Below are 61366 nucleotides of genomic sequence, written 5' to 3'. Positions count from 1 at the left end.
TTGTCCAAGCACGAAAGCTCATTTGAAATTTAAGAAGGTTTAAACAAAAATATTTTACAAAAAAGATGATTTTTCATAAAAAAAATAGACTTATATTTCAAGTCAAGCCGAGTTTAGACAAGCGTAAAATGTGTAAATATTATGTTTAAACTTAACCTGAATCTAACCTGATATATGAATATCTCTTTTATCATAGTTAACCAAGTTGGTAAAATTGAGGGTTCTAGATGACCCAAATTAGAGTCTTGGAATGTGCAGATGTAATGTTTGAATTCTTCTCTTAGATTATCTTATCAAGAATAAAAACATTATTATAAATAAATAAATAAAACAAAGCAGCCAATGCTTTTGTTACCTGACTAGTTAAGTCACCATTTTCAATTCGATCTATTAGCCCGATTTAATTAAATATATTATTAAAATTATAAAATAATAATAATAATAATGTTCAAGTATCATAAACCCTTGACTCTGTTAAGTTTCATAAAGCGTCTCAAAATATTGATCTACGCGTCTATGGACTAGATGACCCAACTGATTTCAAGTCGACCAAAGATTTATATTTTTTCAATCCGAGTCGATCCAACTTGATTTATCGTTCAGAAATAATAAAAATAAATTACACTAATATTTATATATTCTAGAACCTTCTAAACTCTTTTTTTTTTGTTTGTCAATTGTCTTGTTCCCTAATTTACGTGATTCACAAGTCAATTAAAAATCAAGTAAAATTTTGTACATTAATCTTAAGGAAAGTTCATAGCTTATGCAAAACAGGTTCTACGCGTATATTAAGCATTTAGTGTGTTTTTAGATTATCAGTGCGTTTACTTTCGATAATGTTAAAAATAATGGCGGTGAGATTAATCACACTAGCTGTGAGTTAAAAAGTTTCACCGTACCACAACCATCACCCATCCAAAAACACACTTGATTTGTTTTCTTACAATATAATAATATTTTTAAAAAATTAAAAAATTGTAATGATTTTTATTTGTTTATTATTTAGGTTTTATATATCCCAATCTATATGTAATTATTTTAATTTCTCAAAGCATAGTTGAAAATTTACCAAAAATAATAATTTAATTTTAAATTATTTTTTACATATATATACTTAAACAAGATAATACTTTTCTTTTAAATGATATATCTTAAAATATTTATAAAAAAATTCATCAAAATGCATTGATGAATTATAAATTTATCCTTAACGTACTTTTTGTCTTTTGTTTTTTAAACTTTTTTTTGCAATTTAGTCATTATATATATTTAAGAATTTGCTGATTTTATTTTTAGATTTCAAAATTAAGGTTATGTTATTAACGCGTTAAATTTTTTATTACGAAAATTGTTGATTTGATCATTTAAAATAATAATATTTGATATTATTGTTATGAACTTAAATTTAACAAAATAAATTACAGACAATTATTTTGAAATTTACAAAATAATTTACGACGTGTGAGCCATGGAAGGGAGGACACAACATTAACGAAGTGGATTAAAAAAGCTTCATGCACTATGTGCATGCATGCAGGGTAAAGTCAGAATTATTTTTGGGTAGGGGGAGAATTAAGTTACGTATTTATTTTAGAGTTATGCAAATTCATAATTGTATTAAGTTAAAATTCTATCTTTTTGGGAGGATAAATTGCAATTTGACTCTCATTTATAATTTTATAAAATATAAACAGGCTAATGTAATATTTTTTCATTTTAAGGAGGCCTTAATCCTTGATAGCCCCTCTTGATGCCGCCCTTATATATATGTCCATGAAATTTGATCTTGTTTTTCTCTTGATGAGTTCATGATCAATAGAATAAATCTAAATTCTAAATTATAGAGTTAGAATAAATAGAAATTTTTTATTTTATATCTCTCCCTATACATTATATATATTTAATATATATGAGATTTTGTATGAAATTATGTTTATGAAAAGATTTTTGTTTTTCAAACTCTAACGTGTCAACAAATACGTACAATTAATATAGTAAGGCATTATTAGATCCGTGCGACTCTATATTAGATTGATTCAATTTGAGTTGAATTAGGTTAATTTTTTTTCTTTTATTTTTTTTACCGGGTTTGTGTCATAATGCTGACTCCAACGATTCACCAAAATTTGATGCTATATAGAAGAAGTTTTACAAACTCTTTGATTACGAACAAGAAAAGAGGAGAATTCAAATTATATAGAATCAATCAAAAATCAATCTACCCATGACATTCCTAGGATACTGTACCGTTTAGCATAGTTTTCTCGTATTTATATTTCAAACATTACATAGACTTAATAATCTCACATCTCCAACCGTGTCAATATTTCGAAATCTAAGGCTAATTTCCAATATCTCATAACGTGACATGTTCAACATTTTAATGATTTTAATTCATTTTGTTAAGTCAAAAGAAATAATAATAAAATTAATAAATCAAATTCTCCAATTCTTTTGATATATGCTTTAAACAACATTTCAACTATTCTTATATTTATTTATTATTATAAATTGAGGAAATTTTAAACATTTAAATTGATATATTACATTCTATCTTTTACATTTTACTCGAAATATTACTTTTATAACAAATTTATCATCGTTTTTATCATTTTGGTCAATTTTATCATTTGTCCATAATAAATAACATGTTTTAATAAATAAAAACTTTTTCCTCATTTTTTGTCTCTCCTCATCATTTTTGTTTTATTTATTTGAGAAAATATATATGAAATATTTTACTAGAGAAATTAGTAAGATAAAATACTATAATAAAATACTATAAACTTCAATTTTTATGTAGTAATCAATAAAAAATCAAATTCAACTAAATTAGATAACTTAAGATACCTGATAACGTGGGAGAATGTATTATGCAGCTTATTATACTAAGAGTCAAATTACATTTTATTCCCTCTACTCAAAAGATGAGCAAATTAGTCATTATATGTTAGATCAAAGAAATTCCTTTCATTTCTACTATTAAGGATGGTTTCTATATTTCAACATGTGGTATATGTGGCATACTACGTGTTATTATTTAGTTATTCCGTCAGTTACGTCAATTTTTAATTGTATAAATTGATGAAAATTTAAATATAAACGACCAATACTCATTGATCTAACATACAGTGACTAATTTATCATTTTTTTTAAATAAAAGGGACCAAATAAAATTTTACTTCTAATACAAAAACCTCCTAAATAATATAACATTTTATGAATAAAATGTACCTTGTAAAAATTCTATAAGCATAAAAATAAAATAAAATAAAATAAAATAATAATCATATAAATAACTTATCATATCTCTCTTTTTTATGCAATGTCTAAAACTACATGTAATTTCTCCCAATCTCATAAATAGGAGGATTATGCGTTTTAACACACTTGAATTCATGCCCTCTTACTTTAACAACAATGACTATACTAATTCAGTTAAGACTTAATCGGCTATACATATAAATTATTAAAAAAAAATAGCTTTTTAAAAAGTATCTTCTTAATTCTACTTATTTAAATAATATATATCCAATTTAATTTTTGAATTACAAAGTTGGCCTTAACGTTCTTTTTGTCTTTTGCTTTTTTGGTCCTTTTCTTTTCTCTTTCTTTTTTTCAATCCTCAAATTATCAAATTGACCCCTAAAAGGGTTAAAGATTCTAGGGTGTGTTTTTTTAAATATTTTTATTTCACAAATTTGTTAATTTTCTTCTTTTAATTTCAGATATCCTAAATTAAAAGATATAATTTAGAATTTTATTTGTCGATTTTGAATCTTTCCAAATTTAGGTTCAAGGTTGTATTTGAATAATTTAATTAATATTTTGAGTTATTTTAAACTTGGTTCAAGTTTTATGTGGCATTTTATTTGAATTTCTAGAAGTAGGGTTGTTGTCTTTTAGCTTGTTTTTGACCTTTATGCATCCCCTCTCTCCAACTTTGAATATACCAAAAACATCCTTAAAAATATAAAAGAAAAAGGAAAAAAAATAATCAAATATTAAATTGATATTTAAATCACACATGGAAATATAAAACTTTTTCCAAAACTTCAACTTTAACTATATTTGGTTAATTTGAGATTAAATATATCAAATAAAATCGGGATGGTGAAATCTAAGTCATTAAATGAATTTCGAATTAATTCATTCAATAATTTTTTTTAAAAAGACGTGATAATTTTAAAAGATTAAATTAATATTTCATCATTTTTTGAGAGGGTCAAAATACATGTTAATCATTTATTAATTTACAATTTTATAATATATAAAGAGGCTAATATGATTTTTTTTTTCATTTTCGAGAGGGCCGTGCCCTTGCTAGCTCCCTTGGTGCGGCCCTTGTTCGTTGTATAAAATTGTTACTTTATCCTTATTCAGAGTAAACATGTAAAAAAAAAAGTATTATAGAAAAACCCTTATGTTTTATTTTTCTTGAACAATACTCTTTTTTTTTACACAGTGCTTAGAGTTATTTATAGCCCCTCACCAATCCATAAATAGGAGAATGATGCGTTTCAGCGCCCCCAAGTATTTTTGCATTGACAGCAATACCCATGCCAATCGAACTAATACTCAATTGGCTATGTTTAATATCTACAAAAGTGACTGCCTCTCCAAACAATTTTATTTCCAAAGTTCGAATCTAAGCTCTCTCGTTGAGAGTATAATATATCTTACCATTATACCTAACCACTTATTGGTCGAAATGATAATAAATTTTAAAATTACACATCTATAACCAAATATAATATATTGTAGAATAAAACACGCCAACAATAAGACAATTATGTATTTAGTAAAATAAAATTATCAAAAATTAAACTCGAAATTAATATTAATTAAAAATTTAAATACATATTTTTCCATATTTATTATAGTTTTTCTAATCACAATGGATAATTTTATATGAATTAGTGGATGGAAGTCAATTTCAACTTAGTCATGTCCTATGGCAGTCGCAATCTCTATTTAATAGTATTGTTTAATCACTTTTTTCTACATCAAAATCAACAAAAATCTTTAAAATTTACATCCAACATCCTTAAATTACTGTTTAATTTCTATTTCAGTCTCTAAATTTAAAAATAATTTCAATTTGAGTTCTTAAATCATCAATTTTTACATCAATTACGTTCTTTCTTGAACCTAGTCATCAATTTAGATACCAAATGCTAAGTCAAATTTAATGTAGAACATATTTAAAATACGTTAATCAAATTATCCGTATAGAAGTAGATGTGTTCATGGCTAGGACGAGGCCTGATCGAGTTCAACTTGCCCAAGTTGACCTAAATAGTTTGTTTCACTTTTTTAAAAACAATAAATTTTTTTAAACAAATTATTTTGAAAATTTTCAAATAGTAAAATAGGCTTGACCAAGCAAGATTGAGGAAAAAAAATGAGCCCAAGTTCAACATATGAGCACCTCTGTATAGAAGGTATACAAATACTTGTAATTTGATCTACGTATTTTAAATAATTTGAGCTAGTATTTAACGTCCACACTTACAATTAAGTTAATGAAATAACTTGATCGATACGATATTGAGACTTTAAGAATTTAATCAAAACATTTTAAATTTTAAGGACCAATGATGAAATTAGCTCACTTTCAAGTTTTGACCGTTCCTATGTTTTTATTTTAAATGGTTTGCATTTAAATTCAACAAAATAGTTTTAAAATTAAAATCGAGTCACTGAATTTTTACATAAACAATTAGATGAAACCAAACACGCACACAATTAAATTAAGTCGCCGGCTTTGTTTGATTTTAATTTTGTAAGTAAAAAAAAAAAGAGTTAAATATAAAATTTACCCTCAAATTATACCGGTTTTTAAATTTAGGACCTAAAGTTATTTTTGGTAAAAGGTACTTAAACTATAAATTTCAAACGGTACATTTTTTTATACTTATGGGGTAAAATGGAATAAATTTAACGAGAGCAATCGATTTAATTGGTCAATTTTTTTAATAGACAGTAACATGAAAAAACTGACTCCATCGATTTTAATTAAGAAAACCCAAATTGAACCAATTTTGATTCGGTCTGTTTTTTCAATTAATTGACCTTAGGCTATTGGGTTGGATTTATATGATTAAATTATAAATATATTTTAAATAATTTAAAAATAAGTAAATTTTTTTGGTCAATTTAGTTTAAGGATTCAAAAATCGATAACCGAAAGGATTAACCAATTTAAAGGAGGTTAAAACCGATAGCCCCACTCCACCCCATCCGACTAAATGGAAGTCGAAAAAATCTCTCCCTTACACAAAATTGATATGTACTTAAATGAAAAAAATGATATAGTTTAAGGCTCAAATTTGTAGTAAAGCCTTTAATAAAAAAGAAAAATGAAAATTCTAACCCGCCTACTGCTTCTTTGACCCCGTTCTTCCCCTCCCTTAGAAACAACATCTATAAGAATAAAATAAAATAAAATAAAACCTAAAAAGGAAAAAAAATCAAAATCAAAGAATCCACAAACAAAATACATAAACGAAATCCATTTTCAAGAATCAAAAAACCTCAATTTACAGAGATTAATCTCTCTCTCTATTTTTTTATATATATTTTTATATATAAATATAATCCAATACAAATCTGTTTCTTTGTTTCTTAGTTCATGCTCGGCCTGCCCTAGATCTTAGTCTTTATTTTTGGGTTTTCTTTTTGCATCTTCGAAATATCCTGAAAGATTTTAAAGATTTCCCTTCACTTTTTCTTTTGATCAACTCCATTCTTCAGGTAAACTCGCTTCTTGATTTGTTTAACTTTGCTGCTTCGTGTTGCTGTTTTTTGTTTAAAGAAAGGCGTGATTTAGTTCTTTATGATGGGGAGGATGGTATTGACTTGAGGAAGGAAATTGAGTGTGAAAATGTTTAGTTTTTATTTTTATTTTTTGGGTTAGATTTGAATTAGTCTTGGGCTTTTGGTAGACTGGAGACAAGCGAGGTCGTCGATTTGGGTTGACTTTTTTTTTTTGGCAAATTGCAACACGTTTCTGCTGCTTCTTTTTTTTTTTTACATAGAAATTGTTGAAAGGAAGCTGACCGTGTATTTGGTTTTAGTAGTTACGCGAATCCAGAACTTTGCATTTATTTCTTGAATTTATGATATTTGTGCTTAACTGGTTGAATAATTGTTGCTCTCAAGCGATTTGATTTAAAAGAAAGGGTAAATTTGTATTATTATTATTTTTAAAAAATTATTTCGAAATGCGTAAAGAAGTAGAGCACAAGCTTGATTTGCGGGTTTTCTTTCTTTCTTAAAAGATTATTTTAACTATAATTCCATTACCTGAAGTTTTAGGGTTTAGTATTTGATTGAATTTTGTTGTACTTGGTAATCTAAACTGATGTCTTTGACTATGTTTTGTTTTTTGGTCTCGACGATCTTAGTATTCTAATGGTTTGCCTTTTGGTTTTCCTTTTGCAGATCACCTTACATTGACTGATCGGAGAATCTGTGTTCGTTTCCGAATTTGCGGCTTTTATAATTTGGGGAAGAAGAGAATTGCATGAATATAAAATTGTGGTGTTTGTACTAGATGAAGGGAGCGCAGGCGTGGCGACTAGGCAGCATGGGTGATATGCAAATCTTGCCTGGGTCTCGCCACCGCCCTCCTTTGAAGAGGCCGATATGGATTATTTCTCTGGTTTCATTAGTTTGCCTTTTCCTAGTTTGTGCTTATATCTATCCACCACAAGGCAGTGCTGCTTGTTATGTATTTTCTTCAAGAGGTTGCAAGGTCCTTACTAATTGGCTTCCACCTTCGCCGACAAGGGAATTAAGCGATGAGGAGATTGCATCACAGGTTGTGATTAGAGATATTTTGAGTAATCCTCCTGTCCAATCTAAAAATCCGAAAATCGCGTTCATGTTCTTAACTCCAAGTTCACTTCCTTTCGAGAAGCTTTGGGATATGTTCTTCCGTGTAAGTTATTTTATTAACCCATTTAGTATCATGATTATTACTCTTGAACCTGGCTTTCATGAACTGATATATTGAAGAAATTCTTTCAAGGTTATACACAAAATCTGCCATGTAGGAGATGTTTACTAAGAAAGAATCACATTTTGGCTGTTGGCCTTAAGTACCCTGCCTGTTTTGTGTTAGATTTTCTTTTCTGAACTAATTTGTAGGAGTATTTGTTTATTTTTTAATGAACATTTGTTGGTATAGATTCAAAAGCATCTGGTTATATGAAGCCTATCTGTGAACCAAATAGCACATTTTCTCTTTTGTTTGATTCTAATAAAGTAATTCAGGCTGGTCATCATAGTGGTTTTTATGTCAGTGAATTGTCTTCTATAAATGAGTCATGTATTTCATTCTAGTGAACATCATTTTCTTTGTTGATTGTGGTTGCAAAGATGGGTTGTATGTGGTGAAGGTATAGTGATATCAATCTGGCTTATTTTGACTTGATACATTTGCTGTGGTGGAGATGGAACTTGGCAATTCCATTTCCATTGCGTTGTATGCATCAGGATGTCTCTGTCTATAAAATTTTAGTTATGTTTGACTGTCTGTTTACTACACACTTTTTTGTTGAGTTCTTGGAAAGGCATTGCAATAATTTTTATTTTTTCTGCATTTGTGGCTTTTAGTTTCTTTCAAGATGTTATTAACTCTGTATATTTGTTAAATGTTCGCTCATTTTTCTGGCAGGGGCATGAGGGAAAATTTTCTGTTTATGTCCATGCATCAAAAGGAAAACCAGTTCATGTGAGCCGCTACTTTCTTAATCGGGACATTCGCAGTGATGAGGTAAATGTCTTAGATTAATTTGCTGTTAGGTTGCTGTTTATCTCTTTCTTTCATTTTTCCTTCGATATGATGTTATATTGGAATTATCATTCCATGCTTCTGCATTTTGGTTGTACATGCAAAGTGTCCTTATTTTACTATTGTCATTAGAAAAAACAGTGATTCATCCGCTGTGGACCTGAAAATGGCTCCAGCAGGAAACCTGATAGGCAACAACTTAATTTCAGTATATCGGAGGGAAAAGGGTAGACTGCCCTGTATCTTTCCTTGTCTGCAATATCAAGAGTTTGTCGAGTCCTGTCATAATTTACTGTCCAGCTTTGTTTTTAGTTTGGGAAAATCTCTTGGAATGCATACAGCATTTTAGATACAGCATCATTTTACACCCAACTACTAGACACGATTCTTGTGCAGTTAGCTGTTAGGTATGTGCATGTTTGTTGTTTTTTATTTCAAAATTCTGGTCAAACTTTGTAATCTTAAGAGGCTATTCACCAATTACAACTATTATTTTATGGTAATTCATCTACTTTTATTGACATGATTATTGCTTTAAGTTTTCTTATCCATTGTGTTGTAGTCGAACTGATTGTGACATTTTGATATGCTGCTATCATATTTAATAGTGGCACTGTAGTGCACAACTTGATGACTAGTAATCCTTGGATTTACTGAATTTGCAGGTTGTATGGGGAAAGATCTCTATGGTTGATGCAGAGAAACGACTATTGGCTCATGCTCTACAAGATACTGATAACCAACATTTTGTGTTACTTTCTGAGAGGTAACTATAGTTTCATCATGTCCCCCTGAGACCCTTTTTTCTCCCACCTCAAAGGATTTCTTTTAGACTTACACAAAATTGTAATTTTGCAGCTGTGTTCCATTGCATAATTTTGACTATATCTACAACTATCTGATGCATGCTAACATGAGTTTTGTTGACTGGTAAGTGAAATCTTAAGAGTGAATAGGAGGCATTTAGGGAACTGTTTTTCCTTGTCTGATATGTCTCCCCTACCTCTCTTTTTCACCAGCTTTTTGGATCCTGGACCGCATGGAAATGGAAGATATTCAGAACACATGTTACCTGAAGTAGAAAAGAAAGACTTCAGAAAGGGTGCACAGGTATGTCTGAATTGATATAATATAGAGGACATTATTATTTAGGTAAATATACATTACAATAGGTCAATCTAAATGGTAAATCTGTAGCTGGGACATCTTAATGAACCTTGTCTCACTAAACTTTATTGACAGTATGAAGGCCATGTGTCTCTGCTGGTGTCCTATATTTTGTCAAATTTGATCCCCCTTCCCCATAGTTGATGCATATTGCATTTTCATTTTGAATGTTCACTCCTGCCCAGCTACAAAGTCTCTCAGCATCACCTCTTTAAACCAACTTATTTAGTGTCTTGTTGTGGCAATAAATGAGTGAATTTCGTGCAGTGGTTCTCAATGAGGCGACAGCATGCTCTGATAGTTATGGCTGACAGTCTTTACTACTCAAGGTTCCGGGATTACTGCAAGGTGAATTTGATTTTAAATTGTAGTTCGATTTACCCTAATATGCTTTGTTTTGAATTTACAACTTCCTTTGATTTATGGATGAGGTAGTTGGCGAATTTTCCACTCTCATCATTCCCGAAAGTAATATTGAAAAGTAGCCTACCAACTCTGGTTTGTCACAAGCCTTATGTACCTTTTGAAGTATATCAGTGAAAGTGGAAAGTATACTTGATTTCTATTTTCCTGATCTCTCCCTTCATTCCTCTGACCCCGTTGCCCCTTTCCAATTCAGTCAAGATATGTTTCAATATAGTTAAATAGAGTGATGAATATCGTTCAATAAAATATGTAGAGCCTTTTTAGGGATATAATAGGTGTTTCTGTATTCTCACTACTTCTGTTCAGTGAGGCTGGTTTCAAGTTGTGCAATCGATGTTTATCTGCCTCTTTCTATTTAACTGTTGTGTTAGCACAAAGAGACAACATTTCTAGATGTAAATGGCTTGCCTGTGAACTAAGATAAAATAAGCACTTCTTTGGAAAGTAAAGCTTTTTACGAACCCTGGATTTGCATAAATTTAAGATCAGGTTAGATGTTAGTTTCTGCATAAACTTCACCTGTTTAGGCTTAGACTGATAGTTTTCTGGGTTTTCTTTAGTTTCTTGTACTGTATGACAAGGGCTGAATTATAATCAACCTAGCTCTAGTAGCTTGACTTCTTTATCCATGCTTGATCTGAAAAAAAAAAAAGAATCTCAATCCAGCTTTAGCCACGCTTTGAGCCTTGAGTTTGGAGTTGAGCTTCAGCTTTGTAGCGTTTCGGCGCACTTCAGCTTGATTATGGTTATATCTTTTTTAATAGTGAAATGAATGAATTCATCATTGGGATGCGTATTATGATTTAAGTATCCGGTAACTATAATCTGTAGAAAATCGAAGTAACATATAGAATTAGCGCACAAATTTTATGGTGCTGACTTGTTTTCATCCATAATATTGATTATTACAGCCAGGTTTCGACGGCAAAAATTGCATTGCAGATGAGCATTACCTGCCAACCTTTTTCAATGTGAGAATCACAATCTGGATCATGTTTTCTACTCTTCACTTTAGCTTCTTCTAATTCCCTTTTTTTTTTCCCAATTTTTGTGCCATCAGATGATTGATCCTGGTGGTATTGCCAACTGGTCGGTAACACATGTTGATTGGTCTGAGAGAAAGTGGCACCCTAAATCATATAAGGCTCAAGATGTTACTGAGGATCTTCTGAACAACATTACGGTAACTCGTTTGTCGCTTTATTTTTAAGTAACCACTTGCTGTTTAACAACTCACCGCCTCATGTTTTAACCGATACACTTGAGAAGGTTTTAGTTCCTTTGTATGAATTTGGGTTCTGATGAGTTTTGCATTATATTTTTTTGCAGTCAATAGACTTGAGTATCCATGTAACAAGTGAGGCTAAGGTATACATTTCAAGCACATTCTCATACTACAACAACTAGTAAAATTGCGAGATTCTTAACTCAGTTATATTTGTCTGGTTTTCTTTTTCCTCCCGCAGAGTGAACGATTGGTACAACCTTGTCTCTGGAATGGTATCAAGCGACCGTGTTACCTATTCGCAAGAAAATTCTACCCCGAAACCGTAGATAAATTGATGACGCTCCTCAATTTTTGACTGTGAATTCTTTGGTCTGCTTTTTCTTGATCCTTCGGTTCCCAATCTTGGTTTCACACACAGATTATATACATTTTGTACATGGCCATGTTTCCCAACCGCAATTATCAAATGCTAGGGCTACAGAAAGAGCAGTTAGGACTGACTCGAATTAGGCTGGAGCGGAGGCTAACGAGTTGTTAGTGCCGCGTCCTTCCAGCCGGGTAATTTCTTGTCCATTCCCCCCCTCCCCCAAAAAAAAAATTTCAGCCAGTCATTACATTATTATTGTTGTTATCATGATCATTATATATGTGAAAAGAATAGTGGGGGAGATTCATTTTTTTTTTTTTTTGTGTAAAAGTTGGAAAACAAGACTGATGCACCTCTCTTTGCTTTTTCTGGAAAATATGAAGCTTACTTTTTAAATCCGTGTTATTTTTCTTTGGGCCAGTTCGTAGGGTTCACATTAGTCCCGGAACTTGATAAATTTCCTCAATTTTAATCTCAAAATTTGAATTCCGTAAAGGTAGGTTGATGTGGCACTTTGAAGTTATGTCATATCTCGAAAGGTTTACGGTGATCTTGGAAAGTGACAATTCTTTTCAATTTGATCTTTGAATTTGGAGTTTGTTAATGTGGGTTAATAGAGCACTTTGAGGTTGTGCAATGTAGGGGTAAGCAATTTTCAATTTTAACCAATAAAACCGATTTATTTAGTTTTTTTGGTTTCGATTTAACTAGGGGGAGTATTGGTTTTGACGTTAGTTTAATTGATTAATTCGGTTGGTTAACAATTTTTGAATCTTGAAATTGATTGGCAGAAAAAATTGACATTTTATATTATTTTAAATTATTTAAAATATATTTATATTTTATAATATATAATAGATATTAAAACCATTTAAATCCAATCTAATAGTCTTAAATTCAACTCAATAACTTAAGGTTGGTTAATAATTGAATTGACTAACTTGAACGAATCAAGGTCGGTTAAGCTTGGTCGGTTTTTTCATGTTAAAAGTTGGTTTGGAAATTTTTGATTCGCCAATTACATCATTATAAAATCTAAAAAATTCTATAAAATCTAAAAGAATATAAAACATATAAAGAAAATTCCAAAGTTAATTTTAAGAGATAAGTGAGATTGTGGTACAATGTTAGAGTATTACATCATATCTTTTATTGGAATTCAAATTTAAGGATTAAATCGACACTCTAGATTTGAAACTAATATAGATAAAAAAATTATAAAAGAGATAATGTGGAAAAAAATTATGAAGTTAAAGGACTAAATGTTATAGCTTAAAGAAATTTATGGTGTGTAATAGTCAAATGTGACGGGTGCTCTTAGTTAATTTCGTGCTCTTTATGGGTCACATCCATCTCAATCCTTAACCCAATTTGAGCAAATTTAAATTACTATTTTTATTTTAATTAAATTTAATTATACGGTATTTAAATATTTATATAAAAGACCAATTAAGTCTTTTTTTTTGTTTTTAATTTGTAAAGGAAATTATTGTGATAATTTGTGGTGATCTCTAATTGTTTTTATTTATTTAGTTATTTTTTATTTGTCGAAAAATAAATTATATTTTTGAAGTTTATCAATGAGTATTTTATGTTTAAAAATTATTTAATTTAATTTATAATTCAAACTAATTCGACCATAATAATAAATTGGTATTTTATTAAAGAATTATTTGTTACAATTTTTTAATCCAAAACCTAAAATTATATGTAATTTTAATTGAAGATGAGTTAATATCACATTGTTATTATTTGGTCAATATCAGCCAACAAAATTAAAATCACGGAATTTAATATTTTAATTATATATATATAAATATATATATATATAATTATATAATCAAACAAGAAAGTCAATCATATTTTATTGAAAGATTGCGTAAGCAATTCTACTTTTGCTTTGAAACGTCAAAATTCATTTTAAAGAAATAATATTGTTGAGAATTTCATTGAATAATATTATTAATTAGATATATTTTTTATATTTTTATTATAAATAAAAATTTACAATTTAATGAGCATGTTAATTTTACATTCAAATATGTTAAAATTTTTTGTATTTGTCGTCGAATTTAGTTTATCTCTTTTTCAGATTTCAAAATTTAAGTTTAATTAAGAGGATAATATCTAAGATTATCTATATCCCTCCTCAACCCATAGATAAGTGGATAATCCATTTCAGTGCACTTAAACCCATGTCTTCTTACATCGACAAAAATACTTGTATTAATAAACCTATGACTCAATCGGTACTTCGAAATGCATTTTTATAAACACTAAAATACATGCAAATATACATTAACTATAAAGAAAATAATTTTTTAGAATAAAAAAAATATTGTAGGTTGAGAGTGACAATTCAGAGTATTATTATTTTATTATTTTTCTTATTTTTTCATTGGATCATTTTAAAAGATGAGAAACGTGAGAGTGAGAGTGATATTTGCGTATTAAAATATTTCAAATTTTAACAATTATTTGCCTATGAGTTTAAAATTAGTTGAAATAACAAAATAAAATAATGTTGAAATAATTATTTTAAGATTTTTTTAAATTTTATTTGTATAAATTATATATTGATATATTAATTTATTAAATTAATTATTCAGTTCAATTCTTATAACAGTTGATTTTGATAATAATTGTTAATACGAAATAAGTTAAAAAATTCTCATTCAATATTTTGTGGGTTAATAATAAAAATAACCCTTGAACTATACATGAGTTTTTTTATTTTTATATTTCAAAGGAAAAATAATTCTTAATTAGGTACACATTTTTTCGTCCATATTAATCTATGGTTTAAAGGTTTGATGGTAGGTCGTATCGAGACTTCAAATTTTGGAGTTTAGTTTCATGAAAAGAAAACTGTGGAAGCAAGCATGTGATATATCTTTAGTCAATATAAAATCAACTATAATAACCATAGGCAAGGAATTAAATGAGGGCACATAATTTTATTTATGGAAAATTCTTTTAAAGTAAAACTTAAAATTTATGGGATTTGAGAGTCTACCCAAAAGTTCCACAATATTCAAAATTATTGATATAAAATCACAACGTTAAGCGGTTTAATCTTAAGAAAATAAAAGAGAAATGTTGAGAACATTGTCCGAAACCAAAGGATGATTTTGAAACTGAAATATCTTTAAGGCCCCCTAAAATGAGAAAATAATTTTTTCTTTCTAAAATTATAAGTTAATAAATAGTAAAATTATATTTTAGTCTCTTATAAAATTTAATTTAATCTTTGAAAAACTATAAATAATTAAATTAATACAATGATGAAATTTTATTTTACTTCTTATAAAAATACATAACTTAATTCCGCGCTCATTGATTTCGCTCTTATGATCCAACACCATGGTACATAATTATGTATGTAGACTTCTTCTCTATATATTTAGATCAAATTCAAATATTAAAATTAATATTATTTAGAAGATTTTACCTAATTATCATCCTAGAACTATACTCATACAGTAAAACGGATGAATACAAATTATTACACCCAAAAGTTACTTGTAGAATTAAGTATACCATTCAATGCTTAATGATTTGAGTAGCCAACCTTCCTCTCTCTAACATTGACCAAAACTATACAAGAAAGACAAATATATTACACTAAAATCAAACCTGCAAAACAGTCCAAATCACAAGTGCGTCGGAAAGGATTATCTTTTACATATATATATAATAATTTAATAGAGAAACATCAAATCCAAGTAAAAAAATGGGGTGTTGTGTATCTTCTTCTTGCTCTTGCAAACATGCATCTCCGAATACAGTTCGACTAGTTCATCTCAATGGCTACGTAGAGGACTTGGACTATCCCATCTCAGTGAGTCAAGCCATAGGGAACCCTCCTAAGCAGTTTCTATGCACCGCGGCTCAGCTTTTATCGGCAGGGTCCCAGCCACTGAGCCCCGATGCTCCGCTCCAACCAGGCCAGCTTTACTTTGTGCTGCCGTTTTCGACTTTAAAGGGTGACGCGTCTCCGCTGGATATGGCGGCGCTTGTGAAGAGGTTGACGGAAAGAGCTAAATCCCACCGTGCGTTGCCGGCAACTAGGTGTTTGTCGAGGACGACGATGACCATGAACGGCCGGACGAGGAGAAGGGAGACGACGGTACATGTTGGGGTTCGAAGGTCGTATAGGGTGAGGTCGTGGAAGCCCATTTTGGATACAATTAGAGAAATGTCGTTTAGTCGTCGGAGTGAATCTGATATACAAGAGATTGATTTTATTACAAGCAATGTCTAGCCTGCAAATTTGAGAGGTAGGGGATGTTGTTTTTATAATTGTTTATATATATATATATATATAGATTTTGTATGGAAAAACAATGTCTAATAACATATGGTATTCTGTATAGATTGTTTGAAATTATTGATGGTAAGAGTCATTATGTTGTAAATTCCACTCTTTTTTGCGATAAATATTTGAAGGGTTGTTTATTGAGCTAACATATTTTTTAATAGTTCAGTAGGATTTTGTCTATCGACTTTACAGAAAATTTGAGTGTCTAAGATTGTTTTAAGAAGAGGGGAGTTCAACAAAACCCCAACCAGAAACAATATCGATCCTTTGAAAGATCCTTCAGCTTCTAATAGATAACATATTTAAAATTTTTCTCAAAAGAGTCGACTTGCCCTCAAATAGTATTTGAGTTATCATGGGGATTCAGTCACTACTCCAAACCAATCTTAATCTTTATGTATATATAAACAAAGTATTTTAAAATATAATATCAAAACTTGAAACCTAAAGAAATTAATAAAGAAGTTTTAACCAATACTTAACTTCATAATGTATTTTCGAGTATAGCATAATTTCATGTGTGTATATATATATATTAGTAGTTCACAAGTTGGTTTGATTCCCACAAATTGTCTTGACCTTATATATGTATATAATTGGAGCAGTTGGAACTTATTGTTTGAGTTGGTGAAAAGTTCCAACCACCATGTAATTAGTCATACTGTGATGTTACCTAGATTTATCCATTGGGGTTTAGGGTTGAAAGGAACCAATGAGCTAAACAATAAGCCAATAACATTACAAATACAGAATGCATGCAACAACTGAAAAAAGAAAAATATATACATCCAATGGCCATAAAAGAAAATGTCATATTTGCAGTATGATCCATTGAAATACATGAAAAACCAGGGAGAAAATGCTTCATTACCTTGTTAGATGCACCTTCCATCGGTTTTGAAAGGACCCTTTCTCTTAATCCTTTTCTTCATCATCTCGGCCCATCTTGTGAATATATCCGAGGCTTGGACATTACCGGAGGACTTCATCTTTTGAGCCAGCTCCTCGAGTATGTCGGATTTGCCGGCTCTAGAAAAATCGGCTGCAAACTTATTGTAATCAAGTTGAGGAGGTTTCATTCCTTTCTCAAACATTTCTTCTAACAGTCTACATGTGTCTCCTGACCGACCTAAACGGATTAGTCCTCCGATGAAAATGGTGTATGAAACATCGTCAGGGCAAAACCCATTTTCGCGCATCTCGTCCCAAATTGCACGGCTTGTGTCGTAGTCCCTGGATTGGAAGAACGATTTCATCATCATGTTGAAAGTGTGAATTGTTGGTTGGATTCCGGTTTGAATCATTTTCTTGTATACCCTCATTGCATCGTCCGGCTTTCGTTGAGTCGTTAATAATTTAATCAGGGCGTTGTAGGTTTGACTATCAGGTGGACAACCTATTTCTTGCATCTCTTTCAACAATCTAAAAACCACGTCCATATTTCTCTGATTTCCGAAACCGGTGATCAAACATGTGTAAATGGCTGCATCGGGCAAACATCCGCAACCACGCATTTCCTCGAAATACTGAATTGCGAAATTCATCTTTCCTTGCTTGCAAAACTCCCGAATCATAATAGTATAGCTACGAACATTTGGTGAAGGCCCTTTACTTTTCATGGCCTCAAACAACTTCGCTGCATCCGACATCTTCCTACTCCTCAACAACCCATCGATCATAACATTATGAGCAACAACATCAGGCTCGAAACCCTTATCGATCATCTCATTCCATACCTTCCCTGCTTCCATCAAATTCCTCACCTTGCACCAACCGTTTAGCAATATCGTATATGAATTCAAATTGGGCGTAAACCGATCTCTCAACTTCTCGAAAAGCATTTGCGCTTCTCTCGCAAGCATAACCCTCCCAAGACTATCAAGCAAGCAATTAACAATATCAACATCCACTTTATACTTGTACTTCTTCATCAAATCGAAGACCATGACTGCCTTCCGCCGCTCCTTGGCGGCAGCAAAAGCTTTAATGGCAATAATAAAAGTATCCAATGTTAAAACCCCATTAGCACCCATTTCTTCAATCAATCTCGACATGGTTATAAACTGTCTATTCTTAGCTAAAACATTCATCATCTTATTATAAGTCCTGGAATCATGATTAAACCCTGGTTTTTGTCCGGCCCAACAGAAAAATCGAAACGCCGGTTTTCTAGCGTGCCGAAACCGGTTGAGTACATCAATGACTAAATCATGAGTAAGATTAATCCTACATTCATCCAAAACAGCTTCCATGTTTCGGTCTAAGCTAAACAATTCGTCGATCACCTTGCATACTCTCTCAACTTCCTTTGGGTCCGACCTAGACTCGGTGCTATCGGATCCGGTGTCGGTATCGGAATCTCTATCACCGCCGGTGACACTAGAGAAACCTCTCAGATTCAAATCTAGAGCTAGCAACGGTGCTTGTAAATGACGGAATGAAGAGGAGTGTGGCAAAGGAAATGGAATTTGAAGACTAAAACGATGGAGACTATGATAAGGAGAAGGATGAAGCAAATTAAACAAGGGAAGAGAGCTACCACGAAGCAAGCACACTTGCCCTCCTCCACGTCGTCGTTTTTCTCGTGGTCTTGGTGTCTGGTTGAGAAAGAAAAAGTCTGCATTTGGTCCGCCATGGATGAATCTGTAAGAAAACCCAGAGTTATAATGGCGTTGGATGAATCTAGGGGCGGCGGCTGAGGAAGTCCTTAGAGAAAGATACATTTAACCGCCGTTAAAAGAAAAGGGACCAACTATAAGCATTGAGTAAACGGAGGTTGAGGGGAGGAGCAGATAGATACATCGTACAACTTTGGTAGAATTCTTTAAAAGGTCCCTATACTATGCATATTTGGTGGATTTAGTTTCGGGATAAATATCAAAACTACAAATGAATTTTTGTTGTATGTGCAATGCTATACATGAAACTTTAATTTGATTCAATTTTTATAAACTACTATTATCATTATCGATGTAACACTATTTTACGTTTATATATTATATACACATACAAATATATTAATTTAATATAAAAATAAATAAATATTTATTTATTTCTTTAAATATATACATTTGGATTAAAATCTAAGTTTAATATATATATTTGAATCACAATCGAAATTTCGCATACATAATTATATGCAACAACTCAAAGTTCACGTGTCGAATTGTACATTAAAATAAAATTCATGTGTAATTTTAATATTTATCCCATTTACTAAATCTTGCTATTAATTTACAATAAATTATGGTATGTGAAAAAATTTATCAAATATATTTATATAAAAATTGATTTAAAGATTAAATGAAGCCTTATTTGAGATGGTTAAGACATTAAAATGACAGTGTTTTGAATTTAAATTCCATCAAACATATATTTTAAATTTCACTTGATTTAATATAATAAAAGTATCACTATACTAATATTTATTATTTTATAAAAGGAAATAACTTTTATAATTGTTTAATTGAATTAGGACTCGAATAAAGTGAGACCAACTCAGTAAAGTCCTTAAATATAATATATATATATATGTAGATGTAGATATAAATAGTAACGATTAAATTAGTTAGAGTTAAATCACACGATTTTTAAAATTAAAAAGATAGGTATAAATCCGAAAAATAAATTTTTAATCGAATCATTTTAACCAGATAAATCGAATACCTCATAGTTTTGAAAAATTACATTTAAAATAAATAAAACAAATTTACTGTTACATAAAAAGTATTTCCATAATGTTGAATTTACCTGAAAACCAATTTTACCAGAACTCCATCCAATATGGGCCGGGGGAGCTACCTGTCGGGTCCACGAGCAAATTCCATGTAGCGTTAAGAATAGGGTAAATTACAACAAATGTCACTGAATTATTAGTAATTTTATGTATTGGTTACTTAACTTTAAAAAGTTATAAATAATCCTCAAACTATTAAAAAGTTTCTATTTAAGTCACCGGGCTGTTAATGTTGTTGTTATATGACTTTCTTTATTCACATCGCTTGAATGATTTGAAAGCTCTATCCCCTTCTCTTCAACAATTCGTTTTTTATTAAATAATTTTGAACATCATAAATCTACAATCTAAAATCCAAACAGATTTCTTTTTCAATTTTCAACATTGACCGTAAGATCAATTTCAATCTAATGTATGTTTTTTACTCGTCGATGGGTATTAATTCACTATATTGATTGTCAAATTTTTACTTAAAGTTTGCCAGTCAAATTAAAAAAAAAAACCTTAACAATTCAAGAAATTAGATAAAAACTTTCGAATAATTCAATGGCTATTTTAAAATTTTTAAAATTTAATGATTAAAATATAAATTACTAATAATTTAGTGATATTGGTATAGGTGACCCTAAAAGTATAAAATGATGCTTTTTTTAGTGTTATAAATATAATTAATTAAATATAAATTACTATTATTAAATAAAATAAAATAAAGTGGATTCTTTGAGGAATTTTTCGTAATAAATAAAACAAACAAACATCCTATTTGCGTCTTCCTTTTTAATTAATTTTCTTTTTTTTTTCATCTAAAAATGGGAGAAAGAGAGAGAAATCGAAAGCCTGAATGCAAAAGGAAGAATCTTGTTTGAATGATTTTTTTGGTGTCTCAAACCCAGGCGTTAATATTTTTTTAATCTGTTTTGTGTAATTTATTAGTGTTTTGATCGCAAGAAATGAGCAAAGAGATTGTAAAGGAAGAAGCGCCATCGTCCTCCTCCGGTGTCGTTCCTGCGGAAAGCCGTCCTTTTGGTAGCCTGAGAGGCGTTCAATGGCGTATCAATCTTGGGATTCTACCTCCTTCTTCTTCAATTGATGATCTTCGTAGGGTAACTGCTGATTTTCGCAGAAGGTAACCATTTCATCTTTACCTTTTCCTCTTTTTTTTTTTTAAATCCTAAGAAAAATTTAGCATCAGAGTGTGAATTTTTAAATTACAGCTTCTTTTTTTATTGTACAGATTACCTAAACTTGATTTAAATTTTTTTTTCTAATTTTATATCCATTTTGTTCATATTTTTATAAAGCATTTCAGCTAATTCTAGCTTAAATTTTATTTAAAATTGATAACTTTGTGTCTCTCTTAGATTGTTTCAAAGAACATTGTTTTCCTTAATTAAATTACAATTTTTTTTTTTGTAAACTAACTTTGTGAATTTAGATATGCTGGTTTGAGAAGGCAACTGTTAGTGGATCCACATGTTCCCAAGGATGGGGCAACCAATTCCCTTGATCTTGTTATGGATAATCCACTTTCACAAAACCCAGGTAATTGTAATGTTTATGCTTTCTTTTTTGCTGTATTGCTTCGATTTTTAGTTCATTATTGATTAAATTAAACAATTTGCATTGTTGATCCATCAGCTTTTGTTTTAACTAGTATTGTTGTTTACTCCTTGTTATGTTATCTTGATTAATGTTGAATTCATATGGAGAGTGATTATGGGTCCAATGTCTGTTTCGATTTCATAAAATGGAGGAGAATCTCTTTTCCTGGATTTACACCTTATCATGGTTAGTTGGCTTTTTCGAGCCAGGAATTGTAACTGAACTTTGTCAATGGAAAATTAGATCGCCCTGAATGCTTGGAATATTTCTTCTATGAGCAAATTTACTATGGTTTCGACGTATTTTATGATTTTAGGTGTTTTTTGCTTGATCTATAGTTAAACCATAGTGAATTCTTCATGCAGACAGCACCTGGAGTCAATACTTTCGGAATGCTGAGCTGGAGAAAATGGTTAACCAGGATTTATCACGATTATATCCGGAGCATGAAAGCTACTTCCATACTCCTGGATGCCAGGGTATGTTGAGGCGCATACTATTGCTGTGGTGTCTTCGACACCCGGACTGTGGTTACAGACAAGGTATTTTTCTTAACTATTCTGCATGCATGTGTTATATAATTTCATGCTATCTCGCTGTAGGTTTTGGAAAGCTAAATCAGCAATGCCTTGCAATTCTAAATATTGACTGTGTTTTCACGATTTTGAATCTGAATGCTTTTAGGGTAATTGGAGTTGGTAATTCAAATTTTATTCCATAGTATGGAATGAAAAACTTGAGGCGTCAAGCTGGCACTTTATCTGTTTCCCTTTCTTGTTTATTTGTAGGAATGCATGAACTCTTGGCTCCTCTTTTGTATGTTCTTCATGTTGATGTCGAGCGACTGTTGGAAGTGCGGAAGCTATATGAAGACCTCTTCATTGACAAATTCGACGGATTTTCATTTGAAGAAAATGGTGTCGCTTACAATTTTGATTTTAAGAAGTTCGCAGATTCCGTGGAAGATGAGATTGAATCTCAGGGCAATTCAAAGAAAGTTATGAGTCTTTATGAGCTTGATCCTGAGTTACAAGCGGTTGTATTGCTAAGTGATGCTTACGGAGCTGAAGGTGAACTCGGTATTGTCTTGTCTGAGAAATTTATGGAACATGATGCCTACTGTATGTTTGATGCTCTGATGATTGGGGCACATGGTTCAGTTGCTATGGCAGATTTTTTTGCTTCATCTCCTGCAGCCGAGTCACAGAGTGGTGTGCCCCCTGTCATTGAAGCCTCAGCTGCACTGTATCATTTACTATCGATAGTCGATTCATCTCTGCATAGCCATCTTGTTGAGCTTGGTGTTGAACCCCAGTATTTTGCACTTCGCTGGTTGCGGGTTTTATTTGGACGGGAGTTTTCACTTCAAGATCTCTTAGTTGTATGGGATAAGATTTTCTCAGAAGATAATAGCCCACTTGATGAAGTTTCTGACGATTGTGAGCATTTCAGTTTTAAACTACTCAGTTCACGCCGTGGAACATTAATTGCTGCTATGGCAGTCTCTATGATACTTTATCTGAGATCATCCTTGCTTGCTACTGAAACTGCGACTTCTTGTCTTCAGAGACTCTTGAATTTTCCTGAGAGTATAAATCTGAAAAAACTGATAGCGAAGGCGGAGTCACTGCAGACTCTTGCATTGGTTTCTAACATATCATCATTGCCCTCTACATTTGTTGGGGCTTATAACTGCAGCAAATCTCCAATAAATGCTCACAATGTTTCATCCGATTTAGTTTGTCCGAAAACTACTCTAAACCTGGTGCCGGACAGCTACTGGGAAGAAAAGTGGAGAGTACTGCATAAGGCAGAGGAACAAAGGCAAAATAGTTCGGAAAAGAAAACTTCGAGTGGGAAAAAGAAATGGTCTGAAAGAGTAAAGTTTCGCCTATCTAGAACTGAATCGGAACCATTGCCTGCAATAAGAGAGAAATGCAAACTGGAACATACCTTATCTGTTAGGCGTAGTTTGCTTGAAGATTTGTCTAAGCAACTTGGCTTGGAGGAAGATGTGGAAACGGGAGGTTGTTTCGAGGTTTCTAATTCAGTGGATCATCATCCTGCTGAAGTTCATGGGGATGGACAGAATTGTGCCAATAAAGGGTCTATTTGCACGGTAGAGGATAGATGTGATGATGGAAGTGGAGCTGTTGTTAGTGAAGAGAACTCGTCTATTTTTTCAGAACCACCAAGTCCTCCTAGTTCTGTCATTAATGACCATGACCATGACCATGACCATGACCATGAAAATGACACAGAAAAAAGCAGTGTTGCATCAAATTTATCCGCAGATGATAATTACGTTCACCAGTGGAGTATCCCAGAAGATTTACCTCAGCCAGTTTCCCTTCCTCCTGAAGATGTTTATCTAAATTCTCTGCATGAGAATGGATCTTCAGGAAAGATGGTCTCGGCTACGAAGGAGCAAAGGCAGCTTTCAGGTAAATTCCAATGGTTACATAAGTTTAGAGGAAGCATTGTCAGTGAGGAGACATCTGATAAACGAGGAGGTATCAGTGAAGCCGCAAATTCTCCAAATCATGATAGCAAGAGAAATACAGTAGACTCATTTACCGCTGGTGCCTCTTCTAATTCACACCCCACCAACAAAGGCGATGCTATGGACCAGAATATGATGGACACACTGAAGCATCTCGGGCAGGCTATGCTGGACCACATCCAGGTAAATATTCTGATTGTTTAAACTGTGCCAAGCTTCACAATGAAATAACATTGCATTACATGCAAAGAATGTTGTAAAAAATTCTATATGTATTTTTTCTGAAGGTTTGTGTATAGGTGTAGTAGAACACCTTATACATGGTAAAAGAACTAAGGAGACCTTTATATTAGGCGTCAGATTGCATGTTGTATCCTTTACTTAAAAAATGGGCAAAATAATCCCTATATACTAGATCAAAGAGTAAACTGGTCATTTCTTTTAAAAACTAGCGTGGCTGACCAAATCACCAGACAATGGCATGTGGCATGCCACATATGCTTTTATGTTGATATACATGGACCAATTTTTAATAGTAAAAAATATATGAATTTTTAAAAGGACCAATTTACTCTTTGATTGTACAGGGATTAATTTGCCTATTTTTTTAGTAGAGTGGATAAAATACAATCTGACTCCTAATATAAGGGTATCTATAGTACTTTCACCCCCTTATATTCATGTAATTAAACCTGAAACCAAAAATGGTTTTGGTGTTTAGAACGGATGGTGCCTTAAATGTTGATAGGGGGGTGATAACGCGGAGATATTCGGGAATCTGTTTTTTGTTTTTCTCAAAGCGTTTTATGAAAACTTAAAACTTTATTTGGTTTACTTCCATGGCATGACCATATATATTTCAATTGGCAGGTTGTGGAGTCAGTTTTCCAGCAAGATCAGGGTCAAGGTGGATCATTAGACAACTTATCTAAAAACATTGGCAAAGGACAAGTTACAGCCATTACAGCTCTCAAGGAGCTTAGGAAGATCAGCAATCTTTTGTCAGAAATGTGAGGTTTTTGTTTCTCTCTTCTCATTTTTAATGTAAACCTGTATATACTAATTGTAATTACCATTTTTTTGATGCTAATAAAATGAGTTTTGTTGGTTTCTTAGCTCTTAAGGTCCTGTATGTATTCACATCTAAGGCTTGTCAGTCTGAGAGAATCAAGGGATATGTATATATATAGGGTTTTCTGTTTGCGACTTATTGTAATTTTATTTTAAGGCATTATGAAGGAAATTGCATTGCAACAAGTTTTTTTTTTTTTACCTTTCTGGAAAGTTTATGTTTTGTTGTTGTGGAGGTTGAAGGAAGGTTGATTTTTTCTAGAAAAGTTTTCCAAGGATCATTTGTCTGAAGTTGTTTTTAAATGTTTTAAGAGGTAAGCATTCAAATCTTACTAAACACGTGACGTCAGGTTCAGGTTCTTTTTGTAGGTGGTCGTGCACGGCCTAAACCAACGAGATGTTTTTGTTCTGTAAAATCCCATTTTAGGCACTAGAGATTGTTAGAGTGGCGAGACAGCTTCGGTCTGATCTGAGAATAATCTTAACCATTGTCAATTTCAAATGAATGATATTTTGAAAACTTCTTTAAAAAAGTCAACTTTATCTCTATATAGAGGATATCAATTTTAAATGACGAGGCACAATCTTTAAAACTTAATAAGTTATCCATTTTACTAATTTGATAACAATTTATTTAATTCAAATTAAAATAACAATATTAAAATTAAATGTAAATAATAAATAAATTAAAATTTAAAATAATTATGCAGTCATATTTAAATATTACCAAGACAATTAAATATTACAAAAAATAATAATATTTTGATTCGGATAAAAATGGGTTTCAAGAACTAGACTGGACCAAACTAATCGATTGAACCAACCAAAGCATCAATCCCAAAAGTGATTGAATCAATTGACTCGAAAAATTGATATCAATTGACTCAAAAATTGATGTAATTGACCCAAAAGGCAAAAACTCTGTAAAGGCAAAAACAGCAATGACCCAAAAGGCAAAAACTCTAGAAACACCCATAAATGAAGCCAGCCACTCATTCTATGGCTGCATTACAATGAAAATCTGCATTGCCCTTGCATTTTACCATTTCAACAATCCTATCAACAAAAAAAACCATAAACCATGCTGGTCTGTAAATAAAATAAGCCACTTGCAGATCTGCAGAGGGGAATACCAAGAAACCATGCAATGACTACACGTATACGTTAAATATACTCGCCCATATAAATATCGCTTTCTATACTATTTGTTTAGCGAGGAAAAAGACGATTTGGTTCTCACTAAAGTATATGATTTTATTCTATGTTGTGGAAGCCGGGAAGAAGAGACGTGATGAAGCCGAAAACAATCATTTGGATTTCCTTAACAATTCCCCACCACTGATTACCGGCATTTCCTAAACCGGGTTCTGGTTCGTTCTCGTTCTCGACTGCCTGATTACCGTCAACCGCTGGTCGGTTCTCGTTCTCTGCTCCTGCTTGTTCAGCAGATACAAGGTTGAATAAAAAACAAACATGTAGAATCACAATTATCAACAATTGCTATTCTACATGGTAAAAATTATAATTTTATTGCATGCCTAACTAAATTTAATTAGGATTTGACTTTGTTGTTTCTCACTAACTTGGTATTATCTTAGTTACCAACTATGTTAATCTAATTCTTAATTGTTCTTAAAGCACTTGTGTTTGATGCATATCTGGACATTGGTATGGAGATGCAACTCTTGAAGAATCCTCCAAACACATGGAAAATCTTAGAAAAATTGCTTATAATTGATGAAACCACAGCTTAATTTTGAAAATTAGCATTTGTTTTATCATACAAAAGCTCGAGAATTTATTATATACTAATATCTAGAGAGTAAATTTTGTTGCAAAAATATGTAAGAACAAATGGAAATAATGAAGTTTAGTACCATATACCCTGCTTAAATACCCATAATATTGAAGTTTAATACCATAAGCTTAAAAAAATTTACCTGCTACAGCCACGTTTTCATTGCCCTGCCTTCCAGCAGCAGGAACATTCTCTGCTCTAGCGGCAGGCCTAGGTGGATGAGGAGGTGCAGCTGCCCTTTGCATGCCTTGCGAAAGCCATCTTATCAATGGTGTGAGAGCTCCAGTTTGATACCTGCAGAAACTCAATGCCTGTTATGCTTAAAAGTATCAAGAAAAGTCGTTGATGTTAGAGTTTTAGAGTAGTGCACAAAACAATTGTCAGTGTTAATCTAAGCAAAATAAAAGAGGGGGAAAAACACTAAACTGGATGTGAAAGGTAAGTACAAAAACGGACCACACATCACCACGGTTTTACCCTCGTTATTTGAAAAAACTATACATTCCCCATTATTAGTCTAAACTCTAATGCCACTAGTGAAGTATAGGTGATTCCAATGACAGAAATGTCCCCCTTCACCCACCCCACAAAGGGAGAGTTACAATTTCTTTTGAAGCAAAAACTCACACATTATCTGGCAAAAATACTTCTCAAACCCTTGCTAATACACAAGGACCCGTCAAGCCACAGCAATCCATTTAGAACAAAGATGGTCAAAAGCAGGATTCTAGGACTTGTATCTTAGCTTATAAACTAAATGGAAATTGGGATCTGAATTAGGCGGTGGATTTGGCAACACAGTATCTTTCATTTCTGTTTTCCAATAGAAAAGCATGTGGGGGAGAGAGAGAATTAAAGCAAGCATCGCCAGATGAAAGATGTATAAAGAGTGGAAAAATAAAACCTAACAAGAAAGAAGAATTTAAGTAAATGCCAGTTGAAAGAGAAGTTCAAATACTTGTGACTCTTAGCAATTTTTAAAACAAAACAAACAATAAGAAATTATCCAAGAAAAAACAACCAAACAATCGACACAATAATCAGCAAATAGCAGTGCCTATGAGCTGAACAAGTATTAAATTAAAAGCAATAAGAAGTTTAGAACTTACAAATAGACAAGAGAAGCAAAGAACACAAGGACAGCCAACCTCTGTCTTGATCCATCTTGGTTGAACAAAAATATTACAGCTGCTAGCTTAAGTATAAGCAACAAATCCAGCTGAAATGCGATTTGGAATCTTCTTACAACAACTTGTCTCTGAGGTCCTACCTGCTGCTGTTGATGTTGAGGTTGCTGTGCTCCTTGCCCTTGATCCTCAGCTGCTGCCCCTGCCTCTGTCACTGACTGACTGTTAATGGAAACCATGCAACAAGGTGAGATAAACAACTGAAAAAGAGTTAAGTTAATGTTCGCTTATTAGAGTTAAGTTAATGTTTGCCTTTTAACCAAAAAAATATGCATCATTGTTCCTATCCTCCTAACTGAAAAAGCTCTAAAGTTAAGTTAATGTTTGCTCACTAGAGTACTTTTTGTGCCATTGCACTCTATCTATGCCAATATCCTTCATGTAATGTTCTAATCTAACGAAATCCACCAATATTTTTAAAGTATATTAAAATAATTTCCCAACAAAAGTAGGGATTTTCTTACTCTGAATTTCAAAATCAATGGCTAGCCTGCAAATCAAAATAGGATATAACTAGAGTAGATACGTTTTTGGGCACCATAACTATTCAGATGACAAGTTTTGTGATCTTATATCTTCTAATAAACATGTTACAGACGTACACATTCTAAAGAATAAAATGTTAAAGGAATTTAGACTAGCCTAACCAAAAGGCAGACCCAAAAATTAGTGAAGACAAAAAATAGTCGAAGGAACAATAATGACAGGAAAACATCCAGATGATAAACTGATTAAGTGAAGTTGGGCGCATAATAACACAAACATTCCCAGAGCATTTAGTAAAAGTGCCATGTAGTACCACTTGAGAAGGAAAATGTAATTTCTTCACTATGATCATAGTAGTAGGATCCAATGTAGCAGTTGCCAACATTAGGTTGAATAATAATAATAATAACACATACTGGAATACAGAAATTGAGAAACATGATAACTGAGATTTGCAGGTTAAGGGAGAAAATTTGAAATTTTGATATATTGGTCAAGGCAAAACACATCAATTTGATCTAACACTCATTGGCCAAAATTTTAAGAAACAATATGTAAAATAAGGGAACAAAAAAAGTTGGTTTCCTGGTTCCTACCCCTGTTCATGAGGGTAAGGTCTAATGTCCTGCCTCTTTGACTTCCACATATGTACCAAAGAAAAAAGTGAAATTAAAGGGGAAAATGAAATCTTTTAAAAATTTTAAATCACTTCAAAATTTAGGAAACAGTATGCATCTAAGAAATGCACATTCAACAAAAAGTAGCCAAAAACATTAATTAAAAACAGAAAACTTATAACCCAGGTTCCTCAAGAGAGGGAATCAAGGCAAATGGAGGATGGAAATTAAAACAAAAAGCATGCAGACTAAAAGCAACAGGAGGCTTGAATCAAACGTCTGAGATAGCTTTTCTTTCGGTACAAGTAAAGTTCTCTTCCTAGAAATTGAATGTATATACAAGTTCTCTTCCTAGAAATTGAATGTATAGCTAAATTTGTTTTTCCAACAAGAAGAAATAAGCAAAATATATAGAAACATTTGGCACCGATCAAAAGCCATGGATTTACTCACGTAGGTATGTTATAGGTGAGAGGAATGAGATTGTTAGATGGAATCCCAGAAACATGTCCCATAAATGGTAGAACAGGAACAGCATAAATGCCTGCTCCACGATTCATCTGTTCCTGATTTTGTAACGAAGTTAAATCTGGAACAATTGCAGGATACATAACCGGAAACATCTGAAAATCGCCATTTTGAAAAGTTGGGAGACCAGAGTATCCAGGAGGAACCTGCAACATAAAAAAGCAATATAGAAACTAAGAGCAAAGAAAAAGAAAACTGCAGACATAATAAAGCAAATAACATTACAGAACAAGCCCATTTTAACGAACTTGAATCTTTTAGCAATCAATCAGTGGACCATCTCAATTGGAAAACAAACCCCAGACAATAACCCATGATCTAATTACGAAAACCTAACTATTTTCAGGACCAATTATAACAACAAGAATAACAATCAAAGTTATTGTATTAAAACAATAATGATTTAAACCCTTTATAGCTAAAAATCAGATCTCACAATTCTTTTAGATAAATTAAACCCATCACTTTATATCCACCCTAATGCAAAACCCAATATTTTATTTCGCCTAAATTGAAAACAAATTAACAAATTATAATAATTAAGCTTAAGACATCCCCAGAAACCCGAAAAAAGAACTTGACCAAAAATTGACCCAGCAAAAAGATAACGACTATCGAAAAAATCATGGAGGCGAACTGAAAAAGCTATTTAATTGTAGGGAAAAAATCAATAATTTTTCTTAAAAAAATTGAATTGAAGATTAAAAAACCTGGGATATTTTTGAAGTGTTAGGAGAGGATCTTGGTTGTGAGCTAGATGATGACGACGCCGTTCCGGATTCTTCAGCCATTACGGAGGGGAATGGGAATTTTCAAAATCACTTTGTGATTGTTCTAAATTTCAAGCACTAATATTTTTTGGTTTGATCAGTTTTATTTTATATATTTTTCTCGAGTTCGGGTTTGGTTTTTTTTTTTTAATTTGCTATTTACTACTTTATTATTGTTTCTGACTTTTTGTGTTGTTTTTGCCAATAGCAACGTGCCACGTATTTTTAAGAGAATTTGCGACGATAATAGCTTCTTATCTTGTTTTGGATAAACTGCATAAATAGTCACCGAACAATCAACACTTTTCATTTTAAGTGCCTAAATTAAAAAATTTATAACACTCATGTTTTGATAAAAAATTACAAACGAAAAGTTGACGTGTAGACTTATTCATGGGTCACGCTATCCACCTAGACTTGAAGATCCGTTCGAATTTTAAGAAAATTTAAGTAAAATTATTAAGCCCAAAAAATAAGCTTGGGAAAAGTTAGGCCCGTTTAAAATATCAGTAAGGCTTTTGCTTGAACATTTAAAGCCCGACCGGTTTTTAAGTTTGTCATACTTTATATTATATTATTTTTATATATTATGTAATTTAAAACACAATAAAAAATAAATATATACTAAATATGTAATACTATTCTAATGTAAACGTTAGAATAATGTTAAGATGACCATATACAAAAATTAAATAAATAAAAATGTATAAAATTATTAAATATTAAAATAATATAATATAAATATATTTTTTAAAATTTAGAAAATAAAGACCTAAAATAAGTTGGAATTAATATTTTACAAATATGAGTGAATTTAAGTATAATTTTAAGCCCATATTTTAAGGTCAAACAAAGTTTAGGAAAACATAAAATATGTTTATATTATGCTTATGCTCGAGTTGATTTAGCCCATGAGCACCTCTCTGATGTGATAGTTAAAAAACTAATATAATAATAAATTTAGCTCTTAACTTTTATATGTTATATCAAATTTGTCATAATTTTAAAAAATCAATCCTCAAAATTTACAAAAATCTCAAATTAATCCTAATTTCAAAAATTTTAAAATATATAATAATCCATTTAAATTTTATATTAATATATATTAATATTAAATAAAATAAAAATTTCCCACCTCTACCTCTTCCCTTCCCCCTCTAATTCCTGATGTCCAAAGAAGAAAACTTAGATATGCAAGTGCTACTCTCCCACATGTGAACAAAACATTTGATACATCAAATTTCGACTTTCTTGTTTGACCTCGTATTTATATGTAAATGTTTTGTCCTCAAGGTGCCGCGAGGAGCTCGCCTTCAAAATTTTATGCTCGGCTCTGAAGAGGGACTCGAAGCCCTCTCGATGCCTAATCATAAGTCTTGCACACTAAGAGGCTTGAACCCCACGACCTCTGAAGAGGTCCTACCATGCACATCGTTCTTTGGCAATCAATGGATAAAAGCACAATGAAAGTCATTATACTAAAAATTAAATTGTATTTTACCCATTTTAATAAAAAAATAGAGAAATTAATTCATTTAAATTGGATCAAAAAGTAAACTAACTCTTTCTCTTAAAATTTTCATTCAATTCTACAGTTAAAACTAACTTGGCTGATGAAATAACCAAACACTAACATGTCACGTGTACCTCATATTAACGTATAGATTTTTTAATAATAAAAACGGATAAAACTTTTAACAGAAAAAATCTATTTGCTTGCTTATTTAACATATAAAGAATAATTTATCTATTTTCTGAGTTGATGGATAAAACGCAATCTGATTTGTTGTATCAAGGTCTCTATAATACTTTTATCTTACACTTGTTCAAGGCTTCAAGCATTGAAAGGCGTCTAGACATTCTTCAAAGCCGAGGACAAAAACGTCGAGAGTGTGTCACTATTCAATGGTTGCTCTGCAGCTTAATGACACCCCAGTAGAACAATACTCGCACATCCATTCATTTAAAAGAAAAACATTCGATTTAAAAGTACAGTCGTTTTCATTGGAACAAAGAAAATTGTGCAAAAATATCATTGGTGGTGATGAACCATTCAATCCAAGAAACCCACCATAACATTCTATCACCTGCACTCTTGACACTTAGCTCTGTACAAAATTCATTAAAATGCTTGGGGAATCCATGGACAATGGCAGGGCATCTTGATAGATACTAAATTGTGATGACCAAAGACAAGAATTTTAATAGCCTAAAGAAAAGAACACACCCATAAGCCATGAGATTTTGTTTTTTAAGTAACTTCAGAAAGAAACTAATCATCCAATCGGTGATTGATGCAAATGTACAGTAAACAACGATAATAGGTGGTCTACTTATCATCGACAAACTCCATAGTAGAATGAAGTTAAACAAGTCTTGAAGCAAACTATAACATTAAACTCTCCATCCCAAAACTATGGAAATTGTATCTGTACAATATCTTGCATTTTCATTAAGCAGCCTCTCCCATGATGAACCAGATGTGAAAGGTACGCAAAGCCTGCATATGCTACACATTAATAAGACACAAATACATATCCCTACATATATTATGACAAAAGGGTGGAGATCTACCAACACAAAGTTAGATCTGAACCAGAGAGAAAGAGGAAAAACAAAAACTCTGACCGATAAAAACAGCATTTATTGTTTAGCATTTTGTAATTGTCTGTCATGGCTGAAACAAGATAATCATTCAAATGAATTAAGCTACTAGGTGCTTATTGCAGATAAAAACGGTGAGGTTTTGCTCTAAAAGACGCATGGTGATTTGTTCACTGCTATGAAAGTAATACATATATATTATTGATTTTCAGCTCTTGCAGCAAAACAATAGTTTTCTAGATTTCACTTGTTCAAGCATGAAGACACCTTTCATTCCATGTTCTAGCTCCAAGAAACCCAATTACTTTAAGCACACATTAAGCATTGACATAAATTTGCCAGAAACCATAGTACTACAAAACATATCACAAATTTCCAGGCAATAACAACACCCTAACTTCCATGAAGTAAAACCAAAACCAAATTTCAATTAGATGCATTTAAGGAGTTCCATATCCAATCACTGAAGGCTTCCACTGGATTATCCAAACTCGGGATCCTAATTGCCATCATACCTTAGCAGCTTCAAGAGGATTAGGAAATAGCCCTTCAAAGTATCAAAAACCCTCAATTGGCTTTTCCCAGTGGGTAAGGTAATAAATATTTCTGTATGTTAAAATCAAAATATATTCATACAAGTCTAACAACTTCTGGACCTTGATTAAAATGGCCCTGGAAGCTCAAGTTGCTTTTCTCAATGGAATTAGTTACCAAGAGTTAGTAGGTTAAATCCCAACATAAGAACCATGTAAGCTAGAAGAAAAGCTTGACAAAAAGGAGAAACTCTAATTTATACCCTCCACTTATATATTGCCAAGTTAGTTTATTCTTTCTTTCTTTTGCTTTCAAGCCTATGTTGTGTTGCATTCCACTGTCATTTTGCATTTATCAGTCTCTTTTGGCTCATCTATTTATCTTATCAAAAACCTAAAACTCTCACTTTAAATCACCATTTTTAAAAACCAAGACTCTCATCAATAATGATGATCCCATCCCCACTCTCATAACTAAGGAAAAAGCACCCGAAGAATTGAATCTAGGAAATTAAAATCCTTGACCAATAGAAAAACAATATTATTACCTGACAAAATTTGTAAACATTTGGATTGAAACGACACCATCATAGGCCAAATGTAGATGATCTAAAGTTCTCGTTTTTTCTCTTTTTCTCTAAGGAGAATTATCATGGAGTGTATTTGGGATGAGATTGGGATAGATAATGACGGTAGAAAAGTAAGTAAGAACTGTAACAAGATATTTCCAATTAACTGCAATGGGCTTAAATTGTTTTGTGCAATTCACCCATGACAACAAAGTATACCGTTTTGTCTTTAGTTGGAAAAAAGAAATCTAAATACCCTTCTTTGTTTGTTTCTTCTGTAAATTTCTCTTGATTCCCTTTTTGTTTCACCACCTGAAGCTTTCCTATGCCGGAGATAGTTGTCCAACATGATTGTGGCTAAACCTCATCAGCTAAGCCGGACATAGCCTTGATAATTACCATGTAGGATCACCAAGGTAATTTAATTATAGAGTGGAGATCACTGTGGTTTTTAGAGTGAACACTCCATACCAAATTCCATCTAGTGTTAATTCCTTGTTTTTCTCTCTTTCCACAACTTTAAGACTCAAGCATGTATCAATTTTTTATTTTTTATTTTTTTCTTGGAACCTTTAACACCAAGTTATATCACATTTAGTTTTTTCCAACCATCAATTTAACAGTGCTACCACTAGTCTCTTGTTAAGGTTTTCTTGTAGCTTACTATATGGTAGAACCTTTTGAAGTGTACATTTCATTGTGATGGAGTTCAGGTTTTTGATCTTTCGTCCAAAAAAGGGCTTCCATGCATAAAATAAGAGTTAAAACTGTTGACCAGTTACCTCAGAAAAACTAACGGAATTAAACAAAACCATATTTTTTTATGACCAAATTATCCTTCATGTCTGATTTATGGCACATGAAGCCTAATCCTTTAAGTGTTCATGCCTATCATTCCAACAATGTGATCTCCAGGATTCTAACCTATGTTCTTTATCTAGAAATGCAATGTGGCTTACCGTACTCAAACACTTGTTGGTTAAATTTCCATCCTAAAGTATCATGAAGGTTTTGGAAGCTGATTAAAGTTAAATCAATTGCAAAACTTTATTGAGGCTAAAAAAAATTACACTTAATTTTCAGCTATTTAGCATATTGCAATAGATGTTATAGAACTAAGCTAGTCACTCACCTGAGATGAGATGTAGTGTTTGAGAGATATGGAAATTATTCAGTAGGATCATCATCTCCGTCCACATGTCAAGAAGTTTTGTCGCCTGAACCAATCAAAATCTCCACCTTAACTTCCCCTTCCTCCTGCTCTGGAAATTTCAATTCCACATCCATGCTTGTAACATCTGTATAGTGTCCATCTACAACCAAAATCCCGAAATTAACTCTCTAGCACAAAAAGGCTAAAATATGCTGGTTGTCCCTGTACTTTGATAAAATTTGAGATTTGATCTCTGTAATTAAAAAGTTAAAAAACAAGTCCTACCTTTTTTGTTTAAAAATCTGCCAATCATTAAAATAGTAAATATTTTCTGCAAAAATTACTTATCATTTTGTGACTGTCCTGGTATAACAAATTTCCGTCAATCTTGACAGAAATTACTATAATGATTTGACACCTCAGTTATACCGATCTCTTCAAAGCAATCAAATAAGATGAAAGATACAATACTAAATTTTACCTGAGACAAAAAAGTTGACGCAGGGCCAGCCGCGTCCGGTGGTGAGCGAGAGGTACTCGTCGGGAGTGAGCTGATTGGTCAATTGATCGATGAAATCGGATACTTTCTTGAAACCTTGGCGAGGAAGAGGGACCCAGAAGGAGGAGCCCGGGAGGAAAGGGAGCCAATCAGGGGTGGATTTTTGGACAATTATGGAGTGGATGATTTCCTCCATTTTGTTAACGGCGGATGCCGATGAAGAAGCGGAGTCCAGGTCGATTTCGTAAAGTTTAGCTTTTGATGAAAAGCGGCGGAGGAAGGAGGAGTGGTGGTGGAAGATGGAGTGGCGGAGGAGTAGGGATTTCGGTAGCATTCGGGCCATACCTTTTCTTTGTTTTGGGTTTGGGGTAGCAGCGTTCGGTACAATTTCAATGGAGTTTGGGATTTTTTTTTGTTTTATTAATACTTTGGTCCTATACTATATCCTAATCTGTATTTTAGTCCTTAAAGGTTTTGGTTAAATCACTATTTAGGGTATGAACTTGACAACAACTCTTGGGCCTTGAACTCTTTTTCGGATGAAGATAACCCCAGAACTTAATAATTATTCTAATATTGGAGCCTGAACTAAATAAATATTTTTACGTTGGGCTTAAACTTATTTTTATTTAAATTAGTCTTTGACCATTGCAATTGTTAGCTTGAGCATGGCTCCCTTGAACTTTAAGTTTTTTTAAAGAAATATCATGGAGTAATTTGGACAAAAAAAAATTCAAATCCCAATGAATAATTGTTAAGTTTAAGAATTGACTTACGAAATCGATCCATCTTCATATCGAAAAAAAGTTCAAATCATTCCCCATTTCCGCACACGACGTACCGCGACCCCCCCTCCTAAAAAGAAGGAGAAGGGAAATTAGGGATTGATTGAAATTGGAGAAAGAAATGGCGATGAGGAAAATTTACAGCGAGATAAAAGGGATGAAATTGAAAGAAGTTCCTGGGTATTTCAAGCCGATGCTTTCTGTGGGGCTTGTGAAGAAATCTATTCAGAGGGGTTTAGACAATTACCATGCTAAGTACATTGAGACTGATTCCATCGAACCTCTTTACCATATCTGTTTCGGTGGGATGATCTTTTCTTATCTCGTCGCTCTTCCCAATGAGCGTCGTCACCTCGAGCACAAGCAGCATGCCGAGCAACATGGCCATCATTAATCCCATCCAGGTGCTCTTCATCCCAATATTTATTATTGGATTTGTGTTTTCTTTTCTTTTTTTGGTAGGTAGTTATGCTTCGTTGTTGAAATGTGGGTAAAATTGGGTTCAGATCAATGGGTTCTTTCTTTTTACGAATGGTGATTTAATTGATCTTTTTTCTGTTCTAAATCTTGCTTGGATTTCGAATCTTGAAATGCCTTAGGCTTGCTAATGCTTATTGAACTTGCGATGCTGGTACTCTTTGTTTTTTAGGTATAAATTTGGTTAAAGAGTGTTGTGGTTGCTTTAGTTTTATGTAATAACAAGCTTTCAAAAGAAGTGATTCGATTGCATTTATGTGGTTACGTTTTTCATTGGATTGTGGGGCAGTTTTGATGTTTTATGGTAATGAAGTTTATGTGATGATGGTTTGTAACTTGCTTCATTGATGCACTTGTTTGCTATGTTGCTCGGACTCTTCATGTTTCTTTAGTACCTGTTCTGACATATGGATATTGGATCTAGCCTCCAAGGATCCTCTAAATTCGCGGAAAAACTTAGAAAAGACTAACCATTCTTGTGTCTGATACATACTCATGTCCAACACTCACACTTGTCTGAGTAACTTAGCTTGTTTGTATCTTGTTGCTTTATTTGGTCATAGAAGATTTCTGCCTTCTTTACTAGCTTGTTTTAGCTAACATTATTAGAATCGGGAATGAAATGTACTGATCTTTCCTCGATAATAATTTTCATTGTACTCTTTTTTCGGCATCCTTGGTGGACTGATTGTCATCTGATAAACTAATGTTGGGTTGAAGGGAGATATGTATGTGAGCTCTGCAGTTTGAGCATGCTTCTGAGACCCTAACATTCTGAAAGACCATATAATATATATACATATTATATTTTGAGGCAATTTATTGTTCCCGTAAAGTAATTGGAGTATCGGAGTGTGATATCATGTTTAAACAGCTTTTGCTCAATCTGACAGGTTCGAAAAGAAAGTTTTTACTGTATTATGTATGTGCATAAGTGCATAACTTTTAGAGATGGTGAGAAGTTAGTCTATTATGATAGCTTGAGTCCACTATTAAACCAACGCTTCGTGCTGCTGTATGTGTAAATTTTGCAAAATAATAGGATATGAATTCCATCTCATGACGATATCAAATCCTGTTGTTCTGTGTGACTAAAATTTGAAAACTCGGGTTTATTAAAATGGTGTTATACTGTTCTCAATTGCCATTCTCTATTACTTATATTTATCATGAGCACGCACACATATTCGATAAATGTCTTCTCATAGTTGAGTTTTTTTGTTTCATAGATGTCCTATTTTAAATCATTTGACATTATTAATGTTACGGTAAAAGTACCATGGAGGCTCCTGTACTAGAAGTTAGATTGCATTTTGTCCCTTTACTCAAAAAATGAGCAAATAAGTCCTTGTACGTTAGATCAAAGAGCAATTTGGTCATTTTTGTTAAAAACTTCATCCATTTCTGTTGTAAAAAACTAGCATGGCTGATAGAAGAACCAGCTAGTTACACATGGCACTCGTATCTCATTCTAACGTGCAAGGATCAGTTTTTAACCGTAGAAATGGATGAATTTTTAAACAGAAAGACCAGTTTGCTCTTTTTTCTAATGTCCAGGGACTAATTTGCCATTTTTTGAGTAGAGGGGGAAAAATGCAATCTGACTCCTAGTACATGGGCCTCGATGGTACTTTTACGTTAATGTTACTGATTGGTTATAATGATTTTTCATGCTATATTAAACATGAAGTACCTACTGTTCTGAAGCATAATCATGCCTAATATCTGATTACTTGTATTTAGATCTATGCTTAGCTTATATTAATGATTTCCTAATCTAATTTTTTGCAGCTTAAAGATGGGCCGGGTCGGGCTCTTCTCGGGTTATGGGGTGACCATTTGATTGTTGTTATTTGTGAACATTGTAGGCAGGAAGATACTGTCTTGATCAATGCATTGCAGCATTCAGTAAGAAAATAAAGATATCTTTTTTTCTTTTTTTTTGTAAGTGAAAGGCTACCATGGAAAACACAATTTGATTTTTTGCTATGGTAAGGCATGTATTGCTGATTTCTATTTATTTATTCATCTTTTATTTCCATGGTTGTTTTTTATGTGGATAAGTTGAAAAAAAAGAGTAAAAATTAATAAATTGCTGAATTAATTATTATCGTTTAAATGTAGGTAAACTACATCGAGATTACTAAACTATTAGTAAATATACATTTTGGTCATTTAATTTCAAAAGTTATAAAATGATCATTGGTTTATTTGAAAGTTTTAATTTATTGGGTTGTTAAAATAATTAATTTATGAATTCTTTTATTTGCACATCTTGCATAAATTGAAAGATCTCATTTTTTTTTTACAGTTTAGTTTTTTTCATGAAATATCTTTAAACATCATGAATTTGAGAATTTAAATTCGAGCAGCTTTCTTCTTCGATTTTTGACATTGGTCGTGTTCGATTTAGATCTAAGTTATATTCTTGTTACTCGTTGAGGAATTGATCTATAGTATTAATTGTCGAATTGTTGTTTGAAATTCACTAGCTAGATTTTAAAAAAATTAATAATTCAGTGATTTGAATAAATTTTTTTAAAGTTCGGTTATTAAAGTTATATTTTTGAATAATTTACTGATGATTTTGTAATTTTTAAAGTTGAATGATTAAAATATAAATTTACGAATAATTTAATATAATAGTCAAAGAATAAAATGAGCTATCTTTAAATTGAATTTTATTTATAAGATTTCTTCTAAATAATAACGAAATTGCCAGTACTAAAACGATGAATCATTACAATTCATCCAATTTGCCAACCAATTAAGTGTCTGTAAATATTTAATTTTTATTTATAAGAAACTTCAAAATGTAAATTTAATTATTAATGTTGTTAATTTTTCTGTTAAATTTAAATTTATTGTAATATTTCTTTTGTTACATGATTAATTTTTCTATTTCAAAATATCTCCAATGAATATAAAAAAATCATCAGCCTAATAATTGGACTTGAAATTTTTAATCTTAAAAATAGAAGAATAAATTCTAAATATATTAAAGTATAGGGACTCAAAAGCATATTTTAACATTTGGGAAATCCAGTTTATTCTAAAGAAATAACAAGCAGGGCTGGCTGGCTGGCCCAACGTGAAAAGCCTTTGTTCAACCTTTTCTTTTCCTTCTTCAATTTGTTTAGATCTTCCCCATTCCCGTAGGCCACGCAGTGAGCAAAATAAGGGAAATTTAGGGTTTTATTTGAATTAGGGGAAAATGGCGATGAGGAAAGTTTACAGCGAGATAAAAGGGATGAAATTGAAGGAAGTTCCTGGCTACTTCAAGCCGATGCTATCTATGGGTTACTTGAAGAAATCTGTTCAGAGGGGTTTGGACAATTACCATGCTAAGTACATTGAGACTGATTCTATCGAACCTCTCTACCATGTCTGTTTCGGTGGGATGATCTTTTCTTACCTTGTTGCTCTTCCCAACGAGCGACGCCACCTCGAGCTCAAGAAGCATGCTGAGGAACACGGTCATCATTAATCCCATCTAGGTACTTTTCATCTCGTTTTTATTTTTGGATTTTTGGGAGATTCATTGGCATGGCTTGTCCTTTTAGATTGATGAGTGACAGGTTTTTTTTTTTTTTGTGATGGAATGAGAAATTTCATTTATAGTTGTTGAAATGTGGGTGAATTTGTGTTTAGATCCATTTTTTTTTTGTGATTTTTAATTTTCATGATTGATGATTTAATTGAGCTTTTGTTTTTCCTAAATATTTGTGTCTTATTTTAATTGAATTTTATTGCTATGATGGGTTAACAAGCGTTTGGTGAGTCTTCTTAAAATTCTAAATGGGGAAAAGTCTTCCGAGTGTTATCTGTCCGGACAGAACCCTCTATGGGTCTGTATTGTCCTTGGGCAGGGTTTTGTCTCCCGGCTTTGCGGAGAGAGCCCGAGTGCCTGAAGTGGTGGATTGAACAGAGTGAGAGCGCCTCGTTTAAATGGACTGTGCTTGGCTCATGGCTAGCTACCAAGGAGTTGTGAGCGTCCACTGGTAGGGGTTGAACCTAAGTTGCCCAATGTTGTCATTTAAGGGGCACGGGTTCAAGCTCTATCATAGGCAAATGTCCACATTCCCTTTGTAGGTAGCTGTGTGCCGTGCATGGTCCATTTCAACAAGGGGCTCCCACTTTGTTGAACTCCCCTGTCCCTACTTAAGACACTTGGGCTGTCTGCTCTCTGCAGAGTCGGGTGACAAAACCTTGACTTGGGACAGTACCGACCTATACAACATTTTGGAGACTTCTCTCAAACAAGCTGGCTTCCCCTCAACAATTACCCACTTCTAGAAGATAATGAATGTATTGACACTTGGCATTACATCACCCTGCTGCTGCCTAATTGTATATATATCATCCCATGGGCAGAGAAGCAAAGCAAATATGTTGAGTAACTGTTCATATGTTTCGTGAACCATATAGACTTAGTTGGCATACATAGTATCTTCATTTCCAAAGCTGACCAGATAAGTTTCATAGAAACAATAGGACAAATATTGTGGCTGATATGAGAAGATGGCATTTGGTACATTTCTTGAAATTTTAATTGCAGTGTAAAGGTGCTATGTTTACATTTGTAGTGTTTTCCATGCGATCACATTTAGTCAACAAATTTGGTCATAAGGGCTATGTTCAAGTTCAAATGATAACTAATTGTGCGTAGTGGAGAGTCTAGGAGGGTGTTGATAGGAACTTTGTTGAAGCTGTGTGTGAAATTGGTAGTAAAGGATATGATTTGGTATTCCAATTCTCGAAGATAATTAATCTCTCTCGCTCTATGTGCCTAAAAATACGAAGCTTGGTTTTGTATACAGTGATATGCTGTTCTCATTTGCCACTTTCATAAGAAAAAAAACTATTTGGTGTTATAATGCCATTCAACTTTCCCTGCATTCCCTGATTTAAACTACTTGGCTTATTATTTTTACTGATTGGTCATAAGAATTTCATGTATTATTTTTGCAGCTTTAAAGATGGTTTGGATCGTTGTTGTGCCCTTCTCGGTTTTATCCAGTAACAATTCGATTTGCTTAATGCTTTTTGGTTGTAATTTGTGAACAAATGTTGGCAGAGGAAGATGCTGTCTTGATCAAATGCAAAAATAAAAGAGTACATTTTCTTTAAAATAAGTGAAAGACTATTAGACTACCATGGAAACACAATATGCTGTTTGGTATGGTATGTGTTGCTGGTTTCTGTTGATTTGATTAATAAGGGTTTGTTTCATTTTTATTTTACTTGATGACTATCTTTTGGTACATAAATAGTACACTAAGAACCATAAAAAAAAATTAAATCAAAAGATCATAGAAGAGACACTAAGCTGTGGTATAGAAGAGGTCATCCCTTTTGTGCAACATCTAATGCAAAGCTTTACAGCAAATTCAACGACATCGACACACTTTTCCAACTGAACCTTGTTTTGTATATGGTGTTTAAAACCACTGCCTCGTGGCGTTCTCCGATAAACTCGACCATAGTTCGATAGGATGTTTAAGAGTCGCCGACACTGTAACTTCCAAAGCCGGTAACTCTAATAGCTTAATTAATTTCAACATCTTTGTACACATCATACATGTTAGATCAAATAACATTATAATTGACTTAATACTAATCATAATGCACAATGGATTGAAATAAATATGAGAAGAACTCATATATGGCATTTGTACTCTGTAATACATTATATAATATGATTTTAGTGTATAGTGGGATAGTTAAGGTCTCGAAGTCTTGGTCTTTACCAATATTGCCAAGGTTTCATTACGGTCTTTTAGCATATTACCGAGTATGTTATATTATTATGTAATGTAAGATTTGTTGTTTATAGTTGACGAAATGTAAGATTATTTAAAGCATATTTTATAAATTGTATTTAGAACTTTTTTCTTACTTTACAAAGGTTAAAAGATTATAATATTTTATTTTAACAATAAATGGATACATTTTAATAAAAATAATTATACATATATTTTTAAAATAAATAAATAAATTAGAATTGGAATGAACAATAAGCAATTAGAGTGTTCTTTTATCAGTGACAAGAAGAAGAAGAAGAAAAATAAGCTTTTTGTATTAAAAATATGCTATTTGTTATGGTTTAGCGCAAATTAGACTAAAAAGATAAAAATAATATTAATGCAATAGACAAAATGTAATATAGTATATTAAATGTTTATTTTTAAACTTAGGGTAATAAATAAAGTTGGATTGTAAAATGAAAAAAATAAAAGAATTAAATAATTTAATTAATCAGCTTTTATTATTTATTTTGATTTAACTAAAATGAATAAAATCATTAAAAACAATATATAATTATAAAAACAATGTTTTAAAAAAATTGTGGATAAATCTCAAAATTATATATGAACTATAATTTTGTGCAATTTTATGCATAAACTTTTCGATCAATTATTGACATAGGATCAATTTATGTGTTTATATATTACATACACAGATAATTATATTTATTAAATATAAAAATAAATTGATGTATTTATTTCTTTAAATGTGTATGATCGAATCAAATTTAAAGTTTCATGTATACATTTGAATCACAATCAAAGTTTTATGTGTATAATTGCCCCAAATTAAAGTTCATGTATTAAATTGCATATTGAATTAAAGTTCATGTACAATTTTGACATTTATCCCTTACTAAAAAATCATTTTATATAAAAAGGTAATTACAACCAGTGTTATTAAATTATTAGTAAATTTATGTTTTATTCAATCAATTTTAAAAGTTACAAAATGATTATTAAATTATTTGAAATCTTTTATTTAAGTCATTGAACAATTTAAAAGTTTTTATATAAACTATTGAGCTTTTTTTTTCCTTTAAAGTTCAATATTGAGCTCCAAATGATGATTCGACGATAGGTATAATAGATCAATACTCATCGATGAATAAAAAAAAACTATTTAGATTATTGGTTCGTAAATTTATGTCGTTAAAAGTTATTTCATACAAAAAAAGAACCTATAGAAAAAAAAGGAGAAGGGCTTTCTATTGGTGTAGACAATGCAAATAGAGAATCTCATGTTACTTTGATTTTAATAGCAAGTGACTTAAATAAAATAATGATTATTTTATAACTTTTTGAGGTTAAGTGACTAAAATGTAAAGTTATTAATAGTTTAGTGAGCATGAGGCATAGTTTACCGCATACAAAATTTCACTTTAACCAGAAAATGATACCGAATCAGCCGTAAATCCCCAATTCGAAGTTTGAACCGAGTACCAAACTCACAATTTGTCCTTTTATTTTCTTAAAACGGTGACGTAGCTCGGTTCTTCTTCGTCCTTCCTCTGCAAGCTATTAAAACGGAACGCAAAACTGGCGGTTTAAATTCTCTAAGCTACAAAAATAAACCAGAAGCACCGTTCTCTCTATCTCATCTAACACCAAAAAAGAAATTCAAACAACAAAGAAAAAATTTAAATAAAATGACGGAAGAAATAAAGTTAAGCGTTTTAGTGAGTTTATTCACATGGATCCAGAGGAGCCGACCGTCGGCGAAGAAGCGGTCTAAGTTTCGTAAATTCCTCGACACCTTTTGTAAACCATCCGATTACTTCAGTGCTATGCGGCTTATCCTTCCTTCACTCGATCGAGAACGTGGAACTTACGGCCTCAAGGAGTCTGTTCTCGCAATTTGCCTCATCGATGCTCTCGGCTTGTCGAGGGATTCTGCTGATGCTCTACGTCTTATCAATTGGCGCAAAGGTGGAGCTAATACTGGTGCTAATGCTGGGAACTTTGCTCTTGTTGCTGCTGAGATTTTGCAGCGTAGGCAAGGTACGGTTTCCGGGGGACTTACTATCAAGGAGTTGAATGAGTTGCTTGATCGATTGGCTTCTGCTGAAAGCAGGTGATTTTTTTACTTGTTATTGCTTTTCGTTTTGCTTATTTGAAAGTTAATTGGAAAAAAAAGAGATGAATGTTGTTGTGGTTGACCTAAAGTGAGCTAGAAGTTCGAATGTAATACATATTAGGAGATGATTGTTTCATATAAATGTAAGAATATATTTAAAAAGAAAAAGAATGAAATTGAGAAATTTCAAGAGTATCATTTTTATTTTAATCAATGGGTTGTTTCCCGCTTTTTTTTTTTCTGGAAAAAAATTGAACATTGATTGTCGAACTCTGGCTAATAATTCAAAAGTTGTATTTGTTACTCGTGACATTGGTTCCAGTAGTATCCAACTGTTTCAAAGTCATTGAAGTTTTGTTTTTGTAACCAAATGAGCTTTTGACTTTTTGTTTCTTGAATAAAAAACAATTAGAAAAAGTAATAACTAAATGTAGTCCAAAGTGTTGTAAATGCATTACTTGAATATTTGGTCCTGTCCTCTATGTTTCTGACGTCAGGGCTGAGAAGACTGCAATCTTTGCTACTTTGATTAATAAGACAAATGCACAGGAAATGAAGTGGGTTATCATGATTATTCTAAAAGGTATTATCTCTTAGCAACTGAACTCCTGAGTTTTCTGTCTGCTGTGAAAGCTTTGATCCCTAGTTTACTTTTCCTGCAGATCTCAAGTTGGGAATTACTGAGAAGAGCATATTTCAAGAATTTCATCCAGATGCGGAAGACTTGTTTAATGTCACGTGTGACCTAAAATTGGTTTGTGAAAAGTTAAGGGATCCTACTCAGCGTCATAAGCGTCAGGTGTGTTATACACATTGAAGCTACTCTCAGTTTCTCTTTTAACTGCCTCTGTTAGGTTAAGTCTCTAAATTTTTATTGGTCTGTAGTGTTCTAAAGCTATCAGTTGAGGGACTTGCTGTTCTAGTTCACTTTGTAAAGAGTTTATAAATTGAAAAAAAAAATATTAACATCTGGCATCAGCTGATTTGTGTTTAGGTTGCTCTTAGCTAGTGCGTCGGGACTAAAAAGAACGTCTGAAGTGATGACTGAGCATTCTTTTCATTTATGATTTTACTTCTCTTTCTAACAATTTGATCTCATTTTTTCTTTTTCATATCTTATCTGCACTAAAATTCTGTGTTTGGAAAATTTAAATCTGTAATTGCTAGGTAATCTAGATGAAATAGGTTACTCCCTTCTCCCTCTCTTCCTCCCTTAGAAAACATCCTCCTGCTTGCTCTACTTTATTGTTCAATGAGAACATTTAATTTTCAGAGAGGGTAAAGCCCGAAATTACCTTTAAGCTTTTCTGGAAATGGCAATTAAGTCTTGGAACATTAGTTATGGTTTAGTTAAACTTCTGTTTAGACAAATCTATCCTTATTTGTACTGAAGTAAAGAAATATTCCATGAACAATCATCTCATCCAGATATTAATAGTATGTTCTCCAAGTGACATTACTCTTATTTTCAGGACATTGAGGTTGGAAAGGCTGTACGCCCACAACTAGCTTTGAGAGTTCGTGATCCAGCTGCTGCATGGAAAAAGGTAAGGTGTTGCATAGTTGGCTTCAAAAAGTTACAGCTGATCTTTGTCCCAAATAGTCAGTAATGGAGTAATAGCATCCATTTTTTATTTTATTCTTAATGACATCATAATTCAAACTTTTTTAAGGATTATTGTCACTGTCAACAGTTCCTATCTCTTCATCTTATGTTAGTTGAAGAAATACTTTCCTTTAAATTTTTTATATATTTTCCTATTGAATAATCTTTAATTCTCTTCCCCTTTCCTAGCTTCATGGTAAGGAGGTAGTTGTTGAGTGTAAATTTGATGGCGATCGCATCCAAATCCACAAAAATGGAACAGACATACACTACTACTCCAGGTGAGCAGCTACAACCCCCAAACAAAAGGTCTCCTTTTGATATGTCAAGGTTAGTGCAACTGAAGCATAGAATACCCTTTTTGGTGGGCAAACCTCCCTGCAACAGTAGGATCTCTTATATTCAGATCCATTCTTCCTTGAGCTATCAAAACTGGAACGAAAAGGGGGGAATAGGAAAATGGCTTTTCATATTGCTCTTCCTTAGAGAAAAAAAGGGTGTTCTGTTTATGTGATGTGCACATGAAGTTAGTAATTATAATGTGTTCTGTTGGCTCTAACTTAACAGGAATTTTCTTGATCATTCTGAATATCAGCATGGGATGTCAAATATTATTACCCAAAATATTTTGGTTGATAGGTGAGGTTTTCTAGTTTAAAAACAGTCAAACTTGTATTATTTTGAAGAATTTTAGCCTTTTCACTTGTATTCTATTTTTCATTTCATCCAAGGGTATGTTGTGTAGATGTATACTTGATGACTAATGGCTCCTTTCAGATGTGTTTTATCATTTCTGCTTAATTGTTTCCTCTTAATGTTGTGCAGGTGTATACTTGATGGAGAAATGTTAGTTTGGGATTCCACGTTAAATCAGTTTGCTGAGTTCGGGTCAAATCAGGAAATAGGTTCTTATATTTCTTATTCTTATACCCACATATTTTCATTTTCTGCTCTTTTCTACTTGAGCATCTTGCATAATTATTATTAATTAATGATTTGTTATTATCCTGTTTACAGCCAAAGCAGCAAAAGATGGCCTTGATAGTGACAGACAGGTTTTATGCTGTACAGAACTTGTTTTTCTTATCACTAATTACAATTGTGGAGAATATTTTCTTGAAACTTGATGTATATGTTAATTTTCCTTTTTCCTTTCTCTTTGGTGCAGTTATGTTGTATCCTTTCATGCATAACCTGAAGCAAGTTGCAGGTCTTGCTTTCTAACATGTTGATATTGTTATATTGGCCTAAAAATAAATTTACCCACTTCTCGTAACATGTGAACTTTTCAAGTACCCTTAACTGTGGGCTAGATGTTGCATTTGACATTCTTTATGTTGGGGATACAAGTGTTATTCACCAAAGTTTGAAGGAACGGCATGAGATTCTTCAAAAAGTTGTGAAGCCTTTGAAGGGTCGCTTAGAGATTTTAGTGCCTAATGGTGGTCTCAATGCAAATCGTCCTCCTGGTAAAGAATAGTAATATTACAACCTCCTTCCTGGGTATTTTAAATTTTTGTTTTTTAGTTGGCTCTTATTATTCATGCAAACACAACATTTTCTTATGAAAACAACTGAACACCAGATCCAAGCTGAATTTATAACTTTATATAATTAGCATGGATGTCACCTTTTATGTAAGTCCAGAACCACTACGGTAGATATGAGTTGATTCATATTTGCTAATAACATGAACTGCTTGCTAGTAAGACAACCTTTTTGGTTCAAATGCAGAATCAAGCAGTGGTTTGCTGTATGCAAAGTGAAAAGGGGAGAGATACGGAGATTTCTATTGTGTCTGGAAATTCGATGGAGTGTAGTCTAGTCTCATAGTTAACAAATACAAGTGGAATTAGAATTTGATGATTAATGGTTCACTTGGTTCTGTTACAACATCTTTTGAAGAATCTCCATTTTCTAACTGTTGTAGTCTTAATCTGATGTTTTAGCCTCTGCAATTATGGGCCTTTGTTATGTACTTAAAATTCTCAACATACTGGTGGGTGAATATCGTATGACTTAGGGGTTTTCCCATGATTACCCATTGTATAAATATATGGCGAGTTCTGTGAATTTCTGAATTGCACAAATATTTTTTTAGTTTTTACTTATGAGAAAAGCAGCAATGATTTCTACCCTAATCTTGCAGGGGAACCTTGTTGGTCATGTATTGCTCACAGTGTGAATGATGTTGAGAGATTTTTCAAGGAAACAATTGAAAATAGGTCTGTCGTTTTTGTAAAAGCTTCTCATATCTATATATTTATATATATATATATATATATATTAAGTTGTATGGCTTTTCCTCGGTATATGCAATATGCATTGATTTGGAATTTTCTTTTGATTGGTCATATATGGGTGTAAATAAACTGTCATCTACTACTTGTGCTTTTGGAAATACCCCTTTTCATATTTGTTTGGTCTTGCAGAAATCTCAGGTCATTTGTGGGTTTCAGTTTTTGGGTTGTATCTATGAATCTTGGTTTGGTTCAATATGATGATATAACTGTAGTCTGCTGTTAGAGTGCAGACTTTTAGTTCCAGTGTCCTAGGAATCAAACCTTGGCAACCTTAACTGTGTGTAAATATATTATGTGGACTGGATTATAGCACACTTACAACGTGTGTGAAAAAAAATTATGTGAAAATATATTCATAAAAAAATTATATAAAAACAAATGAGGCTTTGGTTAAAATGTCAGCATTAAGGCTTTGGGAACCTTGATGTCCTAGGTTCAAGCCCTACCACTTGCAGCTTTATTCTGGGTTCAAATTATTTTTTATAGATTATATATAAAAATATAAAATGTCAAAAACACCCTCATGATAATATTTGTTTCTTTGTAGGTAGAAGGGGTTTTACTCAATTACGCATTTTAAGTTAGTAAAGGCATAATAACTTTTATGATTGCTTAATGCCTCCTTGCAAATATCTGAGCTTATTTTGAAAGGTGTAGGCCTATTATTACTTCAAATAGATAGTAGCTTAGTTTTTTCCCTATTGCTATGGATATGCTTATGGTTTATTCTTTGCTCTTATTGATTACACTGTTGTCATCCATATTTTTATTTTTCAATTCTGACGCTGCACTGCTTCTTATCATCTTAGGGATGAAGGAATTGTAATAAAAGACCTTAATTCCAAGTGGGAACCAAGTGATAGAAGTGGGAAGTGGTTGAAGTTGAAGCCTGATTACATTCGGGCTGGTTCTGACTTGGATGTTCTCATTATTGGTCTGAAATATTCGTCTTAACCTTTTTATTTCTTTTCTTGCCATGTAACACATGTTGTCTCAATGTTAAAACTTGCAATTTCTTGCGTGCATTTCAAGATTATTATTTTTGTTTTTAGGAGGGTATTACGGCTCTGGGCGTCGAGGAGGAGAGGTTAGTTTTGTGTCCCTTTTACTTATTTGCTTTTCTTTTTCTTTTTACGCTCTTATCTATATTTAACTTTTGCAGGTAGCTCAATTCTTAGTAGGCCTAGCAGATCGTCCAGACCCCAATGCTTACCCCAGGCGGTAGTATTTAGCAACTCTCTTGTCTCTAAGCTCAGCTGTTCACCTATGCCTATATTAGTGAAATATTTCTTTTACTTTCTTGCTATGTTACTTTGAGTTGGATGTGCGTGGTGGTTGCAAGTATGTTTGACATGGAAATGTTTATTTTTCCCAAGTTTTTCAATGTACTTGGAAGATCTTTGGAGGCTTATAATAATTATATTCCCTTGTCTTGGTACATGTTGGACATAGTTACAGAAAAGGGGGGAAAAAAAAATAGTCAGAGCAACTTAGCTGTCTTGCCCATGGTCATAGAAGCCTTTAGGATTGTATATTATTATCTTTTACATTTATTTATTATGGATGGTCTGCTGAGCCGTGGTCCATACAGAAATCAGTTCTGTTATCTATATCAGCCTATGCCCCTTTTGAAGTTTGAGACATTGAAATCTTGAGTTCAGAGCATTGTAGGGTTCTCTTGGTAGACCACAGATTGTTAATTTTGTTATTGTCATTGTTAATTCTCTTGAGGACCTCTCTCTCTTAGCTCCTTTGATCTTTTATAGAAAAACAGTGGGCCTCAAATGCGCAGAGGACCAATATTTTAGCCATTTATCGCTTTAGGTTTTAGTTGAATCAACCTTTATGAGTAAACACTGTTGCATAGGTGTGAGGACAGGCTACGTGTTGAGTTGCATGGATGCTCTTATTTGGACCAATTTGTATGGACCTTGATGGTTTCACTCCTCAAAGGACAGAAAGGATTTAATTAAATTTTTTTAGTGTAGAACTCTTTTTGAGAGCTAAGTGGGCTCAAATAGTTGATATTATGCATCAATAGTTTTAGCAAAAGCATTAGAATAATGTCCCTTAGAGGACACCATGACAGGTAAAACTTGAGACTCAAGTTCTTTAACCAGGTATAATCTGCCAACTCCCTGATCAGAGGTCCTTTTCTTGCAGATTTATATCCTTCTGCAGGGTTGGTACTGGGTTGACTGACGATGACTTGGAAACTGTTGCAAAGAAATTGAAGCCTTATTTTAGGTACTTTTCTGGAAACTGTTGCTTCCAGGTTTCTATGAGCTGCATTGACTGGCCATTGAAATGACCAAAGTAGCTTTTGTAGTGAGCCTAGCTTCCAGTTACTGGCCTTATGGCCTAGGAACTAAAACCAGCCTTCTGAATTGTGTTGCTCTATTTATTTATGTATATATTTTAAGGCCTGGTGTGACTTTGAGCATCAGTATCCAGTTAGTTAATCTTAGATTATACACATGCATGCATGCACAAGTGTATCAACTATACATTCTTCTTGAACCAAACAACCAGAGATGGATTACTTACTGTGCCAGAATTTGGAAAAGAAACATCTTTCACTGATAATTACTTGGGTTAGGTGGTTCCTCTTTTACGGAGGAGACATTTTTATATGATTTACTTGGCTGTTATGTGGTGTCAGGAAATATGAATATCCGAAGAAGATGCAACCAAGTTTTTATCAAGTTACAAATCACTCGAAAGAGAGACCTGATGTTTGGATTGAAAGCCCAGAGAAGTTAGCATTTATTTCTTCCTCTCTTATGATGGGAAAGGTCATGGTTTTTTTGAAGCACAGTTTTTCAATGTTTGTCTTTATGTTCAATTTCTTGTTGCAGATCAATCATCCTTTCTATCACCAGTGATATCAGGACTATAAGGTCTGAGGTGTGTATTTATAGCCATTTTTTAATTTATATTTTGGTCAGACAAAAGTAATAGTGCTACTTTAGTATTTGGACTTCCCCATTTTCCTTGTTTTATTTACTTGTTTACTCCTGTTCTCTTGATTTATGCTTATTTATGTTCTCTTTGATTTTTTTCAGGTATTTGCTGCACCGTACAGCCTGAGATTTCCACGTATTGATAGAGTGAGATATGACAAGCCTTGGCATGAGTGCCTTGATGTGCAATGTAAGGGGATAGAAAGTATTGTTGCTTTAATTAATGAATTTCTATTTTTGGGGTCTACTCATGTGTCCTCTTTCAATTTCTTGTTTTTGTTTCAGCATTTGTAGAACTGGTGCATTCAAGTAATGGTACCACTCAAAAAGGGACAGAACAGGAAAACCAGCCTGATAGTAAAACAAAGCACAAGGCACATGCTAGAAAGGCAGACAGAAAGAATGTCTCCATTGTTCCTTCTCATTTTATTCGGACTGACACGTCCTGCGTAAAGGGAGAAACCTTAATATTTTCAAATCTTATGTTTTGTATCCTTCAGTGAGATTTCCTTAGTTATCAGTTTCATTTTTCTTCTATATTTTATGCATGCATCTGCAGGTGTGTCTATGCCCCCTCCCTCATTGTATGCATTAGTTTTACTACAAGTTCTCCCCCGACTTTTCAAGATTCTGTCTGTAGATGGCGTGTTGCAGAATCTACCTTTAGTTTTAGTTTGAACTTCCCTTGACATGCATAGACTTTGTTAATGTGCCTCCGACATATTCTCTTGATTCATTTCACAAAATGGTTGTGGAGCATGGGGGAAGGTTCTCAATGAATTTGAACAATTCAGTTACTCATTGTGTTGCAGCTGAAAGCAAAGGTCTTCTCTCTCTCTCTCTCTCTCACACACACACACACATGCACGCATATCCCCTCCAGTGCTCAAAACTAGAGTTAACAAGAGAACTTGTCAGGGATCAAGTATCAGGCAGCAAAGCTGCATGGGGACATTATCCATTACTCTTGGGCCTTGGATTGTTGCTCACAAAAGAAGCTCATTCCTTTGCAGCCAAAGTAAGATTTGCATTCATCAAATCGGAGCTCACTCCCCTTCTCTTTTCTTTCCTCTATTCAGCTGACAATTCCTTTTACCATATGTTTTCTTTTAAAGGTATTTCCTTTTTCTTTCTGAATCATCAAAGACGAAATTACAGCAAGAAGTTGATCAATACTTTGACCCTTACTATTGGGACCTTGACCTTGCGGATATCAAACAGGTATATTTATACTCCAGCAACTCATTCTGCTGCATTAACTACCATTGTGCCTGGCAATGATGGACAAACAAGAAATTAGGAAATTCATTCACGATGTTATGATGATAACCACTAATGTTGCTTCCAAATATTTGGTGATTGACCTGTATATTCGATAAAGTAAACTTATGATAGATTTATCTTGTCCAGCTTTTAAACAATATCCAAAGATCTGAAAACTCCAAGACAATTGACTATTACAGAGCGAAGTACTGTCCAAATGATAAATGGTCCCTGTTTCATGGCTGCTCTGTTTACTTCTACTCTTCAGCTGAGTCTCTGTAAGATATATTGCCAATTATGACTCTACATTTATTCTGCTTATTTGTCTTTATTGAGCGAATAACTTCAAGTAGGTGTCTTAGAGTTTGCTACTGGTTGTCGATGCTGGTTGTCGATTTTCATTCTCATAGGTTGTAGCTTTTATTTAGGAAAGCTGATTGGCAAGTCTTGTTGAATCTAGCACTGAGGAGGTTAAAGCTTGAAATTTTAATGGGTGGCGGCAAAATAAGTGAGAATCTCAGCCATGCTACCCATTTGGTAGTCCTCTCAGTACCGGGATTGGATGTGGACTTTGACTCTCTTATTAAGAGGTAATAATGGTCAATATAATTTATTGTTGTGGTTAATGTCATTTGTTGTGATAATGAGCTTCTTTTGACTAGTCTAGGAGTCTTGGTTACACTATATGTTCTAACTCTGTCACAGAAAATATAATATTGCATCTTAAACATACGCATTCCAATGGTGCTTTTCTCGTGATCTTTTATTGGAGGATATGACAGTTCCTTTTGCTTGCTTAAGGATTTGAATGTTGAGATAGGGGTCTCATATGGCATGAGACAGGATAGTTGTCAGTTTTGTTTGAAAGAACTATCAGCCAAGCAAACAATTAGCATCCTACAATTTGCAAATTCTGTAGTTTCAATTGTCTTTGCATTAAAATTTTACAGTTGTCTGTCCAAGTCTAGGGCTGGATTTTTTTTTTAACTTTGTTCCTTTTGTAGTTGTTCTTTTGAAGAGAAAAATCTTGTGTGGAAAAAGGGGCTTCATGTTGTCAAATCTCAGTGGTTGGAAAATTGCATAGAGCGGGGACAGAAGTTGCGAGAAGACCAATATAGCTTGAAACCCAATGATTTCGAAGAAACAAACTTCGTAGAAAGGTTTGTGCAAAACACACTTTAAGTTCTGTTAACTTATTTGAATGTTGAAACTTTACCAACTTTAGCAATCGCATATCAGTTCTAACTCTGACAAGACCAGAATTTCGAGATGGGGTTAACCTAGCTCTAAGCAATATGGAAATAAACACCAAACAACCTTTGCATCTATTTTAATATACAAAACCTTTCTTTGAACTAGTCTTTTGCGACTCGTTAAAGCCATATGATACCGAGGCTTTGCTTACAAGACTAGGATATATATGTTTCAAGTTCCACTCTGCATTAGAAATCTGCTCTTCATTGATCTTAAATAGAGTTGTTCAAATAGATTTATTGATGCTCCTGATTTCTTCACTTGATCAAATCATTAATCTATGTATCATGATGTTTCTAGCGGGTGTTTTGTCGAAAACGATTATGTTCGATTAACTGTAATATTTTTATGAACTAGTCACTAAAAACCAGGCTTACATGGTATTTGCACCTTGTAAGAGAATAAACGTGTTGGAAGTTTTGAATATAGTACACATGCATTATGAACAAGAAACTGCTTTGTAAGGCATCTGTATAGGAGGCTTTGAGCCCTTTTTTGTCCTCTGATGTAGATGTCCTAACTAGTAATTGCTTTATGTTATACTTTTTGTGCAGCAAATTGGACCAAAATCTGGAAAAATCCAAGCCAGATTTCAACGGTGTTCAGAACAAGGGTACATCTACTTCACCCGAAAGTAAAACAAAACAGAGAGGAGGCAAAGATCACCCCGAAAAATCAATTTCAGCGGTTACACCTAGTCACGGGAACAGGAAGAGAAGACCTGCTAGCAAGAACACAAAGAAAGGAAAAACAATTGTAACCCGAGCTCAAAGAGTACCAAGACGTCGTGGAAAGATGTCTGTTAAGATTGATGAAGATGGGTCTGAAGAAAGTGGTTCTGATGACAAAACAAATGAGGAGATAGGGAAGGGTGAAGGGAATAATACTGAGTGCTACAGAATGGCTGGTAGGGAAAATTTCGAGTTTCATCAAAATCAAGCAGCAGAAGAAAATGCCGGCATAAACTGGCCTAATAAAGCTCATGATACCGTGATGTGTGAAGCAAATAATGACCAACCCGGCAACAAAGCCGAGAAGTTCGACCATATGGAACTAGATGAAGGGAAATACGGCCATGAGATTTCAAACTCAGAAAAGCTAGAAGTTATGGTCGATCCGGTTCAGGCCATGTTACTAGACATGATCCCAAGCCTTGGAATAAAGCATGTCGAAACCACAAATTCTGTTGTCCAAAACGAGAAACCTCACATGGATAACGATGCAGACATTCGTGTCGTAGAGGATGAGAAACTAGATGCCGATTTTATTCCACAGCCACAAAAGAAAAAGAAAGTGAGTTACAAGGATGTTGCCGGTGAACTACTCAAGGATTGGTAAAAACGTTGTATATATTATATTGCATGGCATCGTACATTATTATCTTATGCATTACATAAATCCTAGGAGACGATAGTAGTTGTAGGCCTCCATTGCACAATACTTGGATTGAGCCATTGTATATTTTGTTTCATTTACACTCCATGAGGGGATGCATTTAGCTTTGGCAAAGTATGGTGTTTTCATGTTATTGAAGTATATATACAGAAAATTATTTTCAAAATGAAGATCTTAGAAAGCTGCTTTGAAAAGAAAATTTTAAGCACGTGTATTCATTCGTCATATGGTCTAACATTAATTTTGTTCGGGTCAAGGTACTACTCAAGTAAAACTTTTTTAATAAGGTTGAGATATTATTCAAGTAAAACTTTTTTTAATAGTGATGGCTTCTTTGGAAGCACACTTTTATGTTTTTTTTTTTTTTTAACAATTAAGAACATTTTTTTATGATCGAAATTACATTTCTAAATTAGTTCGTCAATCCAACTCGTCTAAATTAATTATAATATACATTATCATGTGAAGTTGGGTTAGTTTTTACGTAAGTCAAAACCAAAAATAAAAAAAGTTAAACATATATGTATTTAATAGTTGTATTTTAATTTGATGAACTTAAATTTTATATTTTTAAATCTTGAAATTTAAATATTGATTTAAGGTGTAGAATTTAAATTTGTTAAATTAAATTTTATTACTAAACTTGTATTATATTTAAATTGTGGATTTAATGTTTATTTTCTAGTTAGATTATTTTTAGGTTAATTATTTTTCAAGTTTTGTCTCAAAAGCGTAATAATATATTTGTCAAATAAAATTTTGAAAATAATAGAGTTTAATCTAATAAATTTAAATATAGAAAAACCTTATACAATTAAATGGATATTGTTTAATTTCGAATTGAAATTTCAAAATTTAAAAATATAAACTAAAAGATGTCCAAATCAGAGTAAAAGAACTAAATTCATAATCTATCTATACTATAGGGGCCAATAAAATAATTTTACCTATCACGATATATTGGGTGCCCTAAGGCTGAGGCTTAAACCATTGTACGCGAATACGGATTTGATATATTCTCTTCTTTTGCGTCGGGCACGGCCACCGGCGGCGATGGAGTCTTTGTTAGCCAATTATGCTTCCTCCGACGACGATGAACCCCAACAAATCACTCACCCTCCTACTCCTCCTCCTCCTAAAGTTTCCTCTCTCCTTCAACCCAAATCTTCTTCCCTTTTCACTTCTCTTCCGCAGCCTAAACAATCCCTCAAATCCTCCACAAAACACCACGACGAAGACCGAAACGGCGGCGGAGGAGGTGAAGTAGCTGTTCGTGTTCCCAAACCCTCTCTTCCTCATCCCAAAAACTCATCCAATCTTTTCTCTCATCTTCCCCAACCCAAACCACAACAGCCACCCAATCCTCCTGTCGCCAAAAGAATTGTTCAATTCAAGCCTCCTATAAACCCCAATACCCACGTGGATTCCAACGATGACGAGGAGGAGGAGAAAGAAAGGCCAAAGCGGGGAGAATCCGAAACCCTAGCTCAAGGTCCTTCCGTGAAATCCTTTCTATCAAGCATACCTGCTCCCAGGAACTCCACTACATTAGGTGTTGCCCCTTCTTCAGGTTCAGGAAGAAGATCCATTATTGATACCCAAGTCATCCCCACATTGACTTCATCTACTTTTGAGGACAAAAAGGAGGCAAGTATTGATAATAACGCACCTAATTATTCGAATTACGAATGGGGTTCGGATGTAAATGCTGGAACCACAGTGGGTTATAATAATTATGTAAATTATGATCAGTCGAGTGTTGATCAAAATTCAGGAAACTATGGAAACAATGATCAAAATATTGGTAGTTATGCAAATTATGCTGATTATAGTAGCTATCAATCGAGTAGTGATCCGAATATTGGGGGTGTTGATGCTGCTACTAGTTATGGGAGTTATGAGAGTTATGGAAATTACCATGTACAATATGAGAATAATTGGGGTGATGGGTCAACAACAGCTTCTATGTTGCCTGAGACCACTGGGATAGCTGACTTTGGGGTGAAAATTAAGGGAAAGAGAGGGAGGAATGATTTACCAGTGGAAATTGTTGAGGTGAAGCAGGATGATCTTACGAAGAATCGGCCCAGGGAAGACCAGGTCAAGATGACTGGAATAGCTTTTGGGCCTTCTTACCAGGTATAGAACTTCAGCTTGTTTGATTTAGGGTTTATTTAATGATATTTGCATTGCAATTTCTTTACTCTTTCAAACAAATTGTTTTCTACCTTTCTGTTTGGTCTTACTTGTGTCTCATTTATGTATTGCACTTGCTTGTGTTACTTTTATAGTATGCTGTTCTTCATTTTTCTTTAAGTACACGGATTAGGGGATATGACCTCCGAGGATTCTCCACATACGTGTAAAAACTTAGAAAAGAGTAACTTGAAAGTCACACATAAGTAACATAGCTTTCATATGCTCGATAAGTTACAAAATAGACGTGATCAATGAAATCATTAGATCCTGATTTAGCATGTGCTAGTTGTTTGTCTTTTCGCTGCAGCTAAAGTGGTAAAGGTTTTAGGTTCAAGTAGATTATTTCCATGAGATAGCATACCGATCAGTAGTATTCCTCCGCTTAAAAGGAACAGGTTGTCTGGTTATAGATTGTTGTGATAGTAAAGTTATTTAAATTTTGGGGTCTAGCATGTAGAAGTTATAAATGCCGGTGATCCAAGCAAAGTAGTGATATTACTAAGTTACTAGTAGAGTTGCTAGAGATATAAATGGCGAATATACTTCTGCATTGTGAACATTGGAGCGTCTTAAATATTGGTAAGTAATAATTTTCTAATGTGTCACCTCTTTCAGTGATGATAAATAAAGGTAACAGAGAAGTAGTAACACCATAGATGTGAATGTTCGCATTAGGTCTTTTAAAGTATTAACAAAACAGAGCATCATCTAAGACTAATGATTACTAACAATCTTGATTAAACCTTAACAGCACCATTTTAGTTTCAGATTTCCACTCTAAAAATTATCACACCTCAACCTCTTTGTGTGTCCCTAGCACATGGACGTGTGCACCTGACAAAGAAAAGGAAATTTACTCCCATTGACATTAGTATAAACTGATAATGCTCACAGTGTCTCTATTTACCTTAACACTTCCAATTTGAATAAAGAAGCTTACATTATGCTCTTCTTACTCCTCAAAACTGAGATTATGTTTACTAAGTCCTTGCTCTCTTTGTTAATGGGAATGTTTTCTTATATGATTTTCATTGGTTGTTGAGGAAGATGACTAGTAGGCTTTGTTTGGTTTACAAAATTATAAATAAAGATGGGAATAATGAAAGAAAGAGCAGTTTGAAGGATAACGGTATGCCTGGCAGAATAGATGAGGCATTGATCAAAGGCATAAAAACAAAAGGCATAATCTGGGATCTTCAGACTGAACCTAGTTTCAGGGAAAGCAAAATTTTGATAACTATGTTATAAGTTATTTCAATTTTCTTTTAGGATATAAGTTGATTCTACTTTTTAATTGTTGTTCTTCAAGTATCATAGATAGTTTAGTAATTGCAGCTTAGAATCGATCGGTTTAGAATGTTAAGTCCTTATGGTACAGAATATGAGTATCATAGCATCCTATCTGGTAATGCCAGCTTTTCAATTGTCTGAGATGCTTCTGACCCTAGCTTTGAAGCCCGTAAATCTTGTTCTTCAACTTCTTTTAATACCCTTTAATATTTGTGGTATTTACCATCTTCGCTTTGCATGTAGCCTGCTTCGTCGAAGGGTAAACCGACAAAACTCCACAAGAGGAAGCATCAAATTGGTTCACTGTACTTTGATATGAAGCAGAAAGAGATGGAGCTGCAAGAGAGGCGATCTAGAGGTTTGCTTACTAAAGCTGAAACACAAGCCAAGTATGGATGGTGATTTGGTAGTACTATTGATCTCCCCCTATGAAACACACCAATGTTGTTTAATCTTGTTTGTTTGTTTATTTACTTGCTTGTACCTGAGACTAGGAAATAGTGTCAATGATATGCTCTTGCTCTACAATTTCTTCAAGCTGCATTTACTGTTTGGTTGGTTCAAGAAATTTTACTTTTACAGCATTTTTACTTTAAATTCAGTTCTGCATGGTACATAAGTTTTTATACCTGAGAAATATTTGAAAATGTTTAAGTAATGTGAAAAGAAAAAAAAGGTAATATGATAAGTGCTTTTTGTGTCATGAGAATTGAGAATGTACTATGACCGAACATGTCAAAATTTTAGTCAAAATTTGAAAATTTTAAGATTACAAAACAATTAATCTTAGTTTATTAAGGATTTGTATTGATTAATTAGCTAATAAGATGATAGAAATCTCATACAAAATAATATTCAAAACCATTCTATTAATAAAAACTTGATTTTACATAAAATCTTGAAAACAATTAATGTGACTCATATAATTTTGTTTTCTTCATGTTCTCATTTTGCTAAATATTTAAATCAAATAATCTAAATTTTAAAGTAATAATATTTGATGCATTTGTCGGTACATAAGTTCAATGCGCTATCGGTGAATAATAGTATTGTCATATGGAGGATCTAAAATTAAATATTAATAATTTTATTTAGACATAATTAAATGTTATTTGTATCAATTATAAATAAATATTAATATTTTTGAGATTAGGATATTAGGTTTAGGATTTATGGTATTGGGTTTAAGAGTTTATGGTCTTGGATTTTGGGTATAGGGTCTTGAGTTTAGAGTTTAGGGTTTTAATATTTATTTATATTAAATTATTATTTAGTTATGTTCAAATAAAATTATTAGTATTTATTTTAAGTCTTTCACTATTTTTTATTTTATTTGATAATGAAGTGTTCTGTTATTGTTCATCGATGGTGCATGAAACTTATGTGCCAACGAGACCTCAAATATTTTTTTAATCTTAAAAACAAAAGTTTTCATGAAATCATCATACAGTTAGCAATTTTCTTTTACAAAATAAAAATCACCTAAGTTTTTTGTGGCATCATGAGAATACAATATATTAATTAATAATCAATAATTCAATATTATAAAGATAATTAATTCTAAAAATTATTCCATAATTAGTTCTAAAAATTATTCCATCAATAAAAACTAAATCTTGTATAGACATCATAATCTTTCACAAGGGAAGCCATGATTATTATTTTCTAAAGATAAATCAATAGAGTTTGAAAAGAAAAAAATTCTTTTTTTTGTCCTCTTTCACTTTTGTCACTGGTGAGGCTACCCGCAGGTCTTTGATGGCTTCTTTCGCCAACAACGATCCTTCCTTCCCCTCCACTCCCTTCCGATCTGTTTCTTCCCTTCTCGTTACTATTGACATGTTGGATGTAGTGTCAAATTGGTTTAATAAAATACCTATTGATTACTTTAATATTTTTTGTGTATTGTTCTTAATGGTTTTTACACGTAAAGTAAAATGGAATCAAATATTAGTTTACTGATTATTTAACGTTTAACT

General features: G+C 32.8%; 10 protein-coding genes across 14 annotated transcripts; 7 read left to right on the top strand and 3 right to left on the bottom strand.

Moving 5' to 3' along the window:
* The first annotated feature begins 6337 nt into the window (after positions 1–6337).
* Positions 6338–12387, top strand: LOC108482963 (glycosyltransferase BC10-like). Of its 5 annotated transcripts, none has more exons than XM_017786133.2 (11): positions 6338–6759; positions 7450–7948; positions 8687–8785; positions 9469–9569; positions 9662–9733; positions 9823–9913; positions 10238–10318; positions 11308–11367; positions 11457–11579; positions 11726–11764; positions 11863–12387. In XM_017786133.2, exons 2-11 carry the CDS (start codon positions 7562–7564, stop codon positions 11977–11979), a joined length of 1170 nt encoding a protein of 389 aa, XP_017641622.1. In that variant the 5' UTR covers positions 6338–6759; positions 7450–7561; the 3' UTR covers positions 11980–12387. The 5 variants fall into 5 exon arrangements, with proteins under 5 accessions (XP_017641622.1, XP_052880385.1, XP_052880384.1 ...); XM_053024425.1 differs by lacking the exon at positions 6338–6759 and adding an exon at positions 6799–6979; XM_053024424.1 differs by lacking the exon at positions 6338–6759 and adding an exon at positions 6799–7084.
* Positions 12388–15680: 3293 nt separating this feature from the next.
* On the top strand, positions 15681–16458 carry LOC108479330 (uncharacterized). Its single transcript, XM_017781871.2, has one exon. It carries the CDS (start codon positions 15725–15727, stop codon positions 16253–16255), a length of 531 nt encoding a protein of 176 aa, XP_017637360.1. The 5' UTR covers positions 15681–15724; the 3' UTR covers positions 16256–16458.
* Positions 16459–17025: 567 nt separating this feature from the next.
* On the bottom strand, positions 17026–19148 carry LOC108455783 (pentatricopeptide repeat-containing protein At3g62470, mitochondrial-like). Its single transcript, XM_017754366.2, has one exon. The coding sequence runs from the start codon at positions 19033–19035 to the stop codon at positions 17188–17190; it is 1848 nt and encodes a 615-aa protein (XP_017609855.1). The 5' UTR covers positions 19036–19148; the 3' UTR covers positions 17026–17187.
* A 1615-nt stretch (positions 19149–20763) lies between these two features.
* Positions 20764–25410, top strand: LOC108460388 (uncharacterized). Its single transcript, XM_017759904.2, has 5 exons — positions 20764–21174; positions 21484–21590; positions 22016–22192; positions 22439–24336; positions 25024–25410. The coding sequence occupies exons 1-5, from the start codon at positions 20999–21001 to the stop codon at positions 25165–25167; spliced, it is 2502 nt and encodes an 833-aa protein (XP_017615393.1). The 5' UTR covers positions 20764–20998; the 3' UTR covers positions 25168–25410.
* Positions 25411–25966: 556 nt separating this feature from the next.
* Positions 25967–30766, bottom strand: LOC108478990 (uncharacterized). Its single transcript, XM_017781461.2, has 5 exons — positions 30551–30766; positions 29766–29986; positions 28132–28371; positions 27165–27316; positions 25967–26657 (listed from the first exon to the last, which is right to left on the bottom strand). Exons 1-5 carry the CDS (start codon positions 30629–30631, stop codon positions 26479–26481), a joined length of 873 nt encoding a protein of 290 aa, XP_017636950.1. The 5' UTR covers positions 30632–30766; the 3' UTR covers positions 25967–26478.
* A 1826-nt stretch (positions 30767–32592) lies between these two features.
* Positions 32593–36487, bottom strand: LOC108456932 (uncharacterized). The gene is made up of 3 exons (XM_017755689.2): positions 35951–36487; positions 35449–35629; positions 32593–33110 (listed from the first exon to the last, which is right to left on the bottom strand). The coding sequence occupies exons 1-2, from the start codon at positions 36309–36311 to the stop codon at positions 35517–35519; spliced, it is 474 nt and encodes a 157-aa protein (XP_017611178.1). The 5' UTR covers positions 36312–36487; the 3' UTR covers positions 32593–33110; positions 35449–35516.
* Positions 36488–36874: 387 nt separating this feature from the next.
* On the top strand, positions 36875–39250 carry LOC108456939 (uncharacterized). Its single transcript, XM_017755701.2, has 2 exons — positions 36875–37157; positions 39022–39250. Exon 1 carries the CDS (start codon positions 36875–36877, stop codon positions 37145–37147), a length of 273 nt encoding a protein of 90 aa, XP_017611190.1. The 3' UTR covers positions 37148–37157; positions 39022–39250.
* A 1035-nt stretch (positions 39251–40285) lies between these two features.
* LOC108461285 (uncharacterized) lies at positions 40286–42365 on the top strand. Its single transcript, XM_017761119.2, has 2 exons — positions 40286–40727; positions 42202–42365. The coding sequence occupies exon 1, from the start codon at positions 40445–40447 to the stop codon at positions 40715–40717; it is 273 nt and encodes a 90-aa protein (XP_017616608.1). The 5' UTR covers positions 40286–40444; the 3' UTR covers positions 40718–40727; positions 42202–42365.
* Positions 42366–44413: 2048 nt separating this feature from the next.
* On the top strand, positions 44414–56097 carry LOC108456924 (DNA ligase 4). Its single transcript, XM_053024258.1, has 25 exons — positions 44414–45111; positions 45612–45697; positions 45777–45913; positions 46587–46661; positions 46910–47001; positions 47288–47359; positions 47546–47625; positions 47738–47785; positions 48034–48189; positions 48870–48945; positions 49833–49957; positions 50076–50110; positions 50186–50244; positions 51187–51270; positions 51686–51781; positions 51882–51930; positions 52089–52176; positions 52272–52475; positions 52685–52810; positions 52905–53004; positions 53102–53207; positions 53397–53527; positions 53678–53839; positions 54254–54409; positions 55058–56097. The coding sequence occupies exons 1-25, from the start codon at positions 44687–44689 to the stop codon at positions 55839–55841; spliced, it is 3552 nt and encodes a 1183-aa protein (XP_052880218.1). The 5' UTR covers positions 44414–44686; the 3' UTR covers positions 55842–56097.
* Positions 56098–56834: 737 nt separating this feature from the next.
* Positions 56835–59955, top strand: LOC108466194 (uncharacterized). Its single transcript, XM_017766570.2, has 2 exons — positions 56835–58037; positions 59631–59955. Exons 1-2 carry the CDS (start codon positions 56952–56954, stop codon positions 59787–59789), a joined length of 1245 nt encoding a protein of 414 aa, XP_017622059.1. The 5' UTR covers positions 56835–56951; the 3' UTR covers positions 59790–59955.
* Positions 59956–61366: the final 1411 nt, after the last annotated feature.

The sequence above is a fragment of the Gossypium arboreum genome, chromosome 13 (genome assembly GCF_025698485.1).
Source record: "Gossypium arboreum isolate Shixiya-1 chromosome 13, ASM2569848v2, whole genome shotgun sequence".
In the NCBI taxonomy this organism is placed as follows: domain Eukaryota; kingdom Viridiplantae; phylum Streptophyta; class Magnoliopsida; order Malvales; family Malvaceae; genus Gossypium; species Gossypium arboreum.
Note: the sequence above shows the minus strand (reverse complement) of the source record. Positions and strands in the feature narration are given on the sequence as shown.

Excerpts from the sequence above, each read along its gene's own strand:
- LOC108460388 (XM_017759904.2), top strand. The coding sequence starts at position 20,999 with ATGAGCAAAGAGATTGTAAAGGAAGAAGCGCCATCGTCCTCCTCCGGT. Across the intron at positions 21,591-22,015 it reads TCCACTTTCACAAAACCCAG|ACAGCACCTGGAGTCAATAC; the intron begins GTAATTGTAATG and ends TTCTTCATGCAG. Across the intron at positions 24,337-25,023 it reads CTATGCTGGACCACATCCAG|GTTGTGGAGTCAGTTTTCCA; the intron begins GTAAATATTCTG and ends TTCAATTGGCAG.
- LOC108456924 (XM_053024258.1), top strand. The coding sequence starts at position 44,687 with ATGACGGAAGAAATAAAGTTAAGCGTTTTAGTGAGTTTATTCACATGG. Across the intron at positions 46,662-46,909 it reads CAGCTGCTGCATGGAAAAAG|CTTCATGGTAAGGAGGTAGT; the intron begins GTAAGGTGTTGC and ends CCCCTTTCCTAG. Across the intron at positions 51,782-51,881 it reads TGGATTGAAAGCCCAGAGAA|ATCAATCATCCTTTCTATCA; the intron begins GTTAGCATTTAT and ends TTCTTGTTGCAG.
- LOC108478990 (XM_017781461.2), bottom strand. The coding sequence starts at position 30,631 with ATGGCTGAAGAATCCGGAACGGCGTCGTCATCATCTAGCTCACAACCA. Across the intron at positions 27,317-28,131 it reads TTTGCTTCTCTTGTCTATTT|GTATCAAACTGGAGCTCTCA; the intron begins GTAAGTTCTAAA and ends GAGTTTCTGCAG. Across the intron at positions 26,658-27,164 it reads TGAAAACGTGGCTGTAGCAG|GAGCAGAGAACGAGAACCGA; the intron begins GTAAATTTTTTT and ends CTGAACAAGCAG.
- LOC108456939 (XM_017755701.2), top strand. The coding sequence starts at position 36,875 with ATGGCGATGAGGAAAATTTACAGCGAGATAAAAGGGATGAAATTGAAA.
- LOC108456932 (XM_017755689.2), bottom strand. The coding sequence starts at position 36,311 with ATGGCCCGAATGCTACCGAAATCCCTACTCCTCCGCCACTCCATCTTC. Across the intron at positions 35,630-35,950 it reads CGTCAACTTTTTTGTCTCAG|ATGGACACTATACAGATGTT; the intron begins GTAAAATTTAGT and ends TTTTGGTTGTAG.
- LOC108461285 (XM_017761119.2), top strand. The coding sequence starts at position 40,445 with ATGGCGATGAGGAAAGTTTACAGCGAGATAAAAGGGATGAAATTGAAG.
- LOC108466194 (XM_017766570.2), top strand. The coding sequence starts at position 56,952 with ATGGAGTCTTTGTTAGCCAATTATGCTTCCTCCGACGACGATGAACCC. Across the intron at positions 58,038-59,630 it reads CTTTTGGGCCTTCTTACCAG|CCTGCTTCGTCGAAGGGTAA; the intron begins GTATAGAACTTC and ends CTTTGCATGTAG.
- LOC108455783 (XM_017754366.2), bottom strand. The coding sequence starts at position 19,035 with ATGTATCTTTCTCTAAGGACTTCCTCAGCCGCCGCCCCTAGATTCATC.
- LOC108479330 (XM_017781871.2), top strand. The coding sequence starts at position 15,725 with ATGGGGTGTTGTGTATCTTCTTCTTGCTCTTGCAAACATGCATCTCCG.
- LOC108482963 (XM_017786133.2), top strand. The coding sequence starts at position 7,562 with ATGAAGGGAGCGCAGGCGTGGCGACTAGGCAGCATGGGTGATATGCAA. Across the intron at positions 9,570-9,661 it reads TTTGTGTTACTTTCTGAGAG|CTGTGTTCCATTGCATAATT; the intron begins GTAACTATAGTT and ends GTAATTTTGCAG. Across the intron at positions 11,765-11,862 it reads ATGTAACAAGTGAGGCTAAG|AGTGAACGATTGGTACAACC; the intron begins GTATACATTTCA and ends TTCCTCCCGCAG.